This window comes from Macaca fascicularis, chromosome 8 (assembly GCF_037993035.2).
Source record: "Macaca fascicularis isolate 582-1 chromosome 8, T2T-MFA8v1.1".
NCBI classification, from domain to species: domain Eukaryota; kingdom Metazoa; phylum Chordata; class Mammalia; order Primates; family Cercopithecidae; genus Macaca; species Macaca fascicularis.
Window position 1 is genome coordinate 14,272,913 of NC_088382.1, and position 71,364 is coordinate 14,344,276.

General features: G+C 49.0%; 1 protein-coding gene across 3 annotated transcripts; it reads left to right on the forward strand.

The window, feature by feature from the left end:
- The first annotated feature begins 26,654 nt into the window (after positions 1 to 26,654).
- On the forward strand, positions 26,655 to 51,624 carry LOC135964642 (uncharacterized). 3 transcript variants are annotated; one of them, XR_012417049.1, is made up of 7 exons: positions 26,655 to 27,182; positions 41,769 to 41,949; positions 43,126 to 43,275; positions 46,364 to 46,486; positions 47,193 to 47,349; positions 48,311 to 48,507; positions 51,240 to 51,624. XR_012417049.1 is itself a non-coding variant. In XM_074000278.1 (6 exons), exons 1-5 carry the CDS (start codon positions 27,092 to 27,094, stop codon positions 48,483 to 48,485), a joined length of 720 nt encoding a protein of 239 aa, XP_073856379.1. In that variant the 5' UTR covers positions 26,655 to 27,091; the 3' UTR covers positions 48,486 to 48,507; positions 51,240 to 51,624. The 3 variants fall into 3 exon arrangements, 1 of the variants encoding a protein (XP_073856379.1); XR_012417050.1 differs by lacking the exon at positions 26,655 to 27,182 and adding an exon at positions 34,978 to 35,953 and having other exon boundaries at positions 40,725 to 41,949; XM_074000278.1 differs by lacking the exon at positions 47,193 to 47,349.
- The last annotated feature ends 19,740 nt before the right edge of the window (positions 51,625 to 71,364 follow it).

The following is a 71,364-nucleotide window of genomic DNA, read 5'->3' on the forward strand; positions in this document are numbered from 1 at the left end:
AATATGCTAATTAATTCTTTAAAAGAGTCAGGCCGGGTGCTGTGGTTTACACCTGTAATGCCAGCGCTTTGGGAGGCTGAGGAGCGAGGATCACTTGAGCCCGATTAGAAGCTGCAGTGAGCTATAATCATGCCACTGCACTCCAGTCTGTGTGACGGAGTGAAACCCTTTCTCTAAAAAATAAAAAGGTAAATAAATAATTTAAAAATAAAATACTAAGCTCCTTTCCAATTTATCTGTTTGGTAAGGTGGGAATTTGATGTGCTTGAGTTTCTTAAAGCCACGTGTCTCTGTAGAAAGGAGACACAATTTTCTCTGCTATTCCTAGTTATTTGGATGATTATAGGGATTAAAAATAGCCATTTGGTCAAGTCTTGAGCTACTGAATTACAATTTTTGCTTCGCTCAGTAGGATTTTGCCTTTATTTTGATTTGCATTCTTATCTTAGTTTAGGAAAAGATCTTTGTTATATGCCCCATGCACTTTGTTCTTTTGGGGAATCTGATCTTAGGAGAGGGCGTCAAAACGCGACCAGATTTTCTTTATGGTTTTCTAGATTTTATTAATGTCTTAATAAAACTTAACTAGTTAATGCTGCTTCTGTGTCGAGGTATTTTTCATTTAGAGTAGGCTTGATTTTTATATGGTTTAAATGAAAGGAAGTCTCTCACGGAAGGGGACACATGGGTATGGAGAAGACAGAAGGTATATATATATGTTTTGTTTTTTTTTTTTTTTTTTTTTTGAGACGGAGTTTTGCTCTGTTGCCCAGGCTGGAGTGCAGAGGCAGGATCTCGGCTCACTGCAAGCTCCACCTCCTGGGTTCACTCCATTCTCCTACCTCAGCCTCCCAAGCAGCTGGGACTATAGGCGCCTGCCACCACGCCCGGCTAATTTTTTGTATTTTCAGTAGAAACAGGATTTCACTGTGCTAGCCAGGATGGTCTCCATCTCCCGACTTCGTGATCTGCCTGCCTCAGCCTTCCAGAGTGCTGGGGATTACAGGTGTGAGCCACTGCCTGTGGCCGACAGAGGATGTATTTCTGAGCTCTACATTTCAGAGTTCTTTTCTCTAGCCCTGGCCTGGGTCCCAAACAGGGAACTTAATTCACTCTATCACTGAAGTATACTCTTGCTTTGATGCCATTGGTATGTTGTCCTAGAGATTTGCTGTGGCTGCTAGGAGTGTTTCAGAGTTAAGAACTGATGCAACCTCTCTTTTGTCAGATTTTGAGCCTATAAACCATCTTGTTTCCTTTAGCGTTATCTCCCTGGAACTGGAAGGTCAGAGATGAAGTTTTGTTAGATTATAAGTCTCAGCCTTTGCTATCTACCTTCGTCTGTCTCCCATATCACCTGCTGTTTTTTTCCCCGTTTTTCATTTTAATGTTTTTATTGGATAGGTGTCTATTATTGCAGGCTACCTCAAAACATTTTTGGATATTGACAGGATATAAGTATGAATAATATGTAAAAGATAACTTATTCTAGTTCTTTTGAGCAGAGGATTTGGTTTCGATATGTGGCCCTATTAAAGCTTTTGTTAAGCCCAAGTACTTGCTGAACTTCATTTCCCTTACCTGTAAAATGGAGTTAGTTGTTAGTAATACCTGTTCTGCCTAACTCAGGAGATTGTTTGGGGATCAAATGAAATTATGAATGTAATGGAATTTTGTAAATTTTAAATGAAATATTGTATTACCTAAGATTTTTTTTTTAAACGTCGTATTAAGAATGGAATGAATCTGGGTTTTCCTTTGAAATCCCAAATGTTTAATGTACAGAGAAGTTTTAATGTGTCTGTCGGGGAGCTTCATTAGGATTGTTTTCTATCTTTAATTGGCCAGTATTGTTTTATATCTTAGCATTTTTGGGGAACATCAAAATTTGTGTTTCAGTTATCATTAATATTTTACAAAGTTATTGAATGTGCATGATTTAGTCTTTAACAATCTCTTCAATTATTTACATTCCCATGTAAAAAATGCAATAATGAACGTCCATGTAAATAACATTCCCATGGTTCAATGAAGCATAATTTCTTGACATCTCAGTTTCTAAGTGCCCTGTGTTGAGGTTGGGAAAGCTAAAGGGCAGTCAGAGGTCAAGGTCAGCAAAGCGTCACCTTTGACATTTGAAATCCAGCAGCAGGTATCACAGTGAACCCCTTTCCAGCATCCAGGAAGTTTCTCTGTCCTGCCTCTCCTCCAGCCACCTCCGAATCTGTGTCTGCGGTGTTGGTCCTGCTTTCCTCTCTCTCCTCTGCCTTTTCTTTCTCTTCACCAACTACTACCGAGTGCCTCTGATGTCTCAGACAGTGGCAGTGGGATTACAAAGGCTAATAAACTCAGCCCTGGTCCTCAAAGAATTGATGTTTTCTGTGCAGATATTAAGTGACACTGTCATACATAGTGTTGACAAACATTGATACAGATTTCCTGTGAAGTGCAGAAGCACCATCCTAGAAGCAGAGATGCGGAGGCAGCACTGGTGACTCACACATGGAGAGCTGGAGTTCTTGGTCTAGTGGGATCAACTGACATGGACATCATTTCAGTGCAGCGGAGTGAGTGCTGGGACGGGCTCCCTCGGGGCATCTGGGGCTGGGTTTGTCTGGTGTTTAGTCTCCTGCCTGGTACTTAGAGTTTATCAGTAAGATGAGCATTGGGAGGCTTCTAAGTGAAAAGAAAGGCAATCACTTACCTGAAACCTAAAATTTGTAGGTCTTCTGGGCCATTTATAATTCACTGAATCTTTTTTGTCAGAACAAGTCTATCATCTATTGTTTTGGATGGAGTGTGGCCAGCCCTGCCTTGCGATGTAAGGAAATCAGGAAACGCTTGTCAGGTGTCAACACTGTGCCAGACACTCTTCTAGGGGTTTCCACGTGAATCACTGTATTCATTTCTGTTGCTTTACCACATTTCCACAAATTTAGTGACTTAAAACAATTGAAATTGTATCATCTCACAGTTCTATGGGGCAGAAGGCTGACGTGGATGTCACTGGGCAAAAATCAGCATGTTGGCTGGGCTGCATTCCTCACTGGAGAATTGTTTCCAAGTGCTTTTGGCCAAATATAGTTCCTTGTGGTTGCAGGACTGAGGTGTCTGTTCCCTTGCTGTCCATCTGTTGGGAGCTGCCCTCAGCTCCTGAGGCCTCTATCTGGTCTTTGCACATGGTCCCATCAGCTCAGGACTAGCTAACCCAGGGACCTGGTCAGGCTCTCCAGTTCCCCTGTGTGCATTTCTCTTCTTGCACTCGGAGAAAGTTCTATTCCCTATTTTAAAATATTTTTTTGAGATGGAGTCTCGCACTGTTGCCCAGGCTGGAGTGCAGTAGCGTGATCTCAGCTCACTGCAACCTCTACCTCCCAGGTTCAAGTGATTCTCCTGCTTCAGCCTCCTGAGTAGCTGAGACTACAGGTGCCCGCCATGATGCCCGACTAATTTTTGTATTTTTAGTAGAGATGGGATTTCACCATTTTAGCCAGGATGGTCTCCATCTCTTGATCTCGTGATCCGCCTGCCTTAGCCTCCCAAAGTGCGGAGATTACAGGCATGGGATTAGATTGGACCTCCCTGGATAGCCCAGGATACTCTTCCTAAGGCCTGTGGCAAAGCCCTTTTGCTGCATGACATAGTCACAGGTCTCAGGGGTTGGAATCTCCCACCACAGTTACCGATCCACTTACTACAGCAGCCTGGGAGGTGCTTTTTATTGCCTCTGGTTAACAGATATGAATCTTTTTTTTTTTTTTTTTTTTTGCAAATTGGCAGGAACATGAAGATCCTTCTTTTTTTTTTTTTTTTTTTTTTTTTTTGAGACGGAGTCTCATTCTCTTGCCCGGGCTGAAGTGTAGTGGTGCAGTCTTGGCTCACCACAACTTCCACCTCCCGGGTTCAAGCAGTTCTCCTGCCTCAGCCTCCTGAGTAGCTGGGACCACAGGCACGTGCCACCAAGCCTGGCTAATTTTTGTATTATTAGTACAGACGGGGTTTCTGTATGTTGGCCAGGCTGGTCACAAACTCCTGACCTCGTGATCCGCCCACCTTGGCCTCCCAAAGTGCTGGGATTACAGGCGTGAGCGACCACACCCAGCCATGAAGATCCTTCTTAAATGAAAAAACTGTTCCTCTGACTTGATGTGAGGCTGTTGGTGAGACTGATAGCTGTGGAGACAGGTCCGTTAGAAACGGACCTAAAACTTTGTTTTCTGGAGTATTTTGATGACCTGCCCTGATCATGTAAGTTTTGCTAAGAAGTCATTAGAGTAATTCCTCTACTGGAAGAAACACCATATGGGGAATTTGGGACCTTCCCTTTTCAAGTTTTACACAAAGGACTCTTCATGGGCGAAAAGTACATGATTCCAGGTCCATTTCTAGAATGGAAGCAGCTGCATCAACCCAACAGCGATTCACATTCCTGAGTTTGAGAGAATCTGATTGTTTCAAGGCTGAAGCCAAAAGCCCAATAAACAATGTTTGTACCTTTATTAATAGTTAGGAATTAGGTGCATCCTGTGGTCAAGCAAACAACTGATGGTGGTCACCAAGTAGTTTAAAACCAAGTAGGACCTCATTTTATCATGTGGGTGTTTTTCATTTTCTTAACGAAGTTTTTATTTTCCTGTGCAATAAATGACAAACTCTGACTTGAAATGCATTTCCTTTAATAAACCAGAATCTAGGGCCGGGCGCGGTGGCTCATGCCTGTAATCCCAGACTTTGGGAGACCGAGGAGGGTGGATCACAAGGTCAGGAGATTGAGACCATCCTGGCTATGGTGAAACCCTGCCTCTACTAAAAATAGAAAAAATTAGCTGGGCATGGTGGCGGGCGCCTGTAGTCCCAGGTACTCGGGAGGCTGAGGCAGGAGAATGGCGTGAATCTGGGAGGCAGAGCTTGCAGTGAGCGGAGATCACACCACTGCACTCCAGCCTGAACGACAAAGCAAGATTCTGTCTCAAAAAAAAAAAAAAAAAAGAAAAGAAAAGAAAAAAGAAACCAGAATCTATAATCCTAAGGTTTTTAACCTGGCTTTCAGAACTTTATGAAGTCCCCAAAATCCTGTGCAACAATTTTGTGTATATGCATCCATGTGTGTTTATGAGGAGATGATTTATAGCTCTCCATACTTTTTCAAAGTGGTTGGATTCCAAAAAATTTTAGAATACACCACTTTGGCCTGGTGTGGTGGCTCACACCTGTAATCCCAGAACTTAGGGATGCTGAGGCAGTAGGATCCACTGAGGTCAGCAGTTTAAGACCAACAACATAGTGAGACCTCCACCTCTACCAAAAAAAAAAAAAAAAGAAATAAAGAATGCTGGGCATGGTGGTGCACACCTGTGGTTCTAGCTGCTCGAGAGGTTGATCACCTGATCCCAATAATTTGAGGCTGTAGTAAGTTAGAATTACACCACCGTACTCCAGCCCGGGCAACAGAGCAAGACCCTCTCTCAAACAAAAAAACCCAAAAAACCATATCACTTAATATACTATTGTTGTTGGTCAAGTATCAGATTTTGTTTAAAAACTAAATATTCTTTTTTTTTTTTTTTTTTTGAGATGGAGTCTCGCTCTGTCGCCCAGGCTGGAGTGCAGTGGCATAGTCTCAGCTCACTGCAAGCTCTGCCTCCTGGGTTCACACCATTCTCCTGCCTCAGCCTCCTGAGTAGCTGGGACTACAGGCGCCTGCCACCACGCTGGGCTAATATTTTGTATTTTTAGTAGAGATGGGGTTTCACCGTGTTAGCCAGGATGGTCTTATCTCCTGACCTCGTGATCCGCCCACCTTGACTTCCCAAAGTGCTGGGATTACAGGTAAATACTCATTTTTAGCAAAGTTGTACAGGCCTACAGCTCTAAGAGTCAGAAATTAAGAAGGCTTAGGACAAAACCCAGCAATCTCCTACCTTACCCTTCTCCACTCTGATCCCTGCTCCTTGGAGGTTACTGTGTTTATGTTTTAGCTCGTTCTTCCAGATTGTGTGAAAGACAGGGAGATGTCCTACTATGGAAGGCAAGGATTCAGGCTGCTTACCTTCCCCGCTCCTCCTGTTGCCCATGTTTTTCTCCCCCATCCTCTCAGTATAATCATTGTGATAGTGAGGCCAGGCACGGTGGCTCGTGACTTATCCCAGATTTTTGGGAGGCCGAGGCGGGCAGATCACTTGAGGCCAGAAGTTGAAGGCCAGCCTGGCCAACACAGTGAAACCCCGTCTCTACTAAAAAATACAAAAATTAGTCAGTTGTAGTGTTGCACACCTGTAGTTCCAGCTACTCAGGAGGATGAGGCACAAGAATTGCTTGAACCTGAGAGGTGGAGGTTGCAGTGATCTGAGATCGCACCATAAGCTGAGATCACACCACTGCACTCCAACCTGGGCAACAGAGGTAGACTCTGTCTCAAAAAAATTTATTGTGATAGTGGGATACATAGTACAATAGTGTATATATTTAGTATTCTTCCTGGTTTTTGGCCCAGAGCTTCTAAAACCCTTGTAATTTCCTGAGTGATAGGAACATCATTGGTTATAATATTTGGTCTTAGGTTTCAAGACCTGACACAAGAGCTTCTAAGACTTTTGGAATCTCTGGGGTGATAGGAGTGTCTTTTGTGTGATAATGAGATGACAGGTGGCTTCGGCCCCTAGACAGGTTCAGGATCAGGGCTGGTTGCCAGAAAGATGAGTCATGAGTATAGAGTTGGACATGTCAGCCCCACCCCTACCTCTGGGAGGGGAGACGAGACAGGCTGGAGATTGAGCTAGTCACGGGTAGCCAATGACTTAATCATGTTGATGTTATGAAAACTCCATAAAACCCTCTAAATACTGGGTTTGGGGAGCTTCTGGTTTGGTGAACTCATTTGGTGCTGGGGAGGTGGCACTTCCAGGGATGGCATGGGAGCCCCGACGTCTCTGCTCCGTGGTGTGCCCTGTGCATCTCTTGCATTTGGCTGTTCCCGTGTTCTCTTCTTTGTAATAAACCAGTAAGAGTAGGTAAGTGCCAAGCACTTTGAGTCTGTCACCTCACTTACTTTTTCAGCAACACTGTGTGGCAGATAATGTCCTCATTTTGCCGGTGATAAAATGAGACTGACGCATTGAGTAACTTGCTCAAGGTCACATAATAAGCGGAATTCAAGCTCTGACTCCGAAGCCTGTGCTTTTAACCAGCATGCTGCATACGTGGCCTCTTTATTTGTTAGGAGTTTCGGTGTCTCTAGGGCCTGACACCAAGTTGACGTTGAGGCCTAGAGCTGTTATAACGGAGCTTTTAGCGGCCCTGCTGAGAACAGAGCCAGCACCTCCGGATTGGCAGGGCAGGGGCTGTTCCTGCTGGGAGCTGCAGGTCACTCCCTGTAGCCCTTGGCTGATCTTGCTCATCCACTCCCTCCCTCATTCAGTAGTTCCTGAGTGCGGCCTCTGTGTGGAGGAGAAGGAGGCAGCCTTCCAGCCCAGGTGGGGCCTGCAGGTACAACACAGGGAGACGCAGCTGTGCACTGAGCTGGCTGTAGGCTGGGACAGCGTGGCTCCAGACGTGGCGATAGAATGCTCTGGGGCTGCAGAGGGAACACGTGCTTGTGAAAGGGAGGAAGGGGCAGGCACCGCAGAGGAGGTGTACTTGAGTTAGACTTTGAGGGAGGAGTTGGATTTCCACAGTGGAACCGAGAAGCTGAGGCTTTCTCAGCAGCTGAAGATTACAGCCAGCCAGCCTCAAATGTTCAGTTTCTCCTGAATTCCCTTTTTTAAGAGAGTGCAGTAAGTTTTCAACAGAGATAAAGCGGTCACCTCCATGTCATTCATGTTCTGCGAATCCTGTGTGTAGTTTTTGATGCTTAGCAGATGGGAGCAACCTGGGCCATAAGAGAAGAGCCTGTGTGTCCACTTGTTTGGACATCAGTCAGGTGTGGCACAGGGCAGTGATCACTGCCTTCCCCTGAGGAACTCAGTTGTACTTTTATGTGGAGAAGACAAAGAAAGGTGTTGTACAGGGGGCAGGAGACATTTCACCTGCAAAGCAAGGCACAAAATACATAGTCTTTGCCCTGCATGAGAAACCTAGCAGAACTGTGTGCTGATTCCCACCCCTGCCTCCCCTGCTGAGAGCGAACCATCCATTGTACCATGGCGGAGGGCATATCTGAAGCCTCTGCAATCGGAGTGATCTGTTACTTGCCCATTGAGCCTTAGGGGCAGCAACCAGATGGGGTGGCTGAAACACAGGCCTTGGCCAGACGTGGTTGGGCATGTTGGTTCTGCCACTGATTGTGAATTACAAAACCTTGGAGAAGTCGTTGTCTTTGTCTGTGCCTCTCATGTAAGATGGGGAACACTGTGGCCATTGCAGAAAAGCAGATAGGTGGAGTGAGTATGGAGTGCTTTGTGTGTGTGTGTCATACGGTGAATGAAATGGCACTGATTGACATTATTGATAGTAATAACAGGTTTAATTCAGGAATAAAACTGGTAAAGTAGGCCAGGTGCAGTGACTCACACCTGTAATTCCAGCACTTTGGGAGGCCAAGGCGGGCGGATCATGAGGTCAGGAGTTTGAGACCAGCCTGGCCAATATGGTGAAACCCCATCTTTACTAAAAATACAAAAATTAGCTGGGTGTGGTGGTAGTCCTGGGTGTGCCTGTCGTCCCAGTTACTTGAGAGACTGAAGCAGGAGAATCGTTTGAACCCGGGAGGTGGAGGTTTCAGTGAGCCGAGATGGTGTCACTGCACTCCAGCCTGGGCTAGAGAGTGAAACTCTGTCTCAAAAAAAAAAAAAAAAAAAAAACCTGGTAAAGTATTTTACCCAGCCTAGGTACATGTGGTAGAGCCGAATGAAAGCTTAGAAAAAGATGACTTGAGAACTAGCCGAGCAGAGGAATCAGGCGGGATGTGTTGTTACTAAGTTAAATTTCCACCTGTTTTCTCCCAGGCCTTGCTGAGTTGTGTACAACAGAGAGGTCAGGTGTTGGGGGCAGTGGACCCGTTGAAGAATGCATTGCTATTATGTGAGGAACATTGGGCTTTGAAAAAGCAGAACTGGATCCACGTTCTTGCCTGGTAACTCTAACTATCATCTAGTTTGTAAAGGGGAATGCAGTTCACTGAAAAATTCTTATGACAGTGGGGAAAGGATTGGGGCGTCTGCATTGGTGTCTGTAATATAGTTCATATGAAAGAGCATTTAGGCTGGAGGGAGATTTTCATCTCTATAACTTTCACAGAACAATTCCATCATGATTTGAAGATTTTTGAGTCAAAACTACATTGTTCTGCTATGTGTTTTGGGGCAAATTTATATATACAATTTGCTTAAATATTTCAGATGATACAAGAATATATGTGTAGCATAAAAAGCTGAAATTTGCATTTCCCCTTCTCTAGAAGTAACCATTGTGAATAGGTAAGTCTGTATTCCGCTATTTTGTGTATTATAAATACACTGTGAATATATGATTGTATATATACATATATGTTACAGAAACACATTTTTAGAGATGGAATATTGCTGTGTTGCCCATGCTAGTCTCAAACTCCTGGGCTCAAGTGATCCTCTCGCCTCAGCCTCCCAAAGTTTTGGAATTACAGGCGTGAGCCACCGTGCCTGGCCTGCATGAATATATTTACTAATTGCTAAGTTACTCTGTTCATTACGTGTTTATTGAACTCCCCCATGTGCCAAGCATTGTTCTGAATACCTTATATGCACGAATTCACTTAACTTTGAGAGCAGCTCTATTATTGTGGCCCTTTTACAGTGAGGAAACGGAACCACAGAGAGGCTGGGGACGTTGTCTAACATCACACAGCCAGCGCTGTTGGAATTGAGGTTTGAACCCAGACAGCTGGCTTCAGATCTCTTAGCTGTTATCATAGATGGCACACCCAAACCTTAGGGCCGCCTCCCAAGCCTTGCCTGAGCTCTGCCTGAGCTCTGCGAGAGCCATATATGTGAGGTTTCTTTCCTCTTTAAGAACACAAGTTTTGGAATTGTCCCAGACGCTGGTAGGACCTCTTGAGGACCAAAAAACAGGGATTCTTCAAGCCTGCCCCAAGGCCAGAACTCTGATTTAGCTACTTGGAAGGTAGACGTGGAAGAGAGTAATTTTGCCAGAACAAAAAGTCAGGATGGCTGGGCTGACTCAGCCAGATGCAGTGGCTCATGCCTGTAATCCCAGCACTTTGGGAGGCCGAGGCAGGTGGATCGCCTGAGGTCAGGAGTTCGAGAGCAGCCTGGCCAACAAGTTGAAACTTCGTCTCTATTAAAAATATAAAAATTAGCTGGGTGTGGTGGTGGGTGCCTGTAATCTCAGGTACTTGGGAGGCTGAGGCAGGAGAATTGTTTGAACCTGGGAGGCAGAGGTGGCAGTGAGGTGAGATTGCACCATTGCACTCCAGCTTGGGTGACAGAGTGAGACTCCATCTCAAAAAAAAAAAAAAAAAAAAAGGGAAGGAGAATGGCTGGGCTGTCTCATCCTAGGGAAGAGACCCTACAGCAGCCGTAGGACCTTGGCCACTTGGGTGGCCTGCAAAACCACACTAAACAGTCTGCAGAAACTGCCGGGCGCGGTGGCTCAAGCCTGTAATCCCAGCACTTTGGGAGGCCGAGACGGGTGGATCACGAGGTCAGGAGATCGAGACCATCCTGGCTGACATGGTGAAACCCCGTCTCTACTTTAAAAATACAAAAAACTAGCCGGGCGAGGTGGCGGGCGCCTATAGTCCCAGCTACTCGGGAGGCTGAGGCAGGAGAATGGCGTGAACCCGGGAGGCGGAGCTTGCAGTGAGCTGAGATCCGGCCACTGCACTCCAGCCTGGGCGGCAGAGCGAGACTCTGTCTCAACAACAACAAAAAAAAAAACAAAAAAACAGTCTGCAGAAACCACACTAAACAGTCCACGTCCTGGAGCCTGGCCACCCCATTTGCTTCTCTTCTCCTTGGGTAGAGGGTGTGGGGAGATTTCTACCCTGGAGGCTGAGCAGTGCAGCTTCTAACCAGGGTAGGCATTTGTCTGTCCCTGGGAATACAGACAGCATTCTCATAAGCAGCCCAAATCCTCCTGAACAGCTTTTTGTAGGGTGGGGCAGGGCAGGGCAGAGGGTCATTTTGACTCATAGGTACCATTTCCACTTTCACTGCTGATAACTGTGTTACAGATTAAAGTTTTGTTTTTGATACTGAAGAGGATTTAAGAGAGTGAGGTATTATGGCACATCTGAGTCTGCTAAAATAGAACCACGGGGTAGTGTAGGAAAATCTCTTCTAAATTATGGATCATATATGGTGAACGTTAGAAGCCATGTGTACCTAAGTTGAAAAATCAAAACGTGGCTTGTATTTGGGCGACCCGGGTAAGTCTGGATCCCACTGCGCCTTGTGTGAACACAAGATGCTGAGGTGTAGGGATCAACAGGCTTTTTCTGGACATCTTGCGCTTCTCCCTTGGGGTAAAGTGGGGTGGCAGTAGGAGCACACAGCTGTTGGGTCCCTAATATTTGTCAGCTGTTTTACATGTGGGATTCCATTTAATGCAATCTTGGAAGTAAAATTATTTTATTGAAGATGAAGATAGAGGCTTAGACAAGTTAAGGAAATTGTTCAAGGTCACGTCATTTGTTTTGTTGTTGTTGTTGTTGTTCGTTTTTGTTTGTTTGTTTGTTTTTGAGACAGAGTTTTGCTCTTCTTGTCCAGGCTGGAGTGCAATGGTGTGATCTCGGCTCACCACAACCTCTGCTTCCCAGGTTCAAGTGATTCTCCTGCCTCAGCCTCCCGAGTAGCTGGGATGACAGGCATGCGCCACCACACCAGGCTGATTTCATATTTTTAGTAGGGACGGGGTTTTTCCATGTTGGTTAGGCTGGTCTTGAACTCCCAACCTTGGGTGATCTGCCCAACTCGGCCTCCCAAGGTGCTGGGATTACAGGTGTGAGCCACCACGCATGGCCAAGGCCATGTAATTTGTTAAGTGGGAAGATGAAGTACTTGATGAACTCAGAAGTTTGACTTCAAGGCCCTTGATCTTTCCATAACACGTGGTTCCTTCCCTGGTTGGTGGGGAGTGACTGAAGAACTCAAGGAAGCTGTGTTTTGTGGAAAGAGGACCTGAGGGGTGTATGGTCTTTCCAGGCTTGGAATTGCCATGCTGGGCTTCTGAATTGTATAGCTTGGCCATATAGAGAGAAGCCCCTCATTGAAGACTTATTCTTCGAGGGAAACAAAGGAAGGACGCCCACATGAGACAGGCAGAGGCAACTTTCTCAGTGCTGCTGTGGCAAGGGAGTCAGCACTGTCACTTGCGTGTGGCAGAGACTGACATGCAAGTGAGTGGCGGATGAGGAGTGGGGAAGCTTCAGGATGGAAAAGAACGACTCCCAGTGGAGGCTGTTGTGGGGGCTGGAGGCGGCTGTGCAGAAGTGGGGTGTCCTATGTGATTGGTTAGGGGCGTATTTGGCTTTGTCTGAATTATCCTAACTGGAAATAGGGGCCAAAATTAGGGTGGCTGTCAGTTTTGAGTCAAGTCCTGGCCACGTGGGACAGAGTTGTGGTATAGTTTCTGGGTTGTGGAGAGAGAGCAGTCTGGCTTCCTGTCTGATGTGCTAGCCTGGCTGGCCTCCTGGCTGTTTACTGTAGATAGGGGATTGGTTTCCTGGGTGGGCAGCTACCGGTTGTGGTCTGAGTTCTGTCTTTATACATATGATCAGGCATGGTCTGTTTGTATATTCAGTCCCTCATTTTTCTTGTCAGTAAATATATCAAATGACAAATTGGATACATTGAGAACTTTTTAGATGTCTGCGTCCCCTGGAGGAAGTTTTCACGTTCACATTTAACCAGAATGAATATAAACAATTGGGCCATTTATCTTGAAGATGTAAAATAGGAAATCTTCAACAATACTACCTCGGCGCCATTGCCTGTCTGTCCATCGTTAGGGAATGTGTTTTTATCCCCCGCCGGCTCATCGTCCACCAGTTTGTGGTTGATCCACTTCTCTATACGTCTTGTCTTGTGTGCATCTCATTGTTTGCTAGTGTTAGCTTTCCCCTTCGTCAGTGTAGTTTATTTGTGTAGCCTCTGTTGGTAGGAAGTTATTTGTGGAATTTGTGAATGGAAGGGACCTTGGAGGTCTGCTAGATCAGCCCAGTGATTTTCAAGATAAACGGAAATACAGGGAAATGTTCCAGCTTCTTTGGTGGCAAAACCAGGAATAGAAAGCAGTGTTCTTTGTGCCACAATGTCATTGGAAGACAACTCAATGTGGGCCTATTGGAAGATAACTCAATGTGGGCCTAAATTGTAGAGTAACTAACTTTCATGTATGTCTGCTTCTGACTCTTGTTATCAGACATTTTAAATTGACCTTAATGTATTAGCAGAAATATGAAAATTCCTGACTTGTTTACATATAAGGTACTTCTTCGCCTACTCATTTGGTTGCTTTTTTCAACAGGATTGAAAAGACATCGTTATAAACTGAATGTTTATGTCTCCTCCAGATTCTTGTACTGGAGCCCTAACTGCCAGTGTGATGGTATTAGGGGATAGGACCTTTGAGAGGTGATTAGGGTTAGATGAGGTCATGAGCATGGTCCCTGGTCTGACAGGATTAGTGCTCTTAGAAGAAGAGAAACAAGGCTGGGTGTGGTGGCTCACACCTGTAATCCTAGCACTTTGGGAGGCCGAGGTGGGCAGATCAGGATGTCAGGAGATTGAGACCATCCTGAAACCGTTTCTACTAAAAATACAAAAATTAGTTGGGTGTGGTGGCACGTGCCTGTAATCCCAGCTACTCAGGAGGCTGAGTCAGGAGAGTTGCTTGAACCAGGGAGTCGGAGGTTGCAGTGAGTTGAGATTGTGTCACTGCACTCCAGCCTGGTGACAGAGTGAGACTCTGTCTCAAAAAAAAAAAAAAAAAAAAAAAAAGAGAAAGCAGAGAGCTCCCACTGCCCTGGTGTGAGGAAACAAGAAGAAAGGTGGCTATCTGCAAGCCAGGAAGAGGTCCCTGTCCCAGAACTGAGTTGGCTGACACCTTGATCTTGGACTTCCAGCCTCCAGAGCTGTGAGAAATAAACTAATGTTTAAACCACACAGTTTTTACATTTTTTAATGGTATTTGCCTATAGTATTTTTATGGTGTTTTTTATGGTATTTGCCTATAGTATTATGGCCATCTGATTTGACTGATACAGAGATGGTTCCAGAATACTGTAGCCTGTATCTAAGTTGGTGATGCCATGAAAATAAATGTGGTAGTTTATTCCTTTATATAAAGATAGGGCTGTGAGCCCAGGGCCTTTGCTCGTGTCTTAGTTGAGTCTTGTCTTCTTATAATAGCTTCCTAATTTCTCTTTTCCCCCTCTAATTTATATTATATATCTGGATTAAATAATATATGGTATGATTTTATACTTTATGTCTATACAACCTTTAATGATTTTATTTCATTTCTTTTATTTTTGAGACATGCCCTTGCTCTGTTGCTCAGGCTGGAATGCAGCAACAGAATCACAGCTCACGGTAACCCTAAATTCCTGGGCTCAAGTGATCCTCCGGCCTCAGCCTCCTGAGTAGCTGGGATTACAGGTGTGCTATCCTGCCTAGCTAATTTTTAAATTTTTTGTAAGGACAGAGTCTTGCTGTGTTGTCCAGAGTGGTTTCAAACTCCTGGCCTCAAGCAGTCCTCTCGCCTCAGCCTCTCAAAGCACTGGATTAGAAGCATGAACCGCCGCACCCGGCCCAGTGATTTTTCGTTGTTAAGATCAAGGAGGGCTTCCCTGGCTTGGCATTCAAGGCTCATGATCTGGGCGTGATATGCAAGTTGGGTTTCAGTGTTTCTGTTCCCGCCATCAGCCTTGCATTCCAACTTGTTGCCTAAGCCCTGTTCTGAAGCCCAGCCTGAGAGCTGCATTTAGAATTTATACCTTCTCATTTCTTCATTTTCTTTGCCTATGTTCTTATCTCCATCTGGGACATCATCTTCACCTGTGTTCTTATTTCCGTCTGGGACATCGTCTTTGCCTATGTTCTTATCTCCACCTGGGACATCGTCTTCGCCTATGTTCTTATCTCCATCTGGGACATCATCTCCACACTTCTGCCTCTTTAAATCTTCTCCATCCTTCAAGACTTGAAATACTCACTTCCTTTACATGATCCCCGCTCTGATATCCAAGCTAGAATTAATCTTTCTTCCTTTGAACTCTGATAGTGATTAATGTTTTTCATCCTTTAATTATGCAGCAGTCCTGTGTGTTAGATATTATTATTTCCCCAGTTTTTCATAGTTACTCTGAAAATATTTACTGTAGTCATATATTTTGAGTATGTAATATGAGCGACATTCAAAAGGTCCTGGAGAGTGAAAGGCAGTCCTACTCCCATCACTGTTCTGTGACCACTGTTGACAGTTTTGTTTGTTTGTTTGCTTGTTTGTTTTTCCAAGATGGAGTCTTGCTCTGTCACCAGGCTGGCGTGATCTCAGCTCACTGCAACCTCCACCTCCTGGGTTCAAGCGATTCTCCTGCCTCAACCTCCTGAGTAGCTGGGACTACAAGCGCACGCCACTGTGCCCAGATTATTTTTGCATTTTTAGTAGAGACGGGGTTTCACCGTGTTGGCCAGGATGGTCTGGATATCTTGGCCTCGTGATCCACCTGCCTCAGCCTCTCAAAGTGCTGGGATTACACACGTGAGCGACTGCGCCCAGTCTATGTATCTTCTTTTTAAAAACACAGATGTTGGCATAAGATAAACAGTGTTCTTCACCAGTTCCCCACTGGTAAATATTTAGGTTATTCCCAACCGTTTGGATTAATCAATGCTGAGTTGTACGTAATTCTTGCATATTTGCGTCAATATACTCATAGGATGCATTGCTAGAAATGGAATTGTGGGATCCAGGGTTCTGCGCATTTTAAATGTTGATGGGTGTTGCTCGATTCCCTTCTGTTAGGGCCATACCGTTATCTCACTGTCAATGTGTAAGGACGTCTATTTCTATTTCCTTGCCAACAGTTTCTTCTGACATCACACACACACATAAAAATAGCCCTTTGTTCCAAAAACATGGACATTTTACGTTTCTACTTAAAGTGTGCGCACACTGACTGAAGCTCTGTGTTGCAGTGATATGTGCTGCTAGGATTGTGGCTCTGTTTTGAATTTGCTAGCCAGGCTATGGCTTTCCACTCAGGTATTTTTTGTTTTGTTCATGTTGTTGCTGCCGTTGGGCCCGGGTAACCTGTGTGAATTTCCTTCTACTGCCCAGCCAGATTTCCTTTCCAGTGGACGTGATTAGTGTCTCATCTGGCTGCCCTGTTTCCTGGTGATCTGGGCTGAGTGGCTCCATGAGAAGTTGCACCCATCTTCTCCAGTAGTGCGTCTTTTCACAGCAAGCAAAACATTTTCTCCACGTTTCTAGCGGGACAGGCACTAGCTCTTTTCTGGGCATCAGGAGACCTGGCTTTGTTCTGGTTCAAGCAACAGCTGGTGAGTTACCAAAGACAAGTCGCATCTGGCCCCTGGTCCTTTGCTTTATAAGTAGAATCACAGTCCGAGTGGGCATCACTGCCCTGGTCTCTATGTGGTGCTGAGTGTTGTGGGGATGATGGCTAAGTGTCCGGGTGCATTTCCACCACTAGGGGATTACAGGCCAGCCAAAGACACAGGAGGAAAGCTAACAGCCCTGGGCAGGTACACACAAGGAGAGGAGCCTGGGCAACAGCGTGAGACTCCGTCTCAAAAAAAAAAAAAAAAAAAAAAAAAAAGGGGTGGTTCCAAGCTCCTTGGTGTGATTGATGTGATCACAATAAGTCTTTTATCTCTAAGTCTTGGGCCATTGGACCAAGAGAAGAGAGAGCTGGTGTTGAGTTGTAGTGAGAGGTGCGTGGTTCGTGAGCCTGCTGAGCCTGGCTGGGACTCAATTCCATTGAGTCCCATTCCATTTTACCTTCTGTTTCCACCTTTTTCGTGCTCCTGCTTGTTTCTCCAGAAAAAAATGCAATAAATTCCTTTCAAAAACTTTACAAAAGCCATAGATGCTTATTGAAAATAGTTCAAATGATTTGGAAGACAGAAAGATAGTGAATGTTTTTCTCCTGTGTGTTTGGATGAATGTGTCTTTGGCGTAGTCACTATTAACACTGGGTGTATTTCCTTCCAGATCTTTTCCAGTGTACCTACAAATATACATGTACACATTGTAAAAAACAAAATAGTACCTGATAAACATTGAGTTCCCCTACTCCCACTCCGCAGTCTACCTGGACATCCTTTCATGGTGATACGATGAGACTTGATCGACTCCTTTTGTTCGCTGGAGTGGCAGGTAATAATAGCTATAGATAACTCACCTTCAGTGGGCATTTACCATGTGACAGGGTCTGTGCTCCAGGCAGGCTACATGAAGTGGGTCTTAAGGCTTTTTACTACAATGCTATGGGTGAACACAGTAATTGTTAACATTTTGCAAATGATAGAATTGCAGTAGAGAGAAGCAAAGCTGCTTGCTCAAACTCATGGCATGATTCCTGAGAGACAGAGAGAGAACACTTTTAAAACAATTGTTGTTATAGTCAGGTGATTTATGATCATTCAAGAAATAGTGCATTCAGCGAATACATTTCAGGGTCTGGTACAGTCTGGGAGCTGGTCCTGGAAATGCACTGGGCTAGAGGTAAGGGAGCGGTCCATTGGCCTTGGAACCCTAGTGCAAGGAGGGAGGTCCCGGGGAGAGGGGTCATGGAGAGGAGGTCTCTGAACAAACCTTGCAACATCCATTTCGGCTGAGTCTGGTCCGAGGTCTGGGTCTTGACATGTACACTTTTCAGAGATACTTGGTTTTGATTTTTATCATGGCTCACCTGAGCAGCCATGGTTTCAAACTGCCTGGAGATGTGGTCTGGCAGGCCAGTGCTCTGCCCATCCTTCCCGCTCCTGCAGGAGGGGAGTCATCCTGGACTAGAGGGCTTCGCCTGTAATCAGCTATCTCATAATAAGTGGATTTGATGCTGGTTTCGCTAGGTCAGGAAATTTCCCATTTGGAAGGAAAACTGATACTTGTTTTTGGGTTTTGCTGAGGAGCCACAGGGTTTAGAGCAGGGACTGGAAGTTTGTTGAGACACATGTGAGTGCACTCAAACATCTTCCATGAGACGTGGAAATGAAGACAGTGTTCCAGAGAGGTCCCTGGCTTTGGGATATAAATATTTCTGTAACAGAATGGCACTGGATGTCTGCTGTATTTTTTTCTCTGCTATTTTGGCAAGTTTTACCTGGGTGTGTGTCTCCTGTACAGAAGGTATGACATCCGTTTTTGCCACCAAGGGTTTACAGCGGTTGGTCCCTCCTATGTGGGTCACTTTTGTGCCGTGGTTTCTTTGGGGAAATTGTAGGTCTCCTACCCAAAGCACATTGCCCATTTCAAGGTGTTCCTGGTTTCTGAACACCTGTGGCAGTGCCTTCCCTGTAGGTGAAGCCAGCGCAGAAAGTACCCCTCCCCAGGAGGTGGGGACTGGTGATTGCCTGAGTGAGGAGGCTGGGGATGAGCCCTGGACTAGAACTTGTGACCGGCTGCTTTTCCTTCCCCTCCTCTCCCTCCTATTTTGCCACCACCCCCTCTTTATAAAATTTATTAAAAATTAAGCAACTATTTTGGTTTCCTTTATTCGCTATTCCTTGCTAATCGCATGCAGAGTGAGCCTGGGACAGTGGAAAGGAAAGTTGTATTTGGCTTCAGATGATCCTTCCAGCCCCGCATTGAGGGGCTTCCGCCAGGCGGCATTGTCAAGTGGCGTTGTGGAGGTTCTCCTTTCAGTCCTCAGCGTTAACCAGCAGAGGCAGGTGGTACTTATTCCTGGTTAATGTTGAGGAAGTTGAGCTCAAAGTGGCTAAGGGAACTTCCCAAAGTCACATAGGAAGTAGCAGAGTAGAACCAAACACAGATTGTCTCTGAATCAGGCAGGTCGTCCGATTCCAAAATGGACTCTTAATTTTTGGAGGTCAAAAAGCTGAACAGGGTCAGGAGATCGAGACCATCCTGGCTAACATGGTGAAACCCCGTCTCTACTAAAAAATACAAAAAAAACTAGCCGGGCGAGGGGGCGGGCGCCTGTAGTCCCAGCTACTCAGGAGGCTGAGGCAGGAGAACGGCGTAAACCCGGGAGGCGGAGCTTGCAGTGAGCTGAGATCCCGCCACTGCACTCCAGCCTGGGAGACAGAGCGAAACTCCGCCTCAAAAAAAAAAAAAAAAAAAAAAAAAAAAAAAAAAAAAAGCTGAACAGACACAGATATTTCTCTCTCTCTCTTTCTTTCTTTCTTTCTTTCTTTCTTTCTTTCTTTCTTTCTTTCTTTCTTTCCTTTCTTTTTTTTTTTTTTTTTTTTTTTTGCTAGGGTTTTGCTATGCTGCCTAGGCCAGTCTAGGCTCAAGCTGTCCTCCTGCCTTAGCATTCTGAGTGCTGGGCTTACAGGTTTGTGTCACCACACCCAACAGAGCAGACATTTCTTGAAGGAAGACATACAAATGGCCAAAAAATATGTGAAAAAAATGCTCAGTATCGCTTATAATCAGAGAAATGCAAATCAAAACCGCAGTGAGGCATCATCTCATCTGTTAGGATGGGTATTATCGAAAAGACAAAAAATAACAAGTGCTGGCGAGGATATGGAGAAAAGGGAGCGCTTACACACTGTAGGGGGGTGTAAACTAGAGCAGCTGGGTGAGGGGCGCACGCTGACATCCCAGCACTTTGGGAGGCCGAGGCGGGCAGATCACCTGATGTCAGGAGTTTGAAACCAGCCTGGCCAACATGGTGAACCCCGTCTCTACTAAAAACACAAAACTTAGCTGGGAGCGGTGGATCACACCTGTAATCCCAGCACTGTTGGGCAACTGAGGTGGGCGGGTCACTTGAGGCCAGGAGTTCAAGACCAGCCTGGCCAACGTGGTGAAACCCCATCTCTACTAAAAAATACAAAAATTTGCCAGGTGCAGTGGCGGTTGTCCGTAATCCCAGCTACTCGGGAGGCCAAGGCATGAGAACCACTGGAACCCGGGAAGCGGATGCTACAGTAAGCAAGCCAAGATTGCACCACTGTACTCCAGCCTGGGCAACAGTGAGACTCTGTCTCAAAGAGAAAAAAGAATAAGAGTGAGTAAGCTAGGGCACCCACTATGGCAAAGAGTATGGAGGTTTCTCAGAAAACTGCAAATGAAATTACAGTGTGATCCAGCAGTCCCACAACAGTGTAGATACCCAAAGAAAAGGAAATCATTGTCGAAGGGGCATCTGCACCTCTGTGTTTCCTGCAGCACTGTTCACCATAGCCAAGATATGGAATCAGCCTCGGTGTCCAACAGCAGATGATGGATAGAGAAAATGTGGTCTTTATACACAGTGGAGTACTATTCAGCCATAACACAGGATGAAGTCCTGTTATTCTCAGCAACGTGGATGGAACTGGAAGATATTATGAAATAAGCCAGGGACAGAAAGTTACACAGCCCATGTTCTCTTATGTGGAAGGCAAAAGAGAGTGGATCTCATGAAAGTTGAAAGTAGACAGAGGATCCTAGAGGGTGAGAAGGGTGGGGGAAGAGGGAGATAGGGAGAAATTTGTTAAAGGATACAAAATTATAGCTGGATAGGAATAAGTTCTAGTGTTCTATAACATAGGATGACTATAGTTAACAAGAATATATAGTTTCAGGCTGGGCGCAGTGGCTCATGCCTGTAATCCTAGCACTTTGGGAGGCTGAGGTGGGTGGATCACCTGAGGTCAGGAGTTTGAGACCAGCCTGGCCAACGTGGTAAAACCCCATGTCTACTAAAAATACAAAAATTAGCCGGGCATAGTGGTGGGTGCCTGTAACCCCAGCTCAGGGAGGCCGAGGCAGGAGAATAGCTTGAACCTAGGAAGCAGACGTTGCAGTGAGCTGAGATCACACCACTGCACTCCAGCCTGGGCAACAGAGCAAGACTTTGTCTCAAAAGAAAAAATATATATATATATCTATATATATAGAGATATATATATAGTTTCAGATAATTGGAGGAAGGGTATTGAACGTTACCAACACAAAGAAATGATAAATGTTTGAGATGGTGGATATGCTAATTACACTGATCACATACATTACATGTATTATAACATCACTATGTGTACTCTATACGTATGTACGGCACACAATTATGTGTCAATTAAAAAAGAAAAAGCTGAACTTAGATTGGAATGGCTATGAAGTAGCTAGCTTTTTCATATTTTTGATATAGACCCTAGGCATTTATTTTGAGTTAACTACCCTTGGCTTCAGAAAATGTTTAGTATTTGAATTTTAGCCTTGCATTTTATAATACAGAGAAGTAAAACTGTAGGCTTGCTTTAGATACAGTCACAGGGGTTTGCTGTGATGACTTTTTTATGTAATAAGGGGGAAATATACCTCAATTAATAGGCATACATGCTCATTTTTCTCCCTCATACACATTTTTAGTTGTTGTCCAGACATTGTGATACTTATGTAAACAGTATGCGATATCTTAGGTCGGAATCAGAATTTTAAGTTAAGAATACTTATATATTTTTCAAGCTTTCAAACTGGACATTTTACATGTCCATTATATAACTGTAATTAAATTTTCAAAAAAACAATACCTGTCTTTAATATGGGTGATGCTCTAGCTTTTTTTTTTGTTTGTTTGTTTGTTTTTTTTTGGAGACAGTGTCTCACTTTCTCCCAGGCTGGAGTGTAGTGATGCGATCATGGCTCACTGCAGCCTCAGCCTCATAGGCTGCAGAGATCCTCCCACCTCAGCCTCCCAAGTAGCTGGGACTGCAGGTGTACAATACCATGCCCAGCTAATGTTTAAAATTTTTTGCAGAGACAGGGCCTCCCTCTGTTGCTCAGGCTGGTCTGGAATTCCTGGGTTCAAGTGATTCTCCTGCTTCATCCTCCCAACGTGTTGTGATTACAGTCATGTGCCACTGCCTGGCCCCATATAAGTGGGATGATGACTTTAGTCTAGGAGTTCCACACCAGCCTGGGTAACATGGCTCAAGACCCCGTCTCTACAAAAACTAAAAAAAATTAACTGGTCATGGTGACACCTGCCTGTGGTCCCAGCTACTCCAGGAGGCTGAGGCAGGAGGATAACTTGAGCCCAGGAGTCAAGGCTGCAGTGAGCTCTGATCCTGTCATTGCATTCCAGCCTGGGTGACAGAGTGAGACCTTGTGTCTTAAAAAAGTTACTGGCTACCTGATTATTCATAGGAAAAAAACCTGAACTCTGATCTAAACCTCATACCTCGCACAAAAATTAACTCACAATGGATTATGGACTAAAATGTAAAATGCAAAATAAAGATGAAAAGAGGAGCGAGAGACTGGGAGAAACTATTTGCAAACCACATGTCTGATAAAGGACTCATATCTATAATATATTTAAAACTATCAAAATTCAGCAGTGAAACCAAATCATCTACTTTGAAAATGAATAAAAGACCTGAAGAGACATTTCAGATAACATATAAGCACATGAAAATTTGTTCAACATCATGAGCCATCAGAAAAAGGCACACTAAAGCCACGTCACTATACACCTATCAGAAAGCCTAAAATAAAAAGTAGTAACAAGGCCAATGCTGGTGAGGATGCGGGGAAACGGGATCACTCACACTTGGCTGGTGGGAATGGAAGATGGTACAGCCATTCTGGAAAACAGCTTGACAGTTACTTAAAAAACTAAATGTGCAATTGCCATAGGATGCAGCACTCACATTCATGGGCAGTTATCCCAGAGAAATGAAGACTTATGTTCACACAAAAGCCTTTATGTATCTGTTCATAGCAGCATTGTTTATGAAGGCTAGAAACTGGAAACAGCCCGGAGACTGCTCGGCAGGTGAATGGTTAAACAAACTGGTGCACCCAGGCCCCAGATACCACTCTGCAGTAGTTAATGACATCCGTGTTCATCAGTCTTTCAAACTAGAAACCACCATCATGCTTAATCCCCTTTATTCCATCCTGGGTCTGAGTGGATTTCATTTTGCATTTCTTTCCAATGCATTTTCCCTCTGTCCTTTCTAGTTGCACCTCATGCCTCATTTGAACTGTTGTAAGAGCCACCGAATTGTTTCTCTGCCTCATCATGGAATCCTTTCCACACTTCATGCCCCGCATTGCCATTGGAACAATCTTTCCAAAACATGAACAAACTAACTTAAAAGAAATATCCCAGGTAGCCTTCCAAATAAGTATAAGCTTTCTGTTAGAAGTTTGACTTCTTGTCTATAGGGAACCCCAGGACTGTAGAGAGACAGATTTGCTGTCTGCATTTTAAGATCAGGCAGAAATCCCTGGAGGGGCCCATGTGGAACAGTGGCACAAATACTGGTTCTAGAATCAGAAGCCCTCATATCCTGGTTCTAACACTAGCTGGATGTTCTTGGGAAAGTTTTGGTTTCATAACCTCAGAAACTCCATTTCTTAAGAAATGGAGATGAGGAAGCATACTGAAGGGATCACATAAGGCTGCTGGGAGGAGCGGATGAGGGGCTTGGTGAACATGCTGTGTAATCCATGAAGCACGTCGTATGTGTGAGAAGTGGAGCTGTGTGAATAGCGGTTCTGGAATCATTGTATGAAAACGATGGAAAGCACATTCGTAGTTCTGCCTGATGATACCACTGGGCACCTGTGTTGTACATGCCTGCAACATGGGTGAGGCCCGAGTCAGTACAACTCCCAGTTTGGTTTTCATGCAGTTAGAAAGGCCCGAGAGGACCCTTCCCCCCTCCAGCTGTAGGAAGGAGGTGGCTGTCTCCTGCCTATATTTGGTGGGATTGTCTGTGGCTCCTTAGGGACAGGAATGCAGGGAGTGGGGGAAGAAAGCCGGCCTGACTGCTCGCTAGTCAGCCTTCCCCAGGGAGGCGTGGAGGATTCATTTCGTGGTAACTTGCCAAGTCTTTCTTAACCCATCTTTTAGAAATGACCAGCATGACAAGTAAAAGACCCGTTCGAGACAGATGGGCTGTGTGTCCCCTGCGTTTATGGCTTTGTGGCCTCAGAGCTGCCAGAACTCAATAGATTTCTGGGGAATGCTGTGTCAGCCAAGGGGCTGAAAATAGTGAGAGGAAGAAAATTCCCCCTCGCTGCTCTGGTCCGGGAGTGATTACTAAGGAGAGCAGCATGGAGGGTCCAGCCGTGGGGTTCCTCTCAAGCACGCCCTCACCGCAGTGGGAATGCGGTTCTCAACCTCCCTAGGCCTCCGTGATTTTCATCTGTCACATAGTCACCTCCAGCAGGGATGTCTATGGTGATGAGATGAGGGAGCATCATAGCACATGTGGCACTTAGTACGCTTGCGGTGAGTGGACGCTGGCGTCAGTGGAACAGGAGACTGGGCGCTGCGTGTGGACGCACTCACGTGCTGCTGGCATGGGTGGACAGAGGAGAGAGGGACGCTCTGCAGTTCTCCTTTTGGTCTGTCACCCCCGCTGTTGTGAACAGAATCCGTGAGTGTATTCTGTTGCCCTAGTTAACTTGGTAGGCTGATTGCTCAACTTTCTGCTTCCACCTTTGATTTCTTAAGAATAGGAAAAGGAATATTTCAGTTACTTTTCAGGTTGATGGCATACATTCCTTGATATCACCTTAATGCTTTTTAATTTCTATGTATTTTGGATGCTGGAGCTTCCCTGACATCTGTGTTTTTATGCCTCACCCTCTCGTGTAACTGTTGGCCACACCAGGACCAGAGAGAAGTGACCAGAGCGATTGGTAGCAGGGCTAGGACTGGTATTTCCCAGCCTTTTGCCACCCAGCAGGCTCTGTTTTCTGTATTGCACTGCTCTTCCCTATTTCGACCCCTGTTAGGACAGTGGATGTGAAATGTAGCTGGGCGCTTTTGGGGGTGTGCTAGGAGTGTGGCAGATGCCTCAGACTGGCATTTTCCCCTGATTCTGAATTCTCATGACTCAAAGTCAGTCTCTAGGCTACTGACCAGGAAGATACAGGAAGTTGTTTAGTGTGGCAAACTATGCCAGGGCATTTTTTTCACCCGGCAATTTATTTGGTTTGGACTGGAATAAATCTTTGATATTGATTTCTTTGCCAATATTATTAGGGAGTGGGGCCTGACTTGTTAACTTAGCCCAGTTCATAGTGCTTAGAATCTCAGTGAGTGCGTGTTGAACTGAGCAGAAGTGTGAGAGCCACTTGGACAGTGGTTTGCAAACCTAGCTGCATCTGGAGGGTTGTTAAAAAAGCATGCGTGCTTACTCCAGACCAGTTGAAATAGAATCTGCAGGAATGGAGCCTGCGCAGCTATAGTGCTGTTAAAAACCCCCAGGTGGTTCTGATATACCGTAAAGGTTGAGATCCACTGATCCACAGTGAATTGGAGTCCTGGATCATAAACATGCCTTATGCTTTCACCAGCTTATAATGGTTCTTGTGCTTTAGAACTGTGAAAAAAAGTGTTATGCAAACAAATGTGGAAATAGCCTAAATGCCACATCCTGTTACTACCTGCCATGAAGTATATTTACCAGTTATTCACTCTATTCTGATCTCTACCCATTCCACCTTTTCTTCATGGAACAATAATTTGACAGTTGGTTAGGCAGAACCAGAGTAAGTCTAGTTTGATTCGTGGGAAACGATTTTGGGTATGAAGTGCTCTTTAGGCATTTATTGAACTCTCGTTTGTACCACCGCTGTGGTGGACAGTTTATAAATATTACTTCTTTAAACAAGGCCTATGGATTCAGGCTGCCTGGGTTTTGCTAACTAGCTGTGTCATTTGGGCAAGTTTTTAAGCTTATATAAACCTGACTTTCATCTATGAAATGGGATGACAAGGGGTCATTATCATCTCACAGGATCGTGCAAATGTGTGTGTAAAGTGCTTAGTTTGGTGCCTAACACATAGTAACTACTCAGTAAACTTATTATTACATCATCATCATATTCAAATGTAAATATTAAGAGCTAATAAATTTGTAAAAGGTAGTATACCCTTACCCCTTGAACCAAAGACTACTTTAGTTTTAAGTGTTTGGGATAATTTATCACTTAAATATTGGCCTCTTGAATACCTTGAATTTAAATTGAACATAGCCAGAGGATTTCATAATTGGACCGTTGCCTCTGGAAGTTGGAGCTTTGTTTTTTGGTTTCACTTCGTACACTAAGCATGTGGCTGTGCGCACCTTTCTGGTGACTTCTGGTACTGGGGAATCAAAGCTTCATTCGCTTCTTTGGAGGAGATGATCTTACGCTATACGAAGCACTCAGACTTTGTTAACTATGTACCATCCAGACAAGACCAGGTGCTTCCCATGGCACCCTGTCCTTTTCTTAGCTCTCTCATCAATCTAGCCTGTTCCTTCTATTCCTCTTTATACTAGAACTTCTCTTTGAACAAGGAATGTTGTTTTGTCAGTGCTAGGTCCCCAGCAGTTAGTAATGCCCAGCACATACTAGGTGCCTCCTGAATGTTAATAGGTGATAATCTAGCAGAACACAAGATGAATCCGCAGGTTGAGATTTAAGCTGTGTGGTATGAACGCTGCATTGGCAGACTTACTGAATCAATTTTGTTAATACAAGTTTAAAATGTCTTAGTATCTGACTTAGTTCAGGAATCATTTACTGAGTGTCTTCTAGGCCAGACATTGGGGACAGAAAGGTAATAATATATGATCCCTGCCTCATGCACAGGAAGTCTAGTGCGATGGACAGACACATGCCAATGGCTGCCATGGAATATGGTGAGTATTAAGATAAAGGGGCACCCTGTGTGCCCTTGGAGCATAGAGCAGGGCTTGTGTTCTGGGAACATGGGCTCCATGTGAAAACACAATTTAAATTAATTTTCTTTTTTCTTTTCTTTTCTTTTTTTTTTTTTTTGAGACAGAGTCTTGCTCTGTGGTCCAGGCTGGAGTACAGTGGTGTGATCTCAGCTCACTGCAACGTGCTCCCCCCAGGTTCAAGTGATTCTCGTGCCTCAGCCTTCTGAGTAGCTGGGATTACAGGTGTGTGCCACCACACCTGGCTAATTTTTGCATTTTTAGTAGAGATGGAGTTTCACCATGCTGGCCGGGCTGGTTTTGAACTCCTGACATCAGGTGATCCTCCCGCCTCAGCCTTCCAAAGTTCTGGGATTATAGGTATGTATGTTTTCATCCTTTTAAATATCTGTGGGTAGCACTTAACTTTAAATGGGTACTAATTAAACTATTGAATGACTTTAGTATGGATTGAATGACTTTGCTCGGGCCTCGTTTTTAATTTCCTTCATTAGAGGAAAAAAAAAAAAAATGCGGGTTGAATATTCCTCATCCAAACTGCTTGGAACCAGAAGTGTCTCAGATTTTTTTACATTTTTGGATTTTTGAATATTTGTATTATACTTGCTGGTTGAGCATCCTGAATTCAAAAATCCAGAATCTGAGCTGCTCCAATGAACATTTCATTGAGCATCACGTCGGCACTGAAAAAGTTGTGGATTTCAGAGTTTCTGGTTAGGGAGACTCATCCTATATGGGTGCTGGATTGTCACAGGACTTCTGGACCAGAGGTTAGGTGACTAGGCTTTGGTTTTCGCTTTGTTACTAAACAGGCTGTTTTCTTCCATAAGCTCAGCTTTAGATCCCCCGGTTGTCAAAGAAGGGGATGGGCCATCTGATGTTTAAGGCCTCTGTTAGTTCTGACTTGGAGACACCTGGCTTCAGTTCATCTTCCTTAGGAGTGGACAAAGAATATGGGAATTTTGAAATTGTTAGTCAACATCTACAGGGTCGTTGCAGCCTGGTTTTGGGTAAAGGTCATCTTTAGTGAGCCCAGGGAGAAGCACTGGTTTAGCTGTCAGCTGAGAGGGGTAAGCGGTCCTATTAATTTTCCTCTGTGGTAGTGAAAGCATTGTTAAGGGTCACAGCGTTAGTGGAGCTGGATGGAAAGAGGAGGGGAGCTCACTGTTACAGGTTATACTGAATGTCTTTTCAGTCACTAAATGCTTTTTATGATATGTTTTTCAGGATTTCAGTGTTGCATGATTTCTCTGTGTTTAGCACAGGAAATTTAACATCAGCAAAAAAGAATGCTCTTTCTTTTTTTTTTTTCTTTGAGATGGAGTTTTGCTCTTGTCACCCAGGCTGGAGTGCAGTGGCATGATCTCAGCTCACTGCAACCTCAGCCTCCTGAGTTCAAGCTATTTTCCTGCCTCAGCCTCCCAAGTAGCTGGGATTACAGGTGCCCGCCAGCATGCCCAGCTAATTTTTGTATTTTTAGTACAGATGGGGCTTCGCCATATTGGCCAGGCTGTTCTTGAACTTCTGAGCTCAGGTGATCCTCCTGCCTCGGCTTCCCAAATTGCTGGGATTACAGGCATAAGCCGCCACGCCTGGCCTTAAATGTTCTTTCTATGGGAATCTACAAAAGCCAGCTTTTGAGCCTAGTGGCAGAAAACCTCTTCTCCGTTGTTTAGCTGTGCTGTGAGCTTGGAGGGCTTCAAGCCCAGCTGAAAAATCTGTAGTATTTTCTGTCAGTTGGCTCTCTTGGAGAACTTAGTGAGCACTGGGCTGGAGTGATACTGTCAGAGTTCATGAGCTGTTTGAGGCTCTCGAAGCCTAGATACTGGGGTTGCCCAAATACATCAGCTGGACTCACTATTTCTCTGGGGAGTCGGGGGGTGGAAAATGCTGTGGTCTTAACTCTGCTCTTAATTTGACAGTGCTGTTGTTAATGGTAAGAATGATGTCATGCGTTTGTATTTTGTTTCGTAATTCACAGAGAATTTAAAAATCCATTATCTGATTTTATTCCCTCAGCAGTTCTGTGAAAAAGGCAGAGCAGTTTTCATATCTTCTGTTTTCCCGTGATTCTCTTGTGGCTCACAGAAGCTAAGAGCCTTCACCAAGGTCATAGGGTGAATGAGTTGCAGAGCTGGGAGTAGAGGCTCAGGCTTCTAGTGACCCTGTTTCTTCCTGGATAGCTCGCTCTGGTGGCGCTATGCTCAGGTAACTGCGCATGCTCGGGTAACTGCGCATGCTCGGTTTGGTCTTTTGTAAATTCCTGCCCCATTTTGGGGGAGGTTCTTGGGAGGCTTCTATTCATTTTGGAGCATTTATGTATCTTGTCCTCTCTCCCTCCCAGATGCATGGGCATTTCTGCAGGCCTCCGGGCTGGCCCTTGTGCGTGGGGGTGTCTCCTGCCTCCACGTTGCTTGCATGCCCCCTTCTGAAGGTGCTCTTCCCCACATGAAGCCCCCTCGTGCCTGCCTCCACACTGCAGGCTGTTCGGTAAATGTTACTGACTCAGCATCGTTGTTTTCTAGAAATGGGACGGGGTATGGATGCCAAGTTCGTTTGTGTGTGAAGGCTGCGATGGTATCATCTTGCCTTCCCCGTGTGTGCTCTTTGAGGGTGTCGCTGTGCTGCAGTCATCTGTGTTCCCTAGGGTGCCTCCCTTGGAGTCCCGGCCGTAGCAGACATGAAGTCAGTGCTCATGGTCTAAATAAGAGGAAGGCCAACAGAGCCATTAAATCTGGAAAATGACAAGTGAGGGAAAGGAATTTTTATTGAAGGTATGTGAAAAAGAAACCTTTTTAGGAAATTTGACCTGTTTCTCAGCTGGAGCTGAATTTCAGCTCAGAAAAGCAGCTGTGTGCCCAGAGGGCTTTGGGATTTCAGTTTGGACAGATGAATTTAATTTGTTGTTGTATTACCCTTTGGGGTTTTATTAGACCTTTCTCCCAAATGGAATCGATTTTTCTATACAAGTCACACTTCCTTTTTGAGAAGTGTAACACTAATTGTATGGGATGGTCTCCCAAAAGATTACCTGCCAGGAACCAAACACACTGCCTCAGACTCACGGCCCCTGGTTTCTGCCTGTGCAGCTGCAGGGGAGAGATGCACGCTCGAGCTGAAATCAAGACGCATGTCTGCATCTTCTCTTTCTTGACTGCTGTTTCGTCTCTGAGCTGGCCTGCCTTCAACGTCTAGGAGCTTGGTGGGTGTAGACACATTACGGTATGGAGGAGGGATATGGTGTTGCAACAGCCAGGAGACTCACTGAAGTCTCTGTTCTCTTCCTGCTCACTGCTCTGACTTTGTACAAGTCGCATTTGTAGGGCTGTGCACAGTGGCTTACACCTGTAATCCCAGCACTTTGGGAGGCCGACCTGGGAGGATCTCTTGAGCCCAGAGTTCGGAACCAGTCTGGGCAACATGGTGAAACCCCATCCCTACAAAAAATAAAAATTAAAAAATTAGCCAGGTGTGGTGGCTCATGCCTGTAATCCCAGCTACTGTGGAGAGGCTGAGGTGCGAGAATCACTTGAGCCCGGGAAGTCGAGGCTGCAGTGAAACATCATCACTCCACTCCCTCCAGCCTGGTCAGAGCAAGACCCTGTCTCAAAAAAAAAAAAAAAAAAAAAAAACAAACAAACAGAAACTCATTTGTAATAGTGGCAGTAGTTAACTTTTGGAAGTTTGGAGAAAAGTTCCTAAATAAGCTGTGACCATGGACAACTTACTTAGCCTTTCTATGCCTGAGTTTCCTCATCTATGAAAAATGAGAGAATATGGTACTGATCTTACCGGATTTCAATGAGAACTCAACGAGATCAAACTCAGAGCCTGGCACCTCGTGAGTGCACACTCAATGTTATTATTTCAACATTTTAGAGGAAAAAGAATGCTAATGGGTCATTATGGCCAAACGTAGTCTATCACTGGCATTACTATGGTATTGGAAGGAACTTGAAATCTATATAGATAGTGTGATGGAGAAAGTATTTTGGGGATTGGCAGCATTTATTCAAAGGACAAAGGACGTGTCTGTCCTGTGTGGAGAGCTGTTTCCGCTTGTTTCTTTAAATGCTATGGGAAAAGCAGTTGGCCCTGTGCTCTCTGCCGGACAGCTTCAGTCTCCATGTGTTGATTTGGCCAATTGTCGCTCGCTGTCATCATGGGAGCAGCAGTTGAAGGGACACCTTGTCTTGATTTGCATTTTTGGGTGTTTGTGCTATTTATAGACAATTAAGACATGAAAGCCTGTTTATGGTAAGCTGGCAAATTCAGCAAAACACGGAAAAACCTGTTAGCACAGTTTGCACGTGTGTGGGCACAGAGCAGCCAAATAAACACACATGTTTTCCTGTATTTTAAAAACCCTCTGGAAAAAAAAAAAAAAAAAAAAAAGACATTAAACCATTGCCCAGATGGCTTATAGAGCTAGAGCTTTCTCCTTGAAGTACATGAGTATGGCTGTCCGACATCTGAAACCCAAAGCCATCTTAAAACATCACCATCATTTTGATGCTACCCCTACCCGCCGTGTTTTTCCATTTGTAAGGGACAAGGATCCAGGAAGGAAAGTATCAGCTTACAAAGGCTTTTGTTACAATTAATCGTTCATGTTCTTTCTTTTGGTATCTTATTCTCTGTTTACATTTTATTTTTATTTTTACTTTTTTTGAGACAGAGTCTTGCTCTGTCACCCAGGCTGGAGTGCAGTGGCACGACCTCGGCTCGCTCCAACCTCTGCCTCCCGGGTTCAAGTGATTCTTGTGCCTCAGCTTCCTGAGTAACTGGGATTACAGGTGTGTGCCACCACGTCCAGCTAGTTTTTATGTTTTTAGTAGAGACAGAGTTTCGCCGTATTGGTCAGGCCGATCTTGAACTCCTGAACTCAGGTGATCCACCTGCCTCAGTCTCCCAAAGAGCTGAGATTACAGGTGTGAGCCACCGCGCCCGGCCGCTGTTTCCATTTTGTAACGCTAGCCTCACCCCAGTGTAGGGTGGTTGGGGTATTGTTCTTCCTGCTTCCTGGTGTATTTTCCTCTGCAGCATTGATCACTCTTTAACATACTTTTTGGTTGTCTGTCTCTACCTACAAAACTATATGTTCCCTGGTATATCACCAGTGCCTGACACGTAGTCAGTCAATATTTGTTGAATGAATGAATGAATGAATGAATGGGCTGAAAGGACCTTCTTCTTCTTTCTTCTGTCACTTCACACCAAATGCTTTTGGAAAATGCTATGTGAACGGGGATCGTAAGCAGGAGAGGTTACACACATTGCTGTGGGATAGCCCATCATCCTCTGATACTTGTCTGGAAGGAGGTGGAGTACTTGAGTAGAAATGATACAAGACAACTTCTTCAGGAAATCAGCCAAGTGTCACAGCTTTTCACATAGGTGTGTGATGTTTGCGTATGTATGTATGAAGAGCTGTCGTGTTCTAGAATCACGGGCCTTTAGATCCCTTGTACAGATAGAAAAGTAAAGGTCGAGGCCCAGGAGTGCTGCAGGCCACTGAGGTAGAGTCCCTGTCTGCCCTTCTCAGTGCCCGGTCACTTCTCACTGCACTCCCCTCTTTACTGCTAAAGCCACTTTCCCTGACTCTGAATGTGTAACCACGAGGGAGAAAATGTACTCCAGGCTCACAGTTTGTGGAGAAAAAGCCCAGCAGCTGAAAATCATGTTCACAAAGTTTGTACCTAGAAAAAGTGGCCATTTCTATCATGTCTTTAAATTTCCCTGTTTCTCGTACATTTTATGAACAAGACAGTAGAAGGAGATTCGGGAACAGCAACTTTAGAACAAGGGGGAAAAAATCAAATCTAGAGCATTTCAGTTTCTGTTTTCTTCTCAGTTTAGGGCTGAGGCACTTTAGCTTTCTGTCTAAAGGACCACTCAAATCTGATTAGAAGCCATTGTGGGCTGGTAATTATCCATAATTTTAGAAAGATGCAGCACCAACTCTGTTCTCTAATAGCAGGCTTATTAATTTTAAATTTGCATGGCAGGAGAAGCAGATGGTGAGGTGGGATAAGCGTTCAGATGCTTGGTCATTGATAGTTTTTTACTTCCATGTATCACATGGGGATTTGGGACCCGGGAAGCCCCCTGAGAAGTGATGATTTTCTGTCCCCTAACCAGCTGGGTTCTTTTTCATCCTGAGCTCAGAAAGATTGCTCCTACTGCAGCCAGGGAAGACAGGTGGTTGACTGGTTAGAAATCACGGCAGGTTATTTTCTCCATGGGCAGTTCGCATTTGGAAAGCAGAGCTATCAAAAAGTTGTCTTCTCTATTGTATTTCAAATCTGGGTGTTTAAAACATTGTGTAAGCAAATTAAGCGTTTCTTTAATGGTAGTTGTGTGTGTTCTTGATGTGAATGAGAAGTGTATTCCCTTGTGAAATCCCTAGGACTTTATAGGAGGATGTGAGCCTTAGAACAGTAGTTGGTTTTCTAGATGATCATGTAGACATGATGCTGAGCACCAGACAAAGATGTCAAGTGATTTAAAAAATTTTTGTCTGAGTTCAGATTTTACACCAATATTTAGAAAATCAGCAAAAGAACTTGGAGGAATGTTCTCAGGCATCCAGTTCAGCCTCCTGCGCACATTGTCATAAAATCCGAGCGTGTGTACAGGGAGGCACATTCCTTTCTATTCTCATCACAGATCCTTCCCTGGCTCTGCACCTGCGTGTCATGCGCGTCCCTGTGAAGAGACCACCAAATAGGCTTTGTGTGAGCAATAAAGCATTTTAATCACCTGGGTGCAGGCGGGCTGAGTCCGAAAAAGAGTCATCGAAGGGAGATAAGGGTGGGGCCGTTTTATAGGATTTGGGTAGGTAAAAAAAATTACAGTCAAAGGGGGTTGTTCTCTGGGCAGGAGTGGGGGTCACAAGGTGCTCAGTGTGGGAGCTTTTTGAGCCAGGATTAGCCAGGAAAAGGAATTTCACAAGATAATATCATCACTTAAGGCTAGAACCGGCCATTTTCACTTCTTTTGTGGTGGAATGTCATCAGTTAAGGTGGGACAGGGCATTTGCACTTCTTGTGTGATTCATCAGTTACTTCAGGCCATCTGGGCATATACGTGCAAGTCACAGGGGATGCGATGGCTTGGCTTGGGCTCAGAAGCCTGACATTGCCCTCTTCCCTACCTTCCCTAGCTTTTCCCTCCTGTGCGGTTCTCTCACAAAGTGAATGGCCTCAGCCACAGCTTCTCTGCAGCTGCATCAGACTGTGGCGACAGGAGTGGTGGCTGCTGCAGGGTCTGCTGTCCCCACGGAGCCCAGTCTTGCTTGCCGCTGCAACCTGGTCACCATTTTGCCCCGAAAGTATGTAATTCTACAGAATGAGAGCCCACATGCTGGGGATGGAGGCGTCTTTATCACGGTGCTCTGCATATTTTAATCTTGGGTGGAAAGTATGGAAAAGTATGTGATACCTGTGGTTGGATGTCAGAAGGACGTTGTGAACTTGATGTGGACTGAGGATGTTAAGGTGCAACAGGCACCCCGGCTTCATTAAATGAGACTTCCCCATCTCCCTGCCAGGCACGCACAGGTGTATGGCCACGTCTTATGTGTTATCCTTATCTAGAGTACGCCTTGTCATCATGCTTAACATTACATGATGATATTCTGCCTCATAGAGTAGGTCCCAAACTGCATTCAACACAGAAATGTACTCTTGCTATTATACATAGAAAATGCTTTCATATACCAAGTGGGAGAGCAGTCCTAAAATCTGGGCTGAAATCGCAGAAGGAAGGCATTGGAAAGCAACAGATTCCCTAGTCCAAAGCTGGTTTTTGATGAACCTAGAAACAGGACCAAGAGAAGTGAATTTGCCTAAGGCCCTGACAGTGTCTCACGGTAGCATCTGAACCTAGCAGTTTCTTGACCTATTTCTTTAAATGATTAGTCAAGCTTCCTCTGATTCCTATATAAACATATTCCTCATTCATTCTTTTGTTTCAGTGAATTATTGCAGTGCTACCACGAAACAGTATTTGAGTCAAAATGTGGCAGTGTTGATCCCTTCCCAAGGATTTTAGTTGCACAGTTTGTCAAAGTTGTGCTTACAGTTTCTTGTTGGTTGCAAGGTGTCCTTTCAGAAGCCAATTGTGTGGTGTATTTATGTTGATTGTTGGAGGTAGTTTGGTTAGAACCTACTTCGAGTGGCTGGCGTGGGCCTGGGGGACAGTGACAGCTGCCTGCTTCATGGGCAGAGATGAAGTAATTGCTTCCTGGGAAGTACCATCCTCCTGGCCACACTCTCCAGCCCATTTCGTTTGTGTTGGTTTCCTTGGCATCTGCACATTTCTGGCTTCATGTGAGTCTCATTGATTTTAGCGTATGACTTCAGGCTGTGGGGAAGAATGGCCATTTTAGCACAGAGATGCACACAAAGGAACAACTGGCTAAATGTGAGTGAAGACATTTTTGGGGGGATTTCATTTCTTTTATTTTGTAACAGGCAGTCTGGGAAGCAGTCTGGACACGTGGCCTGCGCTGTCACAGTTCCTCCTTGTAGGATCACAGATGTTTGGAGATTGTAGTGATAACTGTTATCATTGAGAATGTCATTCTCACAGGCTCTAATAAGTCAGGATGTATTCAGTGTTAATTTGTTAAAGACAACTGTATTTCTAGCCAAATCCATGTGAGACGTTTCTCCTGGCAGTGTTGCTGGGGGGGTATTCCCGTGGCTTAGTCTTAGGGAAGCACACGCCTTTGAATACTGCTGAAGCTGTGAGTACCCAAAGCGCACCGGAGTACTTTTACCATACGGGGTGTTAGTCACTGATACACATCTCAGTCAGACCTGATGGATTCTTGACCCCTTCCTTTTTTAATTTTTTAGTTTTTAATTTTAATTTTTGTTTTTTAAGAGCACAACCCCTCAGGTGGCCACCATGAATCTCTGGTGTTTTCAGTTGGCTGCAGCCTATTTGCCATCTCTGGTTCAAACATATTCGAAGCCTGATGATGCTTTCCTCTGTTCTTCTGCTGTGTGACCCCCGCGCCCACAGGGTTCAAGACTGTCAGAGCTGGGAGCCACCTTCACAACTACCAGGGTTTCCAGAACCTCCTTCCTCTAGCCCTGGGGATGGAAGAGATGTCATCAGAGGTGAAGGCTTATTAGGTTTACATGCCATTGATAACGAATGAGGAGGTTTTCTTTTATATAAGGGGAGCTTCTTAGAACGTGCTTTAGTAGGGTAAAGAAGCTTTTGAGGTTTGCTTTCTCTGGAAAGATAATTTGTGATCCTGCCCTTGTTTTCAACAAAAATATAATTTGCATACCAGTGCATGTTATGTTACTGGGCACTGGCTGACAAATGGTTCTTAACTTGTCATTCACTCAGCCACTGTTTCTTGAATGGCATATGTGTGCCAGCTGTAGTAGGAACTCGCTGGGCTCTAGGACTAACCCTTATGAAACAGAGGTCCTGGGGGAAGCAAAAGCATATAACTATAAACGTTTGAGGTGATATCAGAGGGGGTGCCTATAGGTGCAAAACTTCGTTCATTCATTGCCCCATCTAGGAGGTTTTGTGTCTTAGCAGCGTGTTCCATAGCAACACATCCCTCGATCAAAATATTCATCATATTGTTTTGAAATTCTCTGCTTACGTATGTGTTTTTCCGACTAAGTTTAAAACAGGTTAAGGACAGGCTATGGGGTATGTACTATATATATCTACACACACACATATATTTATATTTATATACATTACCAATGTAAATATACTATATATATAAACACATAAGTATTTCTCCCTCTCTCTATATACACACACACACCACACACATATATACACACACACACATATATATGAAATACACACACACACACACTTCTACTGCCAAGCACAGAAAGTCAAAACTAGGCAAGGGTTCTTTTAGTGTTCATGAAAAAATAGATGTGTTAGTTGAGAGCGTCCTTCAGTTGCCAGGGGAAAGACAGGATGGGTTCACAAAGGGAGACAGTGTTTTAGTTTTGTTTTTGTTTTTGTTTTTTCTTTGTTTAACTCTTGAATTCAAAATACTCCAGACTTATGGAAAAGTTGAAAAAATAGTACAGAGAATTCCCATATACTCTTCCCTCAGATTCCCCAAACATTTCACCCCATTTCTACTTTCTCTTTCTCTCTCTGTGGATATAATTTTTTTTTTTCTGAAATGTTTGAGAGTGGAAGGTAGAATGCAGGGCAGGGTGAAAGGTGGAAGGAGAGACGTGGGTTGGGAGGCTTTTTTTTTTTTTTAACATTCTGAGATGGAGTTTCGCTCTTGTCACCCAGCCTGGAGTGCAATGGCACGATATCGGCTCACTGTAACCTCTGCCTTCTGAGTTCAAGTGATTCTCCTGTTTCAGCCTCCTGAATAGCTGAGATTACAGGCACCCACCACCATGCTTGGCTAATTTTTTGTATTTTTAGTAAAGGGGTTTCACCATGTTGGCCAGGCTGGTCTTGAACTCCTGACCTCTGATGATCCACCCACCTTGGCCTACCAAAGTACTGGGATTACAAGCATGAGCCACTGTGCCTGGCGATTTTGGAGGCTTTTGCAGTAACCCAGAGCGCTATGATGAGGGCTGGACCTGGTTGGAAATGATGAGAAAGGTGAGAAGTGGTTAGGTCTGGCATAGAGTTTGAAAGGAGAGTTTAAATGGGTTAGATGACAAGAGAGAGACGTGGCTCTGAAGGCATAGTAGCCCTTGCCCTGCTGGGCCGGACGAGACAGGCAGCCTAGGGCTACTACCACACCCTGCGGGCAGCTCAGGACCTGGGCCAGCGGAGGAACCAGGCAGTGGTGCTGGCCAACTTCGGGACCCTGTGCCTGCACGCGGGTGCCAGCAGCATGGCCCAGCACTACCTCCTGGAGGCCGTACGGCTGTTATCGAGGCTGTCCTGCAGGGAGTGTGGCCGGGACTTCACCACGTGCTCCTGCAGCTGGGCCACCTCTGCACCCACCAGGGTCCGGCCCAGCAGGGCAAGGGCTACTATGAGTGGGCCCTTCTGGTCACTGTGGGGATGGGCCATGTGGAGAGTGAGTGCCCCGGTTCCTCATGTGCTCCTTCCGGGGCCACTCAGGTCAGGGCACACCTGGGGTTTGTGATTCAGAAACAAGTGGTGGTTTTTCCACCATTGAAAGTGCTGAGTCATGGCCAGCAGCAGATGTTGGCAAGCGCCCTGGAGACAGGCGGTTCCCACACAGGGCTAGGCTGTCTGCCCTACTGGGGCAGCCAGCTCTTCCCAGTTTGCCCAGGGACCATGCTGCCTTGAGCACGGAAAGTCCTGCGTGCTGGGAATCCCTAGCCATAACCCTGGGATCAAGGCAGGCTCTGCTGAGCTGGGACTTGGGGCCCCTCCATGAGCCAGGCCGTGAACGCCGGTTCTTGTGCCCGTGTTATCTGCTTGGTATGTTGGCAGGCTGCGCACCTGTCATCCCACTTCACAGAGGACACGGGGCGGGTGATTGCCCAAAGCCGCAGAGCAGTTCATGCAAAAGCAGCTCGTTGTGCACTGTGTGCCAGGCCCCACCCACAAATGGGGCTTGTGGGGTCCTCGGGTGGCAGGGACTGAGCGTGGGAATGTGAGCTTTAGGCCAGAGAAGCCACAAAAGGGTAAGTGGTGTGATGGCGGGGCAGCACTTGGCCCCGGGTTAGGGAAGCCTCTTTAGTCTGGGACCAGAGGGTTGAGAGGATTTAGTCAAGTAATAGGTGGTGGGGGAGGGGCTGGTGGTGTAGCCTGTGTGAAGGACCAGGGATGAGCGAGTGTGGGTGAGTGGTGGTGAGTGAGTGGGGGTGAGGGAGCGGAGGTGTGATTGGGGTGAGTGAGTGGGAGTGTGAGCGGGTATGAGTGGGGTGTGAGCAGGGGTGAGCGAGTGGGGATGAGTGAGCGGGGATGAAGGGGGTGTGAGCGGGGGTGATTGAGTGGGGGTGGGTGAGTGGGGGTGAGTGAACGGGAGAGAGAGCGGGGATGAGTGAGTGGTAGTGAGTGAGCGGAAGTGTGATTGGGGTGAGTGAGCAGGGATGAGTGAGTGGGGGTGAGTGAGCAGAGGTGTGATGGGGGTGAGTGAGCAGGAGTGTGAGCGAGGATGAGTGGGGTGTGGTGGTGTGAGTGGGGGTGAGTAAGCGGGAGTGTGAATGGAGATGAGTGGGTGGGGGTGAGTGAGTGGAGGTGTGATGGGGTGAGTGAGTGGGAGCGTGAGCGGGGATGACTGGGGGTGAGTGAGCGGAGGTGTGATTGGGGTGAGTGAGCGGAAGTGTGAGCGGGGATAAGTGGGGTGTGAGCGGGGGTGAGTGAGCAGGGCTTATGCAGGGAGGTGCAGAGTTAGGAGTGGGTGGTTTGGGTGCTGGATGGTGAGAAGCTCTTCTGGAGAGCTAAGCAGGGCCTGGGGCCTCAGGCTGTGGCTTGGCCTTTTCCCCAAGAGCTCTGGGGAGCCATGGAGTGCAATCGAACAGTCACTGCAGACTGAGCAGTGAACAGACAGACAGTAGGTGGGCAGGGCTGTCTGAAATCTAGGCCGCAGAGGATAGATGAGGAAGTTGAGTCCAGGGAAATGGCCGAGACAAGGGATACTGTTGTGGGTCCCCTCTGCCTTGCAGCGGTTTGTCATGGCATAGTGAGACCACTCAGAGATGCCTCCTGTGGCCTGGACCAGAGTCCCAGGGGCTGTGGCCAAATCTGCCCATTTCCCAGCACAGGCCTGGCACCCACTCCTGGCCCTAGGAGGGATGAGATTTTGGAAAGGACCGTGTGAAGGGGCCCCGGTTCAGACCCAGGCTTCTTCCCCAGGGGCATTCTCTGACTGGAAGGAGACCCTCCAGGAATCCAGCGCCCCAGCCCCCACTGCAGCCTCCGGTTGCTCGTGGCATAATAGCCTGTGGCACCTCCTCCTAGGAGGCCCTCCCCAGGGTGCTGGGGGATTCAGACTTGGAAATGCAGGCCAGGGAACGGGGATCATGCTTTCCTGTCTCCCCACCCCGCGCTGAACGGTCGAGGAGACCGAGGGCGGGGCTGCTACCCCACATGCTTACTCGGGGTCATTTTTGAGTCACTTTTGGTAGTTTGTGTCCTTCTAGGAGCTTGGCTGTTGTGTCTAGATGGTCTGATTTGTTGGTGTACAATTGTTCGTAGTGTTTTCATGGAATCCTTTTATTTCTGTCAGGTCGGCAATAATGATTCCTCTTTCATTTCTGATTTGAGAAACTTGGGTTTTTAATTTTTTATTTATTTCTTTTTATTAGAGATGGGGTCTCATCATGTTCCCCCAGGCTGGTCTTGAATGCTGGCCTCAGCGATCCTTCCACCTCGGCCTCACAAAGCTCTGGGATGACAGGCGTCAGCCATGGAGCTCAGTCTCTGATTTTAGTCATTTGTGTCCCATCTTTCTTTTCTTGGTCAGTCTGGTGAAAGATTTGTTAATTTTGTTATTTTTTTCAGTAAACTCACTTTTGGTTCTGTTGATTATCTCTTTTGTTTTTCCATTCTCTGTATTTTTACTTCCCATTTCCACTCTCATGTTTATTATTTTCTTCCTTTTATTTGCTTTGGGTTTAGTTCATTCTTTTTCTAGTTTCTCAAGGTGGAAGGTTAGGTTTTTGATTTGAGATTTTTCTTCTTTCTTTGAATGTAGACATTTACAGTTATAAATTTCCCTTTCAGCACTGCCTTAGCTGCATCTTGGAATTTTTGATACACTGTGCTATTTTTTTTTTAAAAGGCAGAATTTTGCTCTAATGCCCAGGGTGGGATGCAGTGGTGCAATCTTGGCTCACTGCAACTTCTACCCAGGTACAAGCCATTCTCATGCTTCAGCCTCCCAAGTAGCTAGTATTACAGACGTGCACCACTGCACCCGGCTAATTTTTATATTTTATTTTTTTATAGAGACGGGATTTCACCATGTTTCCCAGGCTGATCTCAAACTCCTGGACTCAAGCGATCCTCCCACCTCGGCCTCCCACAGTGCTGGGATGACAGGCGTGAACCACTGCGCTGTCCCGGGCTGTGCATTTGTTTGCATTCTTCTCAAATTAGTTTTCAGTTTCCCTGATGGTCTCTTTGACTCACTGGTTGTTTAGGAGTGTGTAATTTCCACATATTTTTGAATTTCTCACATTTCCTTCACTGTTGATTTCCAGTTTCGTGCCAGTACAGCTGAAGAACACCTCTGCTTCGGTCTCAGTCCTTCTCCATTCACTGTGGCTCATTTTGTGGCCTGGCACATGGTCTGTCATGGGGAATGTCCCCTGGGTGCTCGAGAGGACTGTGTATTCAGCTGTTGTTGGGTGGCGTGTGTAACAGATGTCCATTTGGCGTACCTGGTTTCCTGTGTTAATCTCCGGAATGTTTCTGGCACTAGAAAATCAGAAACTTTCCACCGTTCCCAGCGCCCTGGCTTTGGGAGAGGCCAGTGAGCATGTGGCTTGGGAGCCTGGTTGCATGAGAGAAGCATGTGTGGGAACACCAGGGCCCGGCTTTGAACCCCATTCCCCCAACATGATGCCATGTGTGGCAGACATGACGCTTGGCTTTGCTCTCTCAGCGTTCCATCGGCGACAGGGGCTACTTGTGCCCCTGGCCTCATCAGCTCAGGCTGAAGGCAGCCCTGGTACTGGCCTGAGGGGCTTTGTGAAGCAGAAATAGATGGCCTGGTGCAGGGGCCGAGCCTGGCCAGGACCTCGGCCCTGGGAGTTGTAAAGAAGGCTGGCCTCTACCATGAGCCTCTGCACCAAGGTGTGCCCATGTGACTGTGTGCTCGGCGTCTGCCCTGGCACGGGTGCATGGCCTGTCTGCGCTCAGTCTCCCCGCCTATGGGGCCCAGGCTCACAGAGGTGTGAAAGAGGCAAGCACGGCGCAGGGGCCTCCGAGCCCAGCCAGCCTCGCTTCGATGCTGGGAGACTAACGTCTTCCATTTTGTCTTCTGCCCAGGCCAGTTGCGGGCCGTCCACCGGCTGTGCTACTTCTACAGCACCGTCATGCTCACCGAGGCCCAGTGTGTCATCTACCATGAGTTCCAGCTCTCCCTGGCCCGCAAGGTGGCCGGCAAGGTGCTGGAGGGGCAGCTCCTGGAGACCATCAGTCAACTCTACCTGTCCCTGGGCACCAAGCGGTAAGGGCTGGCTTTGCAGTGGTGGAGGTGGGGGTGGGCAGGGCAGGGAGGGGGGCAAAGGGAAGCTGGCCCAGGACACCAGCAACCCCTCTCCTTTTGATCATTTGGTTCCTTGGCATCAGATGTTTTGAGCTGGTGGGCCTGGGGTCGTCCCAGGGCTGCTGCTGGCCCGTGAGTCCCAGCTTGAGCCTCCCTTGTTGGGTCAAAGGTCATCTCAACCCCAGCAGAGGCAGTACGTGCACTCTGGGCTGTTCTTCCTACTATGATGGCTTTTGTCCTCTGACCTCTGCCTGCCCTGAATCTTCACTCCTGGCCTTCATCTGTCCCCTTAAATGTGACCACAGCAGCCACCTGTGGCTTCTCTCCCACAGAAGACAGAGCCAGTTGTGTCACCTGCTTCCCTGGGACAGGGTTTCAAGGTCTCACGTCCCATATGTGGCCTACTCGGCTTCCCCCAAGCATCCTGACCTGGTGGGGTAACCATGGCCCTGGCCACCCCACCCACAGGGCCCAGTGACATTGCTGCAGTCACACCCCCTCGAGTGTCAGACTTACTGAGAGGGCAGGGAAGGAGCCAGATTCCATGGGGACCCGGGAGACTGCCTCCAGTCTTGGTCTCAGGTTCACAGAAGGAAAATGGGCCAGTGTGCTAGAGCCATGCTTCTCAAAGTGTAGTCCCTGGACCAGTAGAACAGCATCCATGTCACCTAGGAGCTTGTGGCAAGTGGGAGTTCTATGGCCTGCCCCAGGCCTGTGGAGCCGGAAGCTCTGTGGGCAGGGCCAGCAAGCTATAAGGACTGGCCTCCAGGTGACTGTGATGCCTGCACACCTTGAGAACCATCGGCCCAGATAGCCTCTGAACACTAACGGCTCCTGGTGCGTCTGGAGAAGACACAGGTCATGTCTGGGAGGCAGGGGAGATGGACTAGCACACTCCTCCTGCCACAGGGCAGCATGATGCTCGATTCCCTCTGAAGGATGTCCTTCATCTTTTCCATGCCATGTGTGTTCACCCTGGCCCTCCCAGCAGCCTGGGAAGAGCAGAACACTGCACACACAAGAGGGCCGTTCCCAGTCCGCACATTCTAGATTCATCTGTCACCAGACCCACGGGAGGAGGCAGACTGGTTCCAGGAGGATGAGAACCCTTGTTCTGACACCTGTGTCTGATTCCAGGGCCTGCAAATCCACTCTGGACTACACCAAGGAAGTCTGGGGATTTTCATTGACCTTCAGAAGGAAGAGAAGGAGGCGCATGCCTGGCTGCAAGCAGGGAAGATCTATTACATCCTGCGGCAGAGCGAGCTGGTGGACCTGTACATCCAGGTGAGTGGCAAGGGATGCAGGAGGACCCCTGTGTTGTTGACTCTCCATCCACCCATCCATTCATCCTTCCATCATCTATTTACCTGCTCATCCTTCCATCTATACATCCATCATCCATCCATCCATCCATCCATCCATTCTTCCGTCGTCTTCCCATACACCTGTGGGTCCTTCCATCCATCCATCCTTCCATCCTTCCATCCTTCCATCATCCATCCATTCACCTGTTCGTCTTTCCAAGCATCCATCCATCCATCCATCCATCCATCATCCATCCCTCCATCCATCTATCATCCATCCATCCTTTTATCATCCATCCATTCACTTGTCCATCCACCCATTCACCTATTCGTCCATCCATTCACCTGTTCGTCCATCCATCCATCCTTCCATCTATCTTTCCATCATCCATCCAACTGTTCATCCTTCTATCCATCCATCCATCCATCCATCATTCTTCTGTTCACCTCTTCGTCCATCCATTCACCTGTTCGACCATCCTTCTATCCATCCTTCCATCCATCTTTCCAGTATCCATCCAACCATCTTCCATACATCCATGATCCGTCCATTCACCTATCCATCCATCCCTCCATCCATTCTTCCATCCTTCCATCATCCATTCACCTGTTCATTCTTCCATCCATCCATTCATCCATCATCCATCCATCCATCTATCATCCATCCATCCTTCCGTCATTCATCCACTCGCCTGCTCATCCTTCCATCCATCCATCCGTCCGTCCTTCTAGCATCCATCCATTCACCTGTTCATCCATCCATTCACCTGTTCATCCTTCCATTCACCTGTTCTTTCTTCCATTCATCCATCCATCATCCATCCATCCATCCATCCATCCATCCATCCATCCATCCATCCATCATTCATCCATTCTTTTATCATCCATTCATTCAGCCACCATCCATCCACCTGTTCGTCCATTCATCCATCCATCCTTCCATCATCCATCCATTCACCTGTTCATTCTTCCATCCATCCATCATCCATCCATCCATCCATTTATCCATTCATCCATCCATCATCCATCCAGCCATCATCCATCCATCTGTCCATTCATCCATCCATTCTTATATCATCCATCCTTTTATCATCCATTCTTATATCATCCATCCATTCATCATCCATCCATTCACCCGTCTATCCATCCATTCACCTGTTGATCCATCCATCCGTCCATTCATCCTTCCATCAACCATCCATTCACCTGTTCATCCTTCCATCCTTCCATCCATCGACTTGTTCATCCTTTCATCCATCCACCTGTTCATCCTTCCATCCGTCCAACTGTTCATCCTTCCATCCATCCACCATTCATCCATCCATCATTCATCCATCCATCACACTCACCTCCTGTTCATCCTTCCATCCATCCATCATTCATCCATCTATCCATTTATCCATTCATCCATCCATCCTTCCATCATCCATCCATTCATCTGTTCATCCTTCCATCCATCCATCATCCATCCATCCATCCATCCATCCATCCATCCATCCATCATCCATCCATCCATCATCCGTCTATCTGTCCATTCATCCATCTGTCCATTCATCCATCCATCATTCTTCCATCCTTTTATCCATCCATTCACCCGTCTATCCATCCATTCACCTGTTCATCCATCCATCCGTCCATTCATCCTTCCATCATCCATCCATTCACCTGTTTATCCTTCCATCCATCCATCATCCATCCACATATCCATTTATCCATTCATCCATCCATCCATCATCCAACCATGCTTCCATTATCCATCCATGCTTCCATCATCCATCCATCCACCTGTTCATCCTTCCATCCATCCATCATCCATCCACCCATTCATTCATCCATCCATCCATCATCCATCCTTCCATCATCCATCCTTTCTCCCATCCATCCATTCACTGTTCGTCCATCCATCCATCATTCATCCATCCACCCACTACTCTACCTATTACTCCATCCCTCCATTCATCTATCTGTCCATTGGTTTATCCATACATTCGTCTATCCACCATCTAGCCATCAATATGCACATACATCATCTACCCTCCACCCATCCATACATTATCTACCCACCCATACATACATGCAGACATACATACATCATTCCACCCACCCACCCATCCATCCATCCATCCATCCACCCATCCGTCCGTCCATCCACCCATCCGTCCGTCCATCCACCCATCCGTCCGTCCATCCATTCATCCATCCATCCATCCATCCATCCACCCATCCATCCATCCCAAAATTAATCTATCCACACACCCATCTATCCATCCATGTGTCTACATCTCCTCATCCATTCATCCATCCATCCACTCATTCCTAAGCCACTGCTGAGCACCTGTTGTGTGCCTTTTCCCTCCCTCCAACTGGTTCCTGCACATCCTCCCCCAGTGGCCAGCATCTTCTCCCTGAGGGCAGAGGCGCGGCCCCTCACAGTGCCCAGCACCTGCTGGTGTACAGCACATGCTCAAATAATGTGACCACTCAGTTAACACACAGAAGAACTTGCTCCAAGCGACACGTGGCACATCTCCTTACAAAATGAATCTATCATAGTGGCTGTTTTCAGCGGCTTTCCCAAACACAGTGTGATCTGGAACAAATTGTGAAGCTCACCAGCCTGGTGAAGCTTTCGTGATTGAGCACCTGCTATATACCTCCTTGAGCTGAGGAGAGGGATCAAGAGCTCATGGCCAAGAGGGGACCAGGCCCACCCACAAACACTGTTGATGTGGCAGGGATGTGGCAACCCAGAAAGGAGCCAGGGGATGGGGTCCCAGCTATCTGGGGGCCACGGAGACTGGTTTGAGTACAGGCGGAGTGGGCTAGGCCTAGCCCTGGTGGTAGGATTCACGGGTGTCGGGCTCCTGGGCTGCAGCTGCTCAGTCACCTCCTGGCACTCAGGTGCATCAGTTCATTGTCCTCACGCCAGTGGTGGGGGCATCCCTAATGCACAGAGCCTGAAAAATGCTCAGGTGTACCTGTAGTGTGTGAGAGGAAGGAGGCTTGCAAAGGTGGGCGTGGCCACCTCGCCAGGTGTGGGTCTTGAGGGAACTTCTGTCTCCTTTCAGGTGGCACAGAATGTGGTCCTGTACACAGGCGACCCCAGCCTGGGGCTGGAGCTGTTTGAGGCAGCTGGAGACATCTTCTTCAATGGGGCCTGGGAGCGGGAGAAAGCCGTGTCCTTCTACCGGGTGAGTTGGCCTGTGGGCTGATGTGGGTGGGCCTCAGGGGAGCACCTGGAGGGCTGAGGCACAGGTGTGGCAGGGCAGAGGCCTCCCACCTGGAGGCAGGGCCACCCATGCACATGCTTAGTTTCCAAGTGGTCTCACCGGGAATGATATTGACCATGCCCCTGCCCGGGACAAACGTTTGGGGCCTGGATGTGACAATGGCTCTACCCTTGTACCTGATGATCTCAAGCAACCATGAGCTGGAAGTTCTGTCCCCATCTTCCAGATGAGGAAACTGAGGCTCAGAGAGGCACAGGGACATGTCAAAGGACACACAGCATGTCAGTGGGAGGCCCAGGTCTGCTTGCACCCCGAAGTGGGACGGCTTCTCCCTTCCTCTGAGCTCACGGTGTGGCTCAGCCCTGGGCACAGATAAATGCGGTGTTTTTAGAGCAGAGAGGAGTGCTGGCTCCCCCCAGCCAGACCCCCTGGTGCCCAGGTGGGAAAGGCTGGTCTGAGGCTGCTGGGTGTAGCTGGATGGGCCTCAGGTGACTCTTCAGCCCCCAACTTGGGTGTCTGAACTGTGTGTTATCCCAAAGCACAGAGCTGTGTGGAGGTGCAAGGGTAGCTGGGGCGTGGGAAGCTCCAAGCACATGTTTGAGCTCTGAGGAGGGCACTGGGCAAGGTGGGTGCTGTGGGAAACCTGAGCCACCTGCCTGTGTGGTAGGACCGGGTCCTGGCCCTGGCAGTGACTACGGGCAACTGCAAGGCGGAGCTGCAGCTACAGCTGTGCAACAAGCTGGTGGCACTCCTGGCCACACTGGAGAAGCCCCAGGATGGCTTGGAGTTTGCCTACATGGCCCTAGCACCCAGCATCACTCTGGGTAAGTCCCCTGAGCCCCCACCCTGCCAGGACCCACACTTTGCCAGAGCCCAGCCTCCAGGTCTGCAGGGCAGGAGCTGAAACAGCTGCTGGATTTTCCTGGTCTCCTGTCCAGGCAGGCAGATCTGCCCAACTGGCTTCCCCGTCTAGCTGTGGGGCACGGCCCGAGGTGTCTCACGCAGTGCAGAGCTCCCTGCCTGACTGAGCTCTGTTTCCTCTGCCTGTTCCCGCTGCTGACCACAAGGGCCGCCCAGTGTGCCCTCTGCCTTCCAGACATGCCAGGCATCTCGTTGGTCCCTGTATGTGCCAGGCTGAGTGGCACATTCCCTTTCTCTTGTGCCCTACCCAACCTCATCAACCACACGGCTCTCTGGCTGATAAAATCCCAGTTCTCCTTCCAGCAGTCGGCACCTTAAGGCCGGGCATCCCCTGGTGCTGTGCCAGGGTCGTCTGTCCCCCTCCAGAGACAGGGAACCCTAGGCAGGCCGCATGCCCCAGCACCTTGTGCCCCGTGGCCCAGTACACAGTAGGTGTGCAGCTGACTCCCCAAAGTAGGGGGCTCTGATTGTGACACACGCAGGAGGAGTCGGATGTCACGTCTGTGGGTTGCCTGGAGCCGGGGTACCCGGGAGCACCTGGACTGCATGGCTTTTGGGCTCCCCTGGTTAAAACCAGTGAGCAAAGGCAGGTGGCTATGTGTAGGCACAGAGCTGGGCCATCCAAGTCCGACTTTGCCAAAGCCTCACAGTAGACAGGGGCAGGCCTTATTAGTTCTGCTTTGCAGATGGGAAAGTGAGTCTGGGAACCTGGAAGGGACTGGCCAGAGCTGCCCAGGTGACCGCAGGTGCCTGGAGGCAAGCCAGGTGCTGCCCGGGGTCTGCATACCTGCTCCTGAGGGGCCTGTGCCCTCCCTGCCCCAGGGAGCCACTTCCTCACACCTGCCCCTTTGGCTTGCACCCCAGGGGACGGGCTGAACGAGCACGTGGCCTACCACCGCCTGGCCACCCTGCACCATCAGCTGGGCCAGGGCAAGCTGGCGGAGCACTTCTACCTCAAGGCCCTGTAGCTCTGCAACTCGCCACTGGAGTTCGACGAGGAGACCCTCTACTACGTGAAGGTGTACCTGGTGCTCGGTGACATCATCTTCTATGACCTGAAGGTGGGTGGGGAAGGGCAGGGCTCGGGGTGTTCCCGGCCCTCTTGGAGTGGGATCTCCACCCAGACCTCAGAGGCCTGGGTTCCAGCCTACCTTAGGAATGGCCCAGTGGCCTCCCTGGAGCTCTGCATGCGGCTGGAGGAACCGGCAATGTTAGCAGATACAACCCAGCTCCCAAGCTGGCCACGCCCCACCCTCAAGAACTCAGTCTCAGCCAGGGAGGCTGACACATGAGTGGGCAATGGTGGCCCCTGGGTAAAGAAGGCGGATTGTAGTCAGGGGGACCCTCCTGGAGGAGGTGACACCAAAACTGAGTCTTGACAGTCAAGTGTCAAGTTGCATTTAACAAAGAAAACAGGGTCAGGAGAAGGACATTTCGGAGGACCACATCATCCTGACATTGAATCCACGTTGCAAGATCCAACCCAAATCCTGACGCCTCCTCTAGGAAGCCTGCCCAGGGTGCCAGCCTGTACTGAGCAACTCCTTCCTGGAGTCCCGAGACACCTTGAACCTTCACATCACCCAGGAAGGGTGGGGTGGGACCAGTGTCTTACCATCGGGTTCACAGACAGGGAAACCCCAGCTCAGGGCAGGTGCAGTGGGGCGGGGCCCCAGCCAGCCAGGCTGAGGCCTTGCTGGGTCGGGTCTGTCTGGAGCGGAGGTGCTGTGCTCCCTCTGCCCCCAGCCCTGCAGGGGTGGAGAGCTGGGACTGTCAGGTTCAGACCTGGCGTGTCTCCACCCCTCTGCCCAGCAGGCACCGCCCCTCCTCAGCATCGCACCGGCACCGCATCAGTGCTCCTTATGGGCTGAGGGGCCAGGGCACTCCAGTCCAGGGGCCGAGATCTTGGGGTCCTTAGAACAACATGAGGATCTGGGGCAGCCCTACGACCTCGCCCCATATCCCCCACCCGCAGGCCTGGGGCTGCCCGGGAGGCCCCCGCCCAGTGCTGGCGACACCTGGTGGTCAGAAGTGGTCCCTGTGGCCTCCCAAGTCCCAGCCAGACAGGGAGGTGCCAAGTGTCAGACCCAGAGGGACGCTGCTCACCACTCAGGGGCTCGCCTGGGACCCAGGGGGACGGGCCTCCCAGAAGAGGCCTTTATCTCTCTTGGTCAAGGCTGCCGCCCACTCCGCCTGCTCAGGAGGAAGGAAAGGGCCAAGTAGTACCTGAGAGGCCAAAGTCCACGGTTGGGGTTGAGGGGCAGAGGCCTCCTTCACCTCCTTCCCATGCACAGCCCTCTGGGCCTCATCGTGACTATGCTGTCAGTGCAGGCCAGCTTCCCACAGGGAGGTCCCCTTGGAATTCCCTAAGGGCGGCTGTCTTTCCAAGGCTACACCCTCCTCCTTGTATAGGAGGCTCTGGACCCAGGGCCCAGAGGAGTAGGAGAAAACTCCGGGCTGCATGGGGCCTGGAAGGCTGGCAGAGAGGCAGGGGTAAATGGGCATCTTTGCCGATTGCCTCTAAAATGGGGTCGCCTTTAGTGTACACGTGAGAGTGAGCCCTGGAATAGGGAAGATTAGGTGTGTCCTGGCTCAGCCTGCCACTCACTAGCTGTTGCACACACTACAGGCACATGGAAATGCACACGCAAATGCACACGGGCACAGGCACACGCACACACAGGCATGCACACAGGCACACAAACGCACAAGCACACGCACAGGCACATGCAGAGACATATGCATTGGCTGGCTCCTTCCTGTTTAGTTGGGTTGCCCCCACCCCTTCAGGAAGCCTTTGCCTTCCACCCCCGGCTGAGTCTGGGGCCTCCTGGGCCCCCCACAGGCTCCTGGGCTTCCCTCTGCCACAGCCTGGGCCACCCTGTGTGGTCAGTGTTTACTCCCAGGTCCCTCAGACTGGGAGCAAGGACGTTAGGCTCAGCCACGCACCCAGCACAGAGTCCAGTGTTCGGCTGGGCCGGGGGCGTTGGATGAGCAGTGGCGGTGACTCGGGGCCTTCTCACGCCCCTGCTCCGTGTGTGGGGCGGGGCAGTGGGGGAATGGACTTGCTGCATCTTGGACTTTGTCCTTGACCCTGGGAGCCATCTTGAGATGGTAAAGAGGGACAGGCCAGGCATAGGTCTCAGAGAGGTTCCTTGGGTGACCCCCATGTGGAGGAGGCGCCTGGGGAGAAGCCGGGTGGGGGATGGGAGGGTGAAGGAGGAGGTCTGGGAGGCGGCATCCCAACCCAGGGATGGTGAGTTTGGGCCAAAGATGCATTGAAAATGGGACTGGATGTCTGGGGCGTCACACTCCGTCAATATTTCAGGGAACATTGCCAGAGAGGACACCTGTGAGATGGTTTTGTACCTGGCCTGTCCCGTGGAGGGCCTGGAAATGGTCAGCATGGACAGGGGCCAGAGGGGAGCCTGGGTCACTCAACGCTGTGCCCCTGCTGTGGCTCGGAGCCACGGGTCCTGCATGGAACTCTCAGAGCAGGCAGGATCTGCCCTGACCTCAGCCCATGGGGAAAGCAGCCACTGCCTGCGGAGAGGGTGGCACTGGGGCAGGACGGTTGGGGTGAGTGGGGCGTAGGGGCAGTCAGGAAGGCTTCCAGTGGTGTCAGGGTCATCCCCACTTCCTGCAGCTGAGACCACAGCAGTGTAACACGTTTCGGGGCTCATGGGGTGAGCCAGCATTGGCTGGACACGTGGAATGACCTGGAGACAGGAACGGCCTCTGGGAAGACGGGCTCCGAGTCCCCCTTTTGCTGAGCATGACCTGTCCCCTTCAGGACCTGTTTGAGTACTACCAGCTGGCACTGGCAGCCGCCGTGGACCTGGGCAACAAGAAGGCACAGCTGAAGATCTACACGCGGCCGGCCACCGTCTCCCACAACTTCCTCCCGGACCGTGAGAAGTCGCTCCTCTTCTACCAGAAGGCCAGGACCTTTGCCACAGAGCTCAACGTCCGCAGGGTCAACCTGCCTCCTCTGCCACTCTGCGGGTGGGCCCCCTGGTTGGCCCCCAGCCACCCTCACTGAGGACGGCATCCGAGGGTGTGGGTTTTGTGCAAGGAGGACGGTCTCCTCCCTCTCCTGGTGTCTCCCGTGGCTCATTTTCTGGGAAATGGGGCATGAAAGCAGGGTTCAAATAGCAATAAATTTTTCTTTGCAATAACATACCGAAGTCCCCAGGGCATCCTTCCCTGTGTGCTTCCTGGGCTGTGTCTAGGGGCCAGCTCCTTCCCTGGTGGCAGCCCTCTGATCTTGGGGATGAGAAGGACCATGAGTCCAACAGACCTGGGCCAGGTCACCATGAACCTCGGTTTCCTCGGTGGCCAGAGGGGAGATGGTGGTGGAACTCTCTGGGCAGCTCCCTGCCCTCCCTGCTCAGAGCTTTTGCTGTAGGTCTCGTGCCGCCGTTGACTTTAACCTTCAGGCCACTGTGCCCAGATGTGGGGGCTGCTAGTGTCCCTGTTTGCCATTGAAGAAATAGAGGCACAGAGAGGTTAGGTGTCTGGCCCACCGTCACACAGCAGGTAGGGGCGGAGACGCAGAGCCCAGTACACTGACCACCACACCACCCTGCCAGCCTGCAGCCAGGAAGGTGTCCCCCATTAGGACCCAAGGTCAGCTCCTGGACCTCTCTTGTGGTGTCGGGAGAGCCACAGGCCAGTGACGGTGGCCCCGGGGATCCCTCACTCAGTGTCCTCTGCTCCCAGACTTGGTTGGGCTGAGCCTGGCCAGTCCCACCTCTGGCCACTGGTCAGCCCTGCGGGAAGTGAGATGCAGGGATCTCTGCCTGTGTAGATGCTGCTGCCCAGTATTGAAAGCCTTATCTGGGCTGCCCCCAAGCCATCCCCACATACCCCTCCCCTTCCGGTCCCCGGCCCTCATCCCAGTCCCTGGAATCCCAGGTTTTCCTTGTTGGAATCTCTTGACCTTAGGGAACACAGCTCACACGGTCTCTTTGCCAGTTTACGGCAAGGAAACCGAGGTTCAGAGACTGTGGGTGTCCCACGTGATTCTCACATACACTGCACTCTCCCAGGCCCCCCTTTTAAACACTTTAAATGAGGTGACATTCACATCGCATGCAATGAACTATTTCAACGCGAATAATGTGGTGGCATTTGTGGATTCACAGTCCTGTGCAACCACTCACGCCATCTAGTTTCAAAATGTTTTCATCTCCCCAGAAGAAATCTGCCATCCTCACTAAGCTGTTACCCCTCCTTGGTATCCCCCAAGCCCCTCGTTTAATGGAAGGGGAAACTGAGGCCCGGAGAGAGACTTGCCAGTGGGCGGAGCTCTGATCATAAGGAATCAGGCAGCCATCTGCTGCTTCAGTCCTGGGTTGGTTTGCCACCCAGCAGAGGTGACAGAGCCAGGAGGTTCTGGGAGCGCCACAGGTGTCACTGGTTCAGTCCTGGGTTGGTTTGCCACCCAGCAGAGGTGACAGAGCCAGGAGGTTCTGGGACCCAATGCTTGCAGCCAGAGCCCTGCCCCGAGCCTCCCCACCAGGGGGCAGCAGAGAGCTTTCCAGAACTGGCCGCGGGACTGGCGGGAAGCAGCGGGTCAGAGCTGCTGACAAACCTCACGTGGACCCCAGATCGCTGTCTCTGTGGGTCGGGCTTGGGAATTGGAGAGGAGGCCGTATGATTGGAAACGTGAAGACGGCACGGCCTGGCTGGAGGAGTGGGAAGCGCCGTCACGTTGAGGACACAGACCTCCTGCCCGCTGGGCCGGGTCTGCAGCCATTCTTCTCAGGGTGGGGTCCGCAGGTCCGGCTTGCTCTCGGCCCCCGACCTGCCTCAGAGTCCGGGGGGCTTTGGAACTGTGCCTTCCCATCTCCACCCACCCTGGCTGGTGCCATGAGGGGCCTGGATCCTGGGATCCTGTTCCTCTTGGGCAGCAGAGACTGGGGGACCAGAGGAGATGATGGGTCTTCAAGCCCCACATTCCAACCCCAGCCCACCACTGACAGTCTGGGGGTTCGAGATGAGGGAGTTGATGTCTCTGAGCCCCAGTTTTGTCACCACTAAAATGAGGCCGACATACTGGGGCAGAGTGCCAGCCCCAGGACTAACAGAGGCCTGTTTCCTACTGACAATACCTCTTACTCCTAAAAACAGCTCCAACAACCACACACTAGGAAACACTCAACCCAGGCCAACTTGTCAGAGGCACGAGAACCAGAGCGACTCCATCTTGAATGGGGCCTGGGTAAAGGGAGGCTGAGAACTGCTGGGCCACATTCCCAGGAGGCTAGGCATTCTTCGTCACAGGATGGGATAGGAGGTCCCCACAAGATACAGGTCATAAAGACCTTGCTGATAAAGCAGGTTGCAGTAAAGAAGTTGGCCAAAGCCGCAAACCCAAGATGGCCACGAGAGTGACCTCTGATTGCCCTCACAGCTCATCATGTGCTAATTATAATGCGTTAACTGCTACAAGGCACTCCCACCAGCGCCACGACAGTTTACAGATGCCATGGCAACATCTGGAGGTTACCCTACATGGTCTCGGAAGGGAGGGCAGAAACTCTCAGTTCTGAGAATTGCCCACCCCTTTCCTGGAACACTCATGAATAGTCCAACCCTTGTTTAGCGTATGATCAAGAAATAACCATGAAAATGGGCAACCAGCAGCCTTTGGGGCCACTCTGCCTATGGAGCAGCCATTCTTTTTTTTTTTTTTTTTTTTTTTTTTTTTGTGAGATGCGGTCTTGCTCTGTTGGCCAAACTAGAATGCAGTGGCATAATCTTGGCTCACTACAACCTCCGCCTCGTGGGTTCAAGCAATTCTCCTGCCTTAGCCTTCCTAGTAGCTGGGATTACAGGCACCTGCCACCACACCGTTAATGTTTTGTATTTTAGTGGAGACAGGGTTTTGCCGTGTTGGACCAGGCTGGTCTCGAACTTCTCACCTCAGGTGATCCACCTGCCTCGGCATGCCAAAGTTCTAGGATTACAGGAGTGAGCCGCTGCTCCCGGCCATAGAAGCCGTTCTTTTATTCCTTTTCTTTCCTAATAAAGTTGCTTTCACTTTAAGGACTCACCCTGAATTCTTTCTTCCGTGAGATCCAAGAAACCTCTCTTGCGGTCTGGATTGGGACTCCTTTCCAGTAACAAACTTTCTTAACCTCTCAGACCCGTTGTCTCTTCATCTGTAACCAAAGACAAAGCCTCCCCCGAGGTTCCAACAGTGAGGAGAGAACACATGGGAAACGAGGGGCACAGAGTTGGTGTGCAGAACCAATATCACAGACTGAGTGTCAAGCCACTGTCATATTGGAAGTAATATCATGCTCTCCCCTACAAGTTATGAGGAACAATATCACAGGGGGGTGTGTACCTTCTCCAGTAGTGGGAGTAGTATCATCATCTCTTCCTTTAGATGACAGGAACAATATCACAGGGTGGGTGTACACCCCGTGTGTTTTTGGAAGCAATGTCATTCTCTCTTGTTCTAGGTTTTATGATTCATGTCACAGGTGAGGTGTACACATCATCCACTCACCCCCTGGATATCAGCAACCATATCACAGAAGAGGTGTCCACCCCCTTCGATACTGTCAGCCATATCATCTTCCTCTCGCCTGGATATTAGGAACAATACCCCGGGGTTGGGGGCGGTGTACACCCACTGTGATATCGAAAGTAAACTCAGCCTCTTTCCCGCTGGATATTAGGAACTATATCACAGGTGTGTGTGCACCTTCTGGGATATTGGGAGTACTGTCAGCCTCCAACCCACTGAATATTAGGGATAATATACAGGGGACAGGGTGGTTACATCCCCTGCGATATTGAGAGCAATATTCTTCTCTTTCTCCTGTACATTAGGAACCACATCACAGGGGTATGTACACCTTCTTCGATATTGGGATTAATGTTTTTGTCTCCCCCAACTGACCGTCAAAAACGATATCACAGAAGGGTGTACACCCCCTGCGATATGGCCAGTAATATCATCGTCTCTACCTTTGGATACTAGGAACAACATCACAGAGGGTGTGCATACTCCCCAGCAATATTGGGCATAATGTTATCCTCTCTTCCCCTGGATATTAGGAACGATATCCCTGGTGGTGGGAGGTGGAGTACATTCAGAACAACATCACTGAGTGGGTGTCCACCCCCTGCGGTATTGGGTGTAATATCATCCTCTCTTCCCCAGGATATAAAGAACAATATCACAGGAGGGGTGTACAGCCACAGCCCCTGCGTTATTGGGAGTAATAGCTTCTTTTCCCACTCTCGATATAAGGAACAATATGCTAGGGTGGGTGTACATCCCCTGTGATATTGGGCATATTGTCATCGTCTCCCAACGTGAATATTGGGCGTAGTGTCCCAGGGGGATGTACGCCTTCTTCCATATTGGGAGTAATATCATCCTCTCCCCTCAGGATTGTAGGCAAAATATCGAAGGGGTTTTACACTTTGTACGATATGGGCAGTAACATCATCCTCTCCCTACCTGGATGTAAGGAACTATATCACAGCCGGCTGTACACTTCTTGCCATATTGGGAGTCTTATCATTCTCTCCCATCATGGATATTAAGAAAAATATTACAAAGGGGGTGTACACCCCCTGAGATATTGAGAGTAATATTATGCTCTCCCCTTCGGGATATTAGGAACAATATCGCAGGAGGTGTGTACAACCCTTGCGATATTGGGAGTCATATCATCCTCTCCCCCTGAATATAAGAAACAATATCACAGGAGGATGTACTCCCCCCATGATATTGGGAGTCATATCGTGTTAGTCGGAACAATAGCACAGTGGGTGTGTACATCCCCTGCGATATTGCCACTAGTAACATCGCCTCCCTCCCAGGATATAAGGATGAATATCCCAAGGGGGTGTACACCCCTGCGATATTGGCGGTAATATCTTCCTCCCCCCGGCTGGCTATTAGGAACAATGTCACAGAAGGGGTGTACACCCCCTGCTTTATTGGGAGTGATATCATCCTCTCCATTCCTGGATATTAGAAACAATACCACCAGGGAGTGTACACCTCCTGCAATCTTCAGACTGATGTCATCCTCTCGCCATCTGGATATTAGGAAACATATAACAGGGGTGGTGTACAACCCCTGCGAAATCGGAAGAAATATCACCCTCTCTACCTTTGGATGTTAGGGAAAATATCACGGTGGAGGTCCACGCCCACAGTGATATTGGGAGTCATATCATCCTCTCCCACCTTGGAAAGAAGGAACAAGATGTCCGACGGGATATACCCACACTACGGTAGTTTTAATACTATCCTCTACCCCCTGGCTACTAGGAATAACATCATAGAGCAGCGTACACTTTCTGCGACAAGGGGAGTAATATCATCCTATCCTGGCCGGATATCAGAAAAAAGGCTATTAATTACTAATATTAATAAATATAAATGATAAATATTAATTATAGATATTAAAATCACAATTAAGATACTAAAATTAACACTGCTTAAAAAAGTTAATCATGAGTATTAATAATTAATATTTAATAATAATAAGACAATTAATAATAAAATAATATCAACAATTAACGTTACTTAATACTAAGTGATATTGGCTATAAAATAATAATAATTATTAAGAAATATTATTATTGATAAATGACATTGATATTAAAAATTAATCCTTGGAGTAGATCATAACCTATTCAAACAATTATAATAATTACCAGCTGGCTATTAGGAACAATGTCACAGAAGGGCTGTACATCCCCTGCTTTATTGGGAGTGATATCATCCTGTCCGTCCCTGGATATTAGGAAAAACATCCCCAGGGAGTGTACGCCTCCTACAATACTGGGACTGATATCATCCTCTCGCCATCTGGATATTAGGAAACATATCACAGGGGTGGTGTACAAACCCTGCGAAATCGGAAGAAAGGTCAACCTCTCCGCCTTTGGATGTTAGGGAAAATACCACGGTGGAGGTCCACGCCCACGGTGATATTGGGAGTCATATCATCCTTTCCCATCCTAGATAGAAGGAAGAAGATGACCGACGGCATGTACACACACTGCGCTACTTTCTTTTTTTTTGTTTTGTTTTTTTTTTTTTTGAGACGGAGTCTCGCTCTGTCACCCAGGCTGGAGTGCGGTGGCCGGATCTCAGCTCACTGCAAGCTCCGCCTCCCGGGTTCACGCCACTCTCCTGCCTCAGCCTCCCGAGTAGCTGGGACTATAGGCGCCCGCCACCTCGCCGGGCTAGTTTTTTGTGTTTCTTAGTAGAGACGGGGTTTCACCGTATTAGCCAGAATGGTCTCGATCTCCTGACCTCGTGATCCGCCCGTCTCGGCCTCCCAAAGTGCTGGGATTACAGGCGTGAGCCACCGCGCCCGGCCACTGCGCTACTTTCAATGTCATCCTCTACCCCCTGGCTACTAGAATTAACATCATAGAGGACTGTACACTTTCTTCGATACTGGGAGTAATATCATACTCTCCCGGCCAGATATCAGGAAGAAGACTATTAATCATTAATATTAATAAACATAAAAATGTATATTAATCATAGACATTAAAAATCACAATTAAGATACTAAAATTAATACTGGTTAAAAATGTTAATGATGAGTATTAATAATTAATAATATTAACACATTTAATAATAAAATAATGATATCAACAATTGCTGTTACATAAATCAATACTAAGTGATGTTGGCAAAAAAATAATAATTATTCAGAAATATTAATATTGATAAATGATATTAATATTCAAAATTAATTCTTGGAGTAGAACATAATCTATTTAAAACAATAATTAAGAATTAATGGTAAACTATTAATTGATAGTATTATTGATAATTAATAAAATGGATCCTTGATGTTTAATAATTAATTATATTACTGCTCCCTGAGCAATACACTGAACGTGTACACCCGTCTGTGAAACAGTTCATTATTTCCAGAGAGGGAGACGAAACTACTCACAATATCGTCAACAGGCTGAGAATCCAACATGCCTCCCAATAGCCAAGGGGGGGAGAGGGGGTGGCTATTGGTCCCAACCTCGTGGGGGGTGGCTCACCCCCCCGCGAGGTGGCTCCCAATAGCCAAGGGGGGGAGAGGGGGTGGCTATTGGTCCCCACCTCGCGGGGGGTGGCTCACCCCCCTGCGAGGTGGCTCCCAATAGCCAAGGGGGGGAGAGGGGGTGGCTATTGGTCCCCACCTCGCGGGGGGGTGGCTCACCCCCCTGCGAGGTGGCTCCCAATAGCCAAGGGGGGGAGAGGAGGTGGCTATTGGTCCCCACCTCGCGGGGGGGTGGCTCACCCCCCTGCGAGGTGGCTCCCAATAGCCAAGGGGGGGAGAGGGTGTGGCTATTGGTCCCCACCTCGCGGGGGGGTGGCTCACCCCCCTGCGAGGTGGCTCCCAATAGCCAAGGGGGGGAGAGGGGGTGGCTATTGGTCCCCACCTCGCGGGGGGGTGGCTCACCCCCCTGCGAGGTGGCTCCCAAAAGCCAAGGGGGGGAGAGGGGGTGGCTATTGGTCCCCACCTCGCGGGGGGGTGGCTCACCCCCCTGCGAGGTGGCTCCCAATAGCCAAGGGGGGGAGAGGGGGTGGCTATTGGTCCCCACCTCGCGGGGGGGTGGCTCACCCCCCTGCGAGGTGGCTCCCAATAGCCAAGGGGGGGAGAGGGGGTGGCTATTGGTCCCCACCTCGCGGGGGGTGGCTCACCCCCCTGCGAGGTGGCTCCCAATAGCCAAGGGGGGGAGAGGGCGTGGCTATTGGTCCCCACCTCGCGGGGGGGTGGCTCACCCCCCTGCGAGGTGGCTCCCAATAGCCAAGGGGGGGAGAGGGGGTGGCTATTGGTCCCCACCTCGCGGGGGGGTGGCTCACCACCCTGCGAGGTGGCTCCCAATAGCCAAGGGGGGGAGAGGGGGTGGCTATTGGTCCCCACCTCGCGGGGGGGTGGCTCACCCCCCTGCGAGGTGGCTCCCAATAGCCAAGGGGGGGAGAGGGGGTGGCTATTGGTCCCCACCTCGCGGGGGGGTGGCTCACCCCCCTGCGAGGTGGCTCCCAATAGCCAAGGGGGGGAGAGGGGGTGGCTATTGGTCCCCACCTCGCGGGGGGTGGCTCACCCCCCTGCGAGGTGGCTCCCAATAGCCAAGGGGGGGAGAGGGGGTGGCTATTGGTCCCCACCTCGCGGGGGGGTGGCTCACCCCCCTGCGAGGTGGCTCCCAATAGCCAAGGGGGGGAGAGGGGGTGGCTATTGGTCCCCACCTCGCGGGGGGTGGCTCACCCCCCCGCGAGGTGGCTCCCAATAGCCAAGGGGGGGAGAGGGGGTGGCTATTGGTCCCCACCTCGCGGGGGGGTGGCTCACCCCCCTGCGAGGTGGCTCCCAATAGCCAAGGGGGGGAGAGGAGGTGGCTATTGGTCCCCACCTCGCGGGGGGGTGGCTCACCCCCCTGCGAGGTGGCTCCCAATAGCCAAGGGGGGGAGAGGGTGTGGCTATTGGTCCCCACCTCGCGGGGGGGTGGCTCACCCCCCTGCGAGGTGGCTCCCAATAGCCAAGGGGGGGAGAGGGGGTGGCTATTGGTCCCCACCTCGCAGGGGGGTGGCTCACCCCCCTGCGAGGTGGCTCCCAAAAGCCAAGGGGGGGAGAGGGGGTGGCTATTGGTCCCCACCTCGCGGGGGGGTGGCTCACCCCCCTGCGAGGTGGCTCCCAATAGCCAAGGGGGGGAGAGGGGGTGGCTATTGGTCCCCACCTCGCGGGGGGGTGGCTCACCCCCCTGCGAGGTGGCTCCCAATAGCCAAGGGGGGGAGAGGGGGTGGCTATTGGTCCCCACCTCGCGGGGGGTGGCTCACCCCCCTGCGAGGTGGCTCCCAATAGCCAAGGGGGGGAGAGGGCGTGGCTATTGGTCCCCACCTCGCGGGGGGGTGGCTCACCCCCCTGCGAGGTGGCTCCCAATAGCCAAGGGGGGGAGAGGGGGTGGCTATTGGTCCCCACCTCGCGGGGGGGTGGCTCACCCCCCTGCGAGGTGGCTCCCAATAGCCAAGGGGGGGAGAGGGGGTGGCTATTGGTCCCCACCTCGCGGGGGGTGGCTCACCCCCCTGCGAGGTGGCTCCCAATAGCCAAGGGGGGGAGAGGGGGTGGCTATTGGTCCCCACCTCGCGGGGGGGGTGGCTCACCCCCCTGCGAGGTGGCTCCCAATAGCCAAGGGGGGGAGAGGGGGTGGCTATTGGTCCCCACCTCGCGGGGGGGTGGCTCACCCCCCTGCGAGGTGGCTCCCAATAGCCAAGGGGGGGAGAGGGGGTGGCTATTGGTCCCCACCTCGCGGGGGGGTGGCTCACCCCCCTGCGAGGTGGCTCCCAATAGCCAAGGGGGGGAGAGGGGGTGGCTATTGGTCCCCACCTCGCGGGGGGGTGGCTCACCCCCCTGCGAGGTGGCTCCCAATAGCCAAGGGGGGGAGAGGGGGTGGCTATTGGTCCCCACCTCGCGGGGGGGTGGCTCACCCCCCTGCGAGGTGGCTCCCAATAGCCAAGGGGGGGAGAGGGGGTGGCTATTGGTCCCCACCTCGCGGGGGGTGGCTCACCCCCCTGCGAGGTGGCTCCCAATAGCCAAGGGGGGGAGAGGGGGTGGCTACTGGTCCCCGCCTCGCGGGGGGTGGCTCACCCCCCTGCGAGGTGGCTCCCAATACCCAAGGGGGGGAGAGGGGGTGGCTATTGGTCCCCACCTCGCGGGGGGTGGCTCACCCCCTGACAATATCACGGTTGCGTGTGCACCACCTGTAGTTCAATGAATGACATTATCTTCTCTCCCTTTAGCCCTGAGAACGATATCACATGACGGAGGACACCCCCAGCAATATTCGGAGTAGTGTCATTTTCTTTTCTTCTGGATAGTTGAAAAAATATGTCCGGCGAGTTGGACAACCCTTTTATTGAAGGTAGTATCATCCTCTTCCAAGGTGGGTATTTGGAACCATATCACAGGGGGCGTTTTGGCTTCCTCGGTATTCGTCGTGAAGTCATCCTCTCCTCACTGGGTATAGGAAACAATATGACAGCCGCAGTAGACACTCCCCGCGACCTGATGTGTAATATCTCTGCCTGGATATTAGAATCCACGATGGACCCACAGCGTTTTTACGATTTTTTGTGTAATGTCATGTCCTCCTCTAGACATCATGAACAGTATCAAAGACGGGTGTACACCCTCTCCAATATAGGGAGGAACATCATCCTCTTTCTGCCTGGCTATTAGTAGCAAAATCAAAGTAGTGTTTATAACCCCTGCGATATTCTGAGTAGTATCATCCTCTCCCAGGTGGAAATTATGAACAGTATCACCGGTGGCGTGTACACCCCCGGCGATATTGAAAATAGTATCATCCTCTTCCCTCCCGGGTCATGGGAACATCACTGGGGGGTGTACACTTTCTGTGATATTGGGTGTAAGATCATGTTCTGTGCCTTGGAATATCAAGGGCAATTTCACGGGGTGAGCGTGTACATCTTTTGCAATATTGGGAATGAAATTATCCTCTCTCCCCCTGCAAATTAGGAAAGATATCACAGAGTGTGTTTTCACCTCCTGCGATATGGGGATGAATACCATCTTCTCCCCTTCCGGATATCAGGAAGAGTATCACACGGGGATGTACAGTGTCTGCGATACTGGGAGTAATATGAACCTCTCGGCCTTGAGATGTTAAGAAGAGTATCACAGGGTGAATGTTCACCCCTGCCATATTGGGAGTAATATCAGCCTCTCCACTCCATGGATATTAAGAACAATATCCCGGGCTGGGTGTACGCCTCCTGCTCTATGGGGAGTCATATCATCCTCTCCCTTCCAGGATGTTAATAACAATATCACAGGGCGGTTGAACACAGCCTGCGCTACTGGAATTATTATCATCCTCTCCCCCTCCGGATACCAGCAACAATATCCGAGAAGAGTTGTACACTCCCTGCGATATTGGGAGTGATATCATATGCTTCTTCCGTGAATATTAGGAGCAATATCACCAGGTGGCTGTCCATTCGTTGCTATGTTGGGAGTCATGTCATACTGTATCACCCTAGATATTAGGATCGGTGTCACAGCGTGAGTGTACACATACTACGATATTAAAACTAATATCATGCTGTCCGTCCCTGAATATTAGGAACGACATCATAGGTAAGTGTACACCCCTTGCGGTATTAGGAGTAATAATATGATTAGTTATTAAACATCAATGATTGATTTTAATAATTATCAATGACAGTATTAATTAATAGGATACCATTACTATTTATGGATAATTATTTTACATACATGATTATGCACACTTAAAATTAATTATTAATATTAATGTCATTTAACAATATTATTAGTTCTTAATATTAATCATTATTTTATTACCAACATCTCTTACTATTGACTTAAGCAATATTAATTGCTGATATCATTAATTATTAATAGTGATATTATTATTAATTATTAATACTAATTGTCAACATTTTAACCAGTATTAATTTTTACTATCTTTTTTATGATTATTAATATTGATGATTATTATTAATTTTTATTATATTTATTAATATTAATAATTAATAGATTTGTTCCTGATATCCGGCGGGGAGAGGATGATATTAGTCCCAACATCGAAGAAAGTGTACACCCCTCTATGAGTTATTCCTAATACCCATCGGGTAGAGGATAACATTATTGAAACTATCACAGTGGGTGTATATCTCCTCGGTCATCTTGTTTCTTATATCCTGGGTTGGAGAGGATGATATGACTCCCAATATCGCAGGGGTTGTAGACCTCCCCCGTGATATTGTCCCTAACATCCAAAGGTGGAGATGATGATATTTCTTCCAATTTCGCGATGGATGTACACCACCCCTGTGATATGATTCCTAATATCCAGGGGGCGAGAGGATTAGTCTCAGTATTGCAGGAGATGTTCACTGCCTAGTGATATTGTTCCTAATATCCAGGGAGGGAGAGGATATCATCCCCAATAGAGCAGGGGGTGTACACTCCTGTAACATTGTTCGTAATAGCCAGCGGGGGAGAGGAAGACATTACTCCCAATATTGCAGGGGATGTACACCCCCTTGGGATATTGTTCCCTATATCCTGGGAAGGAGATGATGATACCAGTGGCAATATCGCAGGGGGTGTGCACCCTTCTGTGATATAGTTTTTCACTTTCAGTGGGGGAGAGGATAACATGAATCCCAATACCGCTGAAGGTGTACAGGCCCCTGTGATGTAGTTCCCAATGTACAGGAGAAAGAGAAGAATATTGCTCTCAATATCGCAGGGGGTGTAACCACCCTGCCCCCTGTATATTGCTCCTAATATGCAGCGGGGTGGAGGCTGAGAGTACTCCCAATATCCCAGAAGGTGCACATACACCTGTGATATAGTTCCTAATATCCAGCGGGAAAGAGGATGATTTTACTTTCGATATCACAGGGGGTATACAGGGCCACCAACCCTGGGATATCGTTCCTAATATCCAGGCAGGAAGAAGATGACATGGCTGACAATATCGAAGGGGGTGGACACCTCTTCAGTGATATGGTTCCTCTTATCCAGGGGGTGAATGGATGATATTACTCCCAATAAAGTAGGAACCGTACAGCCACCCTGGGATTTTTGTCCTTAATAACCACAGGGGAGAGGTGATATTACTACCAACGTTGCAAGGGGTGTACACCCCTCCTGTGATATTATTTCTTATGTCCAGGAAAGGAGAAGATGGTATTAGTACCAATATTGAAGGGATGGACAACCCCCATGGGATAGTTTTCTAAAGATACAGGTTGAAAGAGGATGAGATTCCATCCAATATAACAAGGGGTGTACATCCTGCCTGTGATATGAATCCTAAAACCTAGAAGAAGAGAGAATGACATTGCTTCCAAAAACACACAGGGTGTACGCCCACCCTGTGATATTGTTCCTGTCATCTAAAGGAAGACATGATAATACTACTCCCACTACCGGAGAAGGTACACACCCCCTGTGATATTATTCCTCATAACTTGTGGGGGAGAGCATGATATTACTTCCAGTATGACAGTGGCTTGATACCCAGTCTGTGATATTGCTCCTAATTTCCAGTAGGTAAAGTATGATGTTCCTGCCAAGAGAGTAGTGGGTGTACAACTGCCCTGTGATATGTCTCCGAATATTCAGGGAAACACAGGGCGACATTACCTCAAATCTCCCAAAAAGTGTACACTCATTGTGTGATATGGTTCCTAATATCCGGAGGTGCAGAGGATGGTGTTCGTTCTCCTGTCGCAGGCTGTGTATACACAACCTGTGAAATTGTTCCTAATATCCTGAATAAAAGAGACTGCTAATAATGGACACACATTGCAGGGGGGAGTAATTGGCTATTACGATCCACATCGCAGGGGGTGAGGCACTCCCCATGATATGGGGAGTAATAGCAACCCCCTCTCCCCCCTGGCTACTACGATCCACATCGCAGGGCAGTCCAGGACACCACCCCTGCCCCAACCTTGACCGAGACAGTGAGTGTCATGGGACCACCTCAGGGCGGGTGGCAGCTCAGCTTGAAGGTATCCCTGCTTCCAAAAACCAACTGCTCCTGCTAGTTTGAATCTGGCCACAGGGTCTCTGTTGGTGAGACAGGTGACCATGAGGCAGACATCGTGAAATCTAGCACGACAGAGCTCAATGCCCCCATGAGAGGCACCATAGCACTCAGACTTTGCAGACATACCAGCGAAGGCCACAGCAGGCCCTGAGGGAGGAACAAGCTGACCAAGATCCTGGGGTACTGCCACACAGCCTTTAAACCAGGGACTGGAAACTGTTTCCCTAAAGAGCCAGGAGTCAGTATTTTCAGCTTTGCCAACTGATCTTTGCCTCAAGAATGCAACTCTGCCATGGCTACACCACAGCAGCCTTCTGCAGGTGGCCTGTGAAGAGATGGGCATGACTGCACCCACATCAAACTTTACTTATGGACATGGACACTTCTCAGTGTCATGAATTGTTATTTTTTTTATTTGTTCAGCCATTTGGAAATGTAAAATCCATTCTTGATTCACGGGCCACAAGAGCAGGCAGGTACGGGCTGCCCCTGGCCGACCTCTGGAATGAGCTTAGAGAAGGAAATGACAGGCTGGGCCAGTGCAGCCTCCTCACAGCAGATTCGCTGCAGGAGGGTCCTGCGTAGCAACCACTTCTCATCCTTCATCTTGGCTTCAAGTGCAGCTCAGGTGGAGAAAGAGGGAACAGAACAGGCCTCAGCAACAAGAAGGAAGGAGATGCAGGGTCAAGCAGCCGTGTGGATCCATCACACTCAACATTCACACCAAGCGGAGCACAGGCAGGACCAGCCCAGGGGGGGCTGAAGTGGAGGCTCTGTGGGGTGGGGGCTCTCTTGGTGGGCAAGATTCTCTACCTAAAACTCAAATAGAAGATCTACACAGCAGTAGTTACAGAAAACACACACCAAGAAAAAGGCCAAAATAAAAATAGGACACCAAGTTTGGCCAACCGGGTCTCACAAGCCAGTAGGTAAGAAAACCCAGGAGGGCCCACCAGAGGGGCTGGGGGTGGGTTCCTGCCTGCAGGGGGCCTGGGACACCCCATTCCCACAGACGAGGACCCAAGCTTTGGGGAGGAAGCTGTCAGAGTCATCAGTGAGCTGTTCAGAGCTGGAGCCATAGAGCAGGGGAGGAGCCCTGGCCACGTCCCTGTGCAGGCTCAGAAGCTGGGGTAGAGGCACAGCCCCAGGGGCCGATGCAAACAGTGGACCGCTGGCCCTCCTCCTGCCCAGAGGATACTCAGCTCCCAAGGGGCCACCAAAGTCTCAAAACCAGGGACACACCACCTGACCCTCATGCCCAGGCCTCCTGGACCAGGCAATGTCCAATACAGGCAGGCAGTCTGGGCTTGGAGCCAGGACAGGGATGGACGGTCCTGCTACGCAGGCCTCCTGTTCCCTACCAGCTGGGCTGGTTGCACTGTAGTTTTGTTCTGGCAACATATTGCTACCCACTTTGGCCACACCAGTCCTCGGCTCCCTGGCTAGGCCCAGTGCTGTCCAACCCACCTACACAGGCCCCACACACCCAGTGCCCACCAGTCTCCCATCAGCCAGGAGGACCCATGCTCACCCCCCGAAGTATCCGTGGGAACCTACATCCCACAGGGACCCACAGCTCAGGGCCAACCTCCATGGGGCCTCTTGGTTGTGGTGGTAGAGGTGGGGGGATTTGACCTCCAGCCCTCCCTTCCTGGCCACTGTGTTTTGTGGGGATCATTCAGTCCTGGGAGCTTCCTAGGGACCGCAGAAGGAAGAGAACAGGGTGGTCATGGCGGCCTCAGCCCCAGGCTCTGGGCCCAAGTGCAAGAGTCTTTCGCTTCTGGTTTGATCTGGGCGGTAACAACAGGTCAAGTCATTCATACAAGGATTGGCTTCAATATAACGCATCAAGGGACTGTGGAGGACACAGATCAGCCTCCAGGCCAGTTACACCTGGTGACTTCGCCAGTGCAGGCTGGGGAGTGGAAAAGCTGAGCCCTGACCTCCCCACCTACCCTGCCCACCAGATGCCAGTAGCGGCCAGGGATCCCTGACTTCAGGCAGAGGCAGACAGCACAGTTGCTGCCTCCTTTGATCCCATCCTAGGGCCCACAGGGCCTGGAGAAACCTGGCAGGGGCTGAATTGGGAGAATCAGGCAGGGAGATGCCAAGTGAAGAATGTGAGGGACTGGGTATGAGGGGCACTAGGGCACAGGGTCTGCTTCCCCTGGAGAGGTGGCAGTGAGACATAGAGTAGCCAAGCCTCCGCAGGCGCCACCCTGCTGCCCGGCACGTGTGGTGCCCAAACCCACCCCAACGGCTGCAGGAAGGTTCTTCATCAACAAAAGGGGAGGATGCACCCACACCTATATAGGCATTGGTGCCCACACACATCAGAGAAGAAAATTACTGCTGTGCTCAAGGTGTGGGGAAAGGGGCAATGTCCCCTTCCTCCCCATGGTGGGTCCAAAGTTACCTGCTCCTGCCAGCACCCCCACCCCCAACTCCACCGGCTGCTGACCTCCACCACAGTGCCATGTCACGTGCCAGGAACAGCTCAGCGGTACATCCCAAAGGGTGCTATCCTGGAGCGGCTGTGCTGGGCAAGTGACACCTTTCCTAGTCACAGAGGTTTTCTTTCTTTACCGCTCCTGGCCCTGGGCCTCGGTTTCCCCCACTGTGGCACAGTGTAAAAATCCCATCTTAAAGGCTAGGAACCCAGAAAGGTCACCACACCTGGTGAAATGGGCGGTGAAACTCCCTGCCTTGGACCTCTTGCTCCAGGACTGATGTCCATTGGGACACGGCCAGGCCAGCATCCTGGGGAGGGCTGCATTCCTTGCCTGGGGAACCTTGCTCCCAGTTAGGAATCACTGGAGTTGAGGCCCCTAATGGATTGGGGGAGGCACAGGGGTAGAATGGAGGTAGCCCCATCATATGGTCCTGTGTAGACCCCAGAAAACAAGCATTGAGTTCAGACTCTTGTCTGGAGGTGGCCACATGAAAGGATTTGGGCTTTGGGGTGTGATGAGGGTCTGGGGTCAGGGAACAAAGTATTCTGGTTTGGACACGCAGGATGTTCTCTGCAGCTCACTCAGGTACAGAGTGTGTTGCTAAGTATATGCTTTTAAAAACCCTAGGAGGAGGGGAACACAAAGGGCCCTGAAGTCAAGGGCATGGTCCAGTCTTTCCACCTCCCCAGCTGAAGACAAGCTGAGGACAATTCTCTGAGTTTCATAACAAAGAAGAGAAGAAAGAAATCAAAAAGACCTGGAGGATAGGCAAGCCAATGAGGGCTGACTGGGATTACCCTGCCTAATCCTCAAAACAAGCCTTCCCTATCTGTCCTCTGGGCCAGGTGAGGAAACAGGTCACAGTAGGACATTCAGACCCTGGGCAGGCAGTTGGCAGCCTGGAGCCCAGGAGGTGCAAACACATTTTTACTGAGGCACATCCTGCACAGCCCTAAATCCATTAAAACTTGAGGCAATACAGCACATGCTTCTGTGAGCACAGGGTTGGGGCTGGGGTTACAGATTAACAGCATCTCAAGGCAGAAGAATTTTTCCTAGTACAGATCCAAATGGACTTTCTTATGTCTTCATCTTTCTCCATAGACACAATAACAGTCTGATCTCTCTTTCTTTCCCCCACACAGAGAGTGTCACCACTGTATGTCAGCCACTAGGAGACAGGCTTCGGCCTCGCCATGCAGGAGACCTTTCAGGACAGACCTGAGGAAGGTGGGCAGAGTGGGTAGGGAGAGGAGGGCCTGGCCTGAGGAAAGAGCAGGCTGGGCCTGAGGTTGTCGGGGGCCTGAGGTTGTTGGGTGCCCGCATGGGCCTCTGGGCAGCACCAGGATCTGATGGGACCAAAGGACAGGCCAGTGGGCCGTGTGGGGCCTGTGACTCTGAGTCAGCAGAGAATATGCCTGAATTACATCCTGAAAGGTGCACCCTGACTCTGAAGCTGAGGACACCTAAGGCATGGAGGTGGGGTGGAGGTGGGGGCAGAGCAGGGGATGGGGAGGGAGCCTGTGCCGGTCCAGGTCAGAGGTGGTGGCTTGGCCCCAGTGGCTCCAGATGCAATGAAGAGCCAAGAGGGACTTTCCTGAGGGACTTAGATGCCGGGGTGGAGGAGCACTGCAAGGTTTCAGCCTGAGTCCCCGGGAGGATGGAGTCACCAGGAGCTGAGGTGAGGAAGACTGAGCGGTGGGGGGTTGTGCGGGGGTGCAGAGGCCTGAGCTCAGTTTGGCCCCTGCAGATTTGAGACGCCCACTCCATGCACAGGCAGAGACGGCAGGGGAGGGGAAGAGGCTGCAGCTCAGGTAGCCCTGGAATGTGCAGCCCGACATGCTGGGGCACTGGGTCCTGGTGCCCTCATGGCTGGGAGCTGCTTCCCTCCTGGGATGCCACAACTCCTTTCGGGCACATCTGCAGCTCCTGTGCCCACCACAGAGGGGAAGTGGGAAAGGCATCTGTGCCTATGCATGTTCTCCTTCACCTTGTCCTAGGCAGGTCCCAGGCAGCACCTCCCCTCCCAAGTGGCTCCCCTTGGCCCCTGCCCCTAGTGTTCACAGACAGACCCTCGAAGAGTTCTGGAGTCAGCGGCTCACTTCTAATGAATAGAACCAGGCAAAAGAGATGGCGGTCTCTCCTGAGATTGAACTGGAGGGGGGTGCCGCAAGTTTTGTCCACTGGAACTCTCCCCCTGGCTCTTGATAGGTGCTAGTTCTGGCAAAGCCAGTCACCTGCCCAGGGCAGAGGGTGGCCTGAAGCTGATGCCACGGAGAGACTGGGGCCTTCAGTCCAACAGCTTGTAAGCAACAGAATCCTGCCAGCAACACAGAAGCGAGCGTGGAAGCAGCTCCTCCCCTGATGAGCCTGAGCCTTCAGAAGACACGGCAGCCCTGGGCAGACACCTGCTGCAGCCGCGGAGAGCCCCTGGCGCAGAGGGCTCAGTGAAGCCTGCACTCCTGGCCCCAGGAGTAATCATTCCTGTGGTATAACTGTGTGCTGGTGTGGCTGGGCCACAGTTTGGAGTAATCTGTCAAGGGACAATAAAGAACAAACACACACCTCAGGTCCTACTGGGTGGAAGCTGTACGGTCAGCACGGCATGTAATATCTTCCTCTTGAATTAGAAGATTCATTGCTAAGGCCAACGATTAAAAAAAAAATACCTCTAGTTGTAGCACCATTAAAATACATGACTTGCAAAAAACAAAACAAAACAAAACAAAAAAACTAAAAAAGAGCCATAGCTATTCTCTTCCATCTTAGCTACAGGAATATATTAATATATGTTAATTCCTTGACTGACTGAGCAATGGGCCAAACTCATGAGAACAGATATGTGAGGACCGTCAGTGACCGCCCTGACCCCAGCCCTTACATACACACAAACTGTTCAACATAAGCCGTAACCTGGGGGGTCTTGACACTCTAAATTTTATTGTTTTTAATTAACTATTTCTATTCCCTAAACAATACCTGTTCATCGGAGAGAAAAATAGCATTACCTATACTAAGCAAAAGAAAGGAAATAAAATGCTCAGAAACATTCACATATGTATGCAGACTCTCACACACACACTCACACACCCACGCACAGGCTCACACTGTGTCTAGGACTGCCTTTTCACTTATTTCTATGTCCTGAACATATTTCCACGTCAGTAGACATTTATCCTCGTAGCAGTAACAGCAATTAAATATTATTACAGCGTCTATTTTTACCATCATTTATTTAACTCATCATGTTTGAACTGTTAGGTTGTATCTATCGTTTTTTGTAATACAGGCAATTTGATGACAAATGACCCATCCCCTAATGTTCAATATAAAATATCAATTATATAAGGAGATAAGGGGTATTTGGCTAAAATAAAATTCAGCGTGCCCCACCTTCTCCACATGTACTATGCTCTAAAAAGGCATGAGTAATTAAATTAGCCCTTCTATTCTCCAGCACAGATCCTGAGCCCAGCGGTGGGTGCGGGTGCTTAGAGCACCGGTCTCCTCTCCTACCCGCCAGAAGGCAAAGGCCACTCAACTGCCACCTTAAGACACCCAGGATTCTCCTCTTCTTTTTTATTAATAGAATAAAGCTCAGGCTCAGTGCATGGGAGCAGCGCTCTCCGACTTTGCATTCATCAGAGTAACCTAGGTGGCCTGTTTAAAAATACACATTCCCTGGCTGCGCTCGCAGAAACTGGACTTCAGTGGTTTAGTGGGGGTGTGCATAGGCCAGGTGATTCTGAGGACCACAAGGGGTTAGGAATTGCCCCGTTAATTCTGGCCAAGGGAGAGATCAGACCATCCAGTATAGTCCGCAGCATATTTCTTTTCCCTCTTTTGCAATGAATATTTGATTCT

Excerpts from the sequence above, each read along its gene's own strand:
- LOC135964642 (XM_074000278.1), top strand. The coding sequence starts at position 27,092 with ATGGAGTTTCACCATGCTGGCCGGGCTGGTTTTGAACTCCTGACATCA. Across the intron at positions 27,183-41,768 it reads CCAAAGTTCTGGGATTATAG|GCCAGTTGCGGGCCGTCCAC; the intron begins GTATGTATGTTT and ends TCTTCTGCCCAG. Across the intron at positions 43,276-46,363 it reads TGGTGGACCTGTACATCCAG|GTGGCACAGAATGTGGTCCT; the intron begins GTGAGTGGCAAG and ends GTCTCCTTTCAG.